This window comes from Bos indicus, chromosome 3 (assembly GCF_029378745.1).
Source record: "Bos indicus isolate NIAB-ARS_2022 breed Sahiwal x Tharparkar chromosome 3, NIAB-ARS_B.indTharparkar_mat_pri_1.0, whole genome shotgun sequence".
Classification (NCBI taxonomy): domain Eukaryota; kingdom Metazoa; phylum Chordata; class Mammalia; order Artiodactyla; family Bovidae; genus Bos; species Bos indicus.
Genome location: NC_091762.1, coordinates 5,365,326 through 5,437,414, shown reverse-complemented (window position 1 = coordinate 5,437,414; position 72,089 = coordinate 5,365,326). Strand labels below are relative to the sequence as shown.

At 39.4% G+C, this 72,089-nt stretch overlaps 1 protein-coding gene across 1 annotated transcript; it reads right to left on the bottom strand.

Moving 5' to 3' along the window:
• Positions 1-31,451: 31,451 nt before the first annotated feature.
• Positions 31,452-31,805, bottom strand: LOC109556958 (guanine nucleotide-binding protein G(I)/G(S)/G(O) subunit gamma-11). Its single transcript, XM_019958321.2, has one exon. The coding sequence runs from the start codon at positions 31,754-31,756 to the stop codon at positions 31,535-31,537; it is 222 nt and encodes a 73-aa protein (XP_019813880.1). The 5' UTR covers positions 31,757-31,805; the 3' UTR covers positions 31,452-31,534.
• Between the last annotated feature and the right edge of the window lie 40,284 nt (positions 31,806-72,089).

Here is a 72,089-nt window from a genome sequence, read left to right as displayed (position 1 = left end):
TGGTCAAAGTACTGGAGTTTCAGCTTCAGCATCAGTCCTCCCAATGAATATTCAGAATTGATTTCCTTTAGGATGGACTGGTTTGATCTCACTAAATTCCAAGGGATTCTTAAAAGTCTTCTCCAACACAACAGTTCAAAAGCATCAATTTTCAGTGCTCAAATCTTTATGGTCTAACTCTCATGTCCATACATGACTACTGGAAAAATCATAGCTTTGACTAGATGGATCTTTGCTGGCAAAATGATGTCTCTGCTTTTTAATATGCTGTCTAGGTTGGTCATAGCTTTTCATCCAAGGAGTGTCTTTTAACTTCATGTCTGCAGTCACCATCTGCAGTGTTTGGAAGCCAAGAAAATAAAGTCTGTCACTGTTTTCATTGTTTTCCCATCTATTTGCCATGAATGGATGGCACTGGAAGCCATGATCTTAGTTTTTGAATGTTGAGTTTTAAGCCGTGTTTTTCACTCTCCTCTTTTAATTTCATCAAGAGGCTCTTCAGTTACTCTTCACTTTCGGACATAAGGGTGGTGACATATGCCTATCTGAGGTTATTGATATTTCTCCTGGCAATCTTGATTCCAGCTTGTACTTCACTGGGCCCAGGATTTCACATCATGCACTCTGCATATAAGTTAAATAAGCAGGGTGACAATATACAATCTTGATATATTCCATCCCCAATTTGGAACCAGTCCGTTGGTCCATGTTAGGTTCTATCTTTTGCTTCTTGACCCAGATACAGATTTCTCAGGAGGTAGGTAAGGTGGTCTGGTATTCCCATCTCTTGAATAATTTCCTACAGATTTTTGTGATCCACAGAGTCAAATACTTTAGCATAGTCAATGAAGCAGAAGAAGATGTTTCTCTGAAATTTTCTTGCTTCTTATGATCCAATGGATGTAAACAATTTGATCTCTGGTTCCTCTGGATTTTCTAAATCCTTCTTGAGCATCTGGAAGTTCTCAATTCACATACTGCTGAAGCCTGGCTTGGAGAATTTTGAACATTACTTTACTAGTGTGTGGGATGAGTGCAATTGTGTGGTAGTTTGAACATTATTTGGCATTACTTTTCTTTAGGGTTAGAATGAAAACTGACCTTTTCCAGTCCTGTGGCCACTGCTGAGTTTTGCAAATTTGCTGCATATTGAGAGCAGTACTTCCACAGCATCATCTTTTAGGATTTAAAGTAGCTCATCTGGAATTCCATCATCTCTACTAGCTTTGTTCATAATGATGTTTCCTAAATTAAAAGACGTTTACTCCTTGGAAGAAAAGTTATGACCAACCTAGATAGCATATTAAAAAGCAGGGACATTGCTTTGCCAACAAAGGTCCATCTAGTCAAGGCTAATCTTGCCCAGAAAATCCCTTGGACAGAGGAGACTGGTAGGCTGCAGTCCATGGGGTCGCTAAGAGTCAGGCACGATTGAGCGACTGCACTTTCACTTTTCACTTTCGTACATTGGAGAAGGAAATGGCAGCCCACTCCAGTGTTCTTGCCTGGAGAATCCCAGGGACAGAGGAGCCTGGTGGGCTGCCGTCTCTGGGGCCGCACAGAGTCGGACACGACTGAAGCGACTTAGCAGCAGCAGCAGCAGTCAAGGCTATGGTTTTTCCAGTGGTCATGTATGGATGTGAGAGTTGGACTGTGAAGAAAGCTGAGCACCGAAGAATTGATGCTTTTGAACTGTGGTGTTGGAGAAGACTCTTGAGAGTCCCTTGGACTGCAAGGAGATCCATCCAGTCCACCCTAAAGGAGAACAGTCCTGGGTGTTCATTGGAAGGACTGATGCTGAAGCTGAAACTCCAATACTTTGGCCACCTCATGCGAAGAGTTGACTCATTGGAAAAGAACCTGATGCTGGGAGGGATTGGAGGCAGGAGGAGAAGGGGCCGACAGAGGATGAGATGGCTGGATGGCATCACTGACTCGATGGACATTAATTTGGGTAAACTTCGGGAGTTGGTGATGGACAAGGAGGCCTGGTGTGCTGCAATTCATGGGGTCACAAAGAGTTGGACATGACTGAGTGACTGAGCTGAACTGAACTGAACAGAAGGCCCACTTGACTTCACACTCCAAGATGTCTGGGTCTAGGTTGGTGATCACACCATAGTGGTTATCTGGGTCATGAAGATCTTTTTTTTTTGTATAGTTCTTCTGTGTATTCTTGCCACCTCTTCTTAACATCCTCTGCTTCTGTTAGGTCCATGCCATTTCTTTCCTTTATTGTGCATTCTTTGCATGGAATGTTCAAGTGGTATCTCTAATTTTCTTGACGAGATCTCTAGTCTTTCCCATTCCATTGTTTTCCTCTATTTCCTTGCACTGAGGAAGGCTTTCTTATCTCTCTTTGCTATTCTTTGGAACTTTGCATTCAGATGGATATAGCTTTCCTTTTCTCCTTAACTTTTTGTTTATCAGGTATTTGTAAGGCCTCCTCACCATCTATTTTGCCTTTTTGTATTTCTTTTTCTTGGGAATGGTTTTGATCAATGCCTCCCATACAATGATATGAACCTCTGTCTATGGTTCTTCAGTCACTCAGTCTATCAGATCTAATCCCTTGAATCTATTTGTCACTTTCACTGTATAATTGTAAGGATTTGATTTAGGTCATACCTGAACTCTCTAGTGGTTTTCCCTATTTCAATTTAAGTCTGAATTTTGCAATAAGGAGTTCAGGATCTGAGCCCCAGTCAGCTCCTGGACTTGTTTTTGCTGACTGTATAGAGCTTTTCCATCTTCAGCTGCAAAGAATATAATCAGTCTGATTTCGGTATTGACCATCTGGTGATGCCCATGTATAAAGGCATCTCTTGTGTCGTTGGAAGAGTGTGTTTGCTATGACCAGTGCGTTCTCTTCGCAAAACTCTGCTAGCCTTTGCCCTGTTTCATTTTGTACTCCAAGGCCAAACTTGTCTGTTATTCCAGGTAACTTTTGACTTCCTATTTTTGCATTCCAGTTCCCTTTGATGAAAAGAACATCTTTCTTTTTTTTTTGGTATTAATTCTAGAAGGTCTTATAGATATTCACAGAACCGTTCAACTTCATCTTCTTCCACATTAGTGGTTGGGGCATAGACTTGGATTGCTGTGATATTGAATGCTTTGCCTTGAAAACAAACAGAGATCATTTTGTCATTTTTGAGGTTGCACTCAAGTACTGCATTTAGCAATCTTTTGTTGATTATTAGGGCTACTCCATTTCTTCTAAAAGATCCTTGCCCATTGTAGTAGATATAATGGTCATCTGAATTAAATCCATCCATTCCTGTTCGTTTGGTTCATTGATTCCTAAAATGTCAATGTTCACTCTTGCCATCTCCTGTTTGACCACTTCCAATTTACATGGACCTAACATTCCAGGTTCCTAAGCAATATTGTTCTTTATAGCACTGGACTTTACTTCCATCATGAGTCATATCCATAACTGGGCATTATTTTCACTTTGGCCCAGCCTGTTTATTCGTCTGGAGCCATTTCTCTACTCTTCTGCAGTAGCATACTGGACACTTACTGGCCTGGGGAATTCGTCTCTCAGTGTCTTATCTTTTTGCCTTTTCATACTATTCATGAGATTCTCAAGGCAAGAATACTGAAGTGGTTTGCCATTCTCTTCTTCAGTAGACCACTTTTTGTTACAGTTCTCTACCATGATCCATCTGTCTTTGGTGGCCCCGGACAGCATGGCTCATAGTTTCATTGAGTTAGACAAGGCTGTGGTCCATGTGATCAGTTTGGTTAGTTTTCTATGACTGTGTTTTTCATTTTATCTGTCCTCTGATGGATAAGGTAAGAGGCTTGTGGAAGCTTCCTGATGGGAAGGATCACTATACAACAGGCCAGTGTTAGTCATTCAGTCTTGTCCAACTCCTTGCCTACTCTATTGAGTGTAGTTGGCCAGGTTCCTCTGTCCCTGGAATTCCCCAGGCAAATGCTGGAGTGGGTTGCCATTCCCTTCTCCAGGGGATCTTCCTGACCCAGGGATAGAGCCTAAGTCTCCTGCATTGCAGGCAGATCCTTTACCGTCTGAGCCACTAGCAAAGCCCAATCAGCAACATAAGTGTGTGTAGTTATGGAGGCTGAGAATTCCATGGTCTGACATCTGCAAACTGGAATATCTCACAATAGTAAATAAATGATGTTTGTTTAGTGAGGACAAAACAGTCAGGGGTCCAATCACTCTGACATTTTGACTCAACAACTTTTTTTCACAATGTGAGAGTTTGTCCAGCTCTCAGTTTCCCATCCTTTTGACTCAGTTCTGGAAGTGACTACATACTGTAAGTACTGTAAGTCACTTCAGTCGTGTCCGACTCTGTGCGACCCCATAGACGGCAGCCCACTAGGCTCCCCCATCCCTGGGATTCTCAAGGCAAGAACACTGGAGTGGTTTGCAGTTTCCTTCTCCAATGCATGAAAGTGAAAAGTGAAAGTGAAGTCGCTCAGTCGCGTCCGACTCTTAGCGACCTCATGGACTGCAGCCTACCAGGCTCCTCCATCCATGGGATTTTCCAGGCAAGAGTACTGGAGTGGGGTGCCATTGCATTCTCCGAGTGACTACATAATGGGTTTCTAAAAGCAATTAGAAAAACACTATCCCAAGTCCTGCTTCTAAACAGGCACATATAATGGTTTCATGGCCAACATATCAAAGGCTTCTGAATGGATCTCTAGGGGGCTTTCTAGAACAAAATACTCTGATCACTGCAGTCTAAAAACTGAAGCTGACTTTAGGAAATTGAGAGGGATTGATAAACCCACATGAAGCATATTCTCAACAGTTTCTGTGATAAAACACTGGATATATTCATCTTCACCTCTAGAATTCAAGGAGAAATATTGGACCAGACCATATATTAAGACTATTTTTAGTTATCAAGTTCCATGTTTTTCATTCTGACATCAACTTCACTCTGTGAGCAGTGACCCCGGACAAGTTGTGTCTGTGTGTATCAGGATTACTTATCATTCTGTGCATCAAAAAGTTAAAGGTTGGTGTCTAAAGGAGTACAGATTCAGCATTAAAAAAATGTATCTGCTCTTTCTTTATAGAAGGATATATTTCAGATTTTGACTTAACTAGTGGACACAAGTTATATGCTGATGCTTTTAGACTCTGGTTAACTTATCAAAAGTGAATGAAAGAATCACAAAAAGCACAGGGACAAAAATGAAAACCTACTTAGCCTTATGAAGGCGGCAAACTAAAAATGAGAATCATTTTTTTTCACCTACCTGAACTTTCATAATATTCCTAACAAATACTTGCATTCTTATAGACCTAAATTCCAAGGAAATGTCTCCTAGCTGACAAAAGAAAGGTTTCATGTGTCCACACTCATTTTCTTCAACCTACTGCAATGATCTTGGATTGAAGAATAATGGGATATTCAGACTGGAAAGAAGAAGATTTTAGGAGATGTGCAGGCTGTCTTCAAACACCTCAAGGTTTGTCCTGTGGAGGATGAGCTGAATCAGTCTGTGTGTTTCCTGAGACAGAGCATGCAGGCAGAGCTGAAGAATGAGAGGGAGAAGGAAATAAGATACAACTGAAAATAAGGAAGTACTTTTCAACAGCAAGTTTGTGAGACCATCCTAAGACATAGTTGGCTGTCTCTCTTAGTAGTGAGAATCACTATATTTGGAACTGTTCAAGTTGAACCTAGATGCCAGGCTATCCAAAACTGTATAATCAGTATAACTTGCCCATTCTAACACAATGATTCAGTAATTTCTTACTCATTTTCAGCTCCATTTTCGCTATAAAGTTTTCACTCAAAGCTTTGTGACTACCAATTTTTTCTTTATCAGATTTCCTAGTATGTCTTATTTGTTCCAGACATTTAGGTGCTTACAATGAACACTTTGTTTTATATTGTATTTAGACCTTTCTCCAGCGGCTTCATATATACTGCCACCATCTTCCCTCCTCTCCTCAAGTCTGCATGCTCCTTTATACTGTGGGGACTGTGTAATATGTACTTATTTTATGTTCCCCATGGTGCCATGTTCATGACTGAACACATGGTTCATGTGCAATAAATACATGTTGAAGCAGATTGAATTGATGTTCAGGGACTTCCATCCAAGAAGGCAAAGTTGCACTGTGAAGGCTTCACTTGGAAGGAAAAAAATTTAACTGTGCTTCATCAGGGCTCCCCTGCATTCTTCTAGAGCTGTTCAATGTCTTCCTCCTGGCCCCACTCTTCCTCCCATTTTCTCCACCTCTTCTGTTTCCTTCTTTCCCACAATGTGCTTCAGCCTAAGCAGAGCAGCTGTCTTTAGTTATGTCTTTCCTTCTAATAAGTTCACTCATTTTTAGAGAGTAAAAGAAGGAATTTTGTATCAGAAGCCTTTCTTGGGGCAATTGAAACAAAAAATTATTTCCTCTCATTTTCTGTTGGGATAAAATGAGTAAAATGTATGGAATACACACACACACACAAATATATACACATACAGACACACACAGAGACACACAAGGTTCTGAGATCTTGATTCTAGTCTTATCCTTCCAAGTGCAGTAGCAGTGCAACCTTGGGCATGTTGTTACCTCTTTGTGTCTCAGTTAATGCAGCTATAAAGTGGAGATAATCATACTCACCCTACTGACATCACAGGGATTCTGTGGCAATGAAATGAGAAAGTGAATGGGAAAACACCATGTGAATTGTAAAGTCCACATGGGTATCAAGCATTGTTGCTTTTATTACTATATCAAAAACAAACTAGCCTTTCCCTCTCTCTGAAATATTTCTCATGGACCAATTTAGATAATCCTTCGCAGGTGATTGAGATGTGTTTCTCTTTCAGTGCCTTGTGGGAACAGAGGAATCTCATAGCATAGCTAAAATAAAATGTCCTTCCCATATATTTCAGACGTACACCAAACAGTGACCACTGCATTGCTAAACATGTGGAATCGAGTGCATGAAAACTGCAGAAGATCAACTGGGATTTTTGTTTCTGAAGAGCAGAGTTCTCATTCAAAATATAAGTGTGTGTACTTTCATTCTATGTTTTTATCCTTAATGTTTCAAATTATAATGCAAACCTCCTAAGCTGATAAATTTGCTTTTTAGAGATTCTTTCTTATAAAACAATATAGAGAGCTGTTTTTGAAAGATGAAGAATGGTAGTTGAAATGCTTAATGTTCCTGTGTAATTTGCTAATGCTTTCAGAAATAAGAATGTAATGTCAGTGGCAGATGCTTCATACAAATGAAAAAATAAATTAATTAAATGTATAACTTTTGTTAAAAGAGAAACATGTGTGCTAATGCTTAATCTAGACTTTCACTATATTTGGATTTATTGTAGTATGTACTAATAATAATTCCACTGGTTTTAGAATGTTTATTTTTTCTAATGCATAGAAACAAATATGTTATTAACATTCCTAATTTCCAGATCTGATGTCCTCAGAGTTCCCTAGTGACAACCACTGATGTCCCATCCAGATTACCTCAGGTTGTGAGGTGATGATGGCTACGGCTGGAGGCACATTACCTGTCCATATCCATCATCTGGTAGAATATGATCCTGATCTCAAGGTTAGAAAATGAAATTCTGAAATATGATTAACAAATCCTGAGAGGGCTTTGGCCATTGACTCTCAAACTTCCTCCACCTCCACAGCAGTGACTTCTTCATTTGTGTTGACACGGTTGCGTTTCTTATCTTCTGTGTTGGTCTCTCTAATTAGCACTTTCGTATCCTACCAGAGAGTTTAAAAGTAAATCCCTGACTCCTTGGATAAAGCCCTAATAAACCACTATTTTCTTGAGAAAGCCCTTCCCTGGAGTCTTGGATACATTATTCATTGTTCTCATGAACTATCTAAAGCTCGCGGACTCTGCCACCATTCTATTGAACCAATGGCCGTTCCACCTTTCTACATTCTACACACCATTTTACCCCCATCCCTCATGCTTCAGTGAGTCTCCCCTAACCTGAAATTCCAATATGCTGGAGTAAAAAATGTGTAAATAGGATAAACACATTCATTAACTCAGTTATGTTTTATGTTAAGCCCTGCAACCATTAGTGAGAGATCTTTCTCTTAAAGTTGAAACTATGACTGGACTCATGTTGTGCCTCCTGATGTTGAGACAAAACAGTTACCTACATCTGCGTGGTTATATTCCATCTGATAGCTTAGATGTTCTTCTTCAGGTGTAAGTATTTTCTTTCTCCCCTTATAGGTGGTTTAGAGTTCATAACCCTGTTCTGTCTGATCCTGGCTTCAGCTCCCTTTGCCTCAGCCTGTATTTTGATAACCTCTGTGTTGTTTTTCCAAAACTTTTAAAGGAAAAAAAAAGATAAAAACTTTATGAATTTTAGGAAGAACTTTTTCTCATATCGTCTGTAGCATAATATATAATACATCTTTTGTATACTATGGTAGAACAAAATACAGTTCTGTGTTGGCTTCTTTAATGGATTTTACTTTTAAGCTCTTTAGAGGAGGTTTTAGCTCTTTAAGGGCAGGTAAAAATCATCTTTAGTTTATGTGCTATGTTTTATATCCTTCTTAAAGAATACGTGTAACACAATGAAGACCAAGAAGAATCTTTTTAGGATTGGGAGACTTGAGTTATCATACTAATTTTGACAATAGTGTTTATATGACCATGTATAAGCCATTTATTTCTTTGCATTTTAGTTTTATAATCTGTTTTTTAAAAAGGGTAAACCATATTGCACACAAAGATAAACTGTTAGTCAGAGAAGGCGATGACACCCCACTCCAGTACTCTTTCCTCTAGAATCCCATGGACGGAGGAACCTGGTGGGCTGCAGTCCATGGGGTCGCTAAGAGTTGGACACGACTGAGCGACTTCACTTTCACTTTCACGCATTGGAGAAGGAAATGGCAACCCACTCCAGCGTTCTTTCTTGGAGAATCCCAGGGACGGCGGAGCCTGGTGGGCTGCCATCTATGGGGTCACACAGAGTCGGACACGACTGATGCAACTTAGCAGCAGCAGCAAACTGTTAGTCATTTGTATCTGAATCTTTCTGATCTCATGGACTGTAGCCTGCCAGGCTTCTCTGTCAATTGAATTCTCTAGGCAAGAATACTGGAAAGGGTAGCCATTCCCTTCTCCTGGGGATCTTCCTGAGCCAGGGATTGAACCCGTCTCTTACACTGCAGGCAGATTCTTTACTGTATGAGCAACCAGGGAAGTCCAAGAGCTGTGTGATGCACTGGCTGAATTTTAAGTTAAAATTCTAATAGTTGCAATAATAAGTGTTATCTATTAAGATACTCAATTTATTCTCAATTAAAGACTAACATTTGTATTTTGATATAGCTGAAATGACTGTTATTGCTTATTAATGTAAGTTTGCTTCAACAGCAGAATTGTAGTATAGGAAAGAAAAGATACGTGTGTACTTATTTTTTACCCTTAGAGTTTTAGCATCTATCACCATAATTGTCAAGTGGAGATGTGATCTAAAGAACTATGGTCTCAGTAATTTGAGGATGTCTGCATATCCTTAGGAAAATTATTTTACCTATCCAAGATTTAATGTGTCCAGCTGAGAATTGAGCATAATTGTAACCATCTCCTATAATTCATACATACCTATAACTTGTGAGAAAGCAATTTGTAAATATTGCATACTGTTGGACCATTCTCTAAAGACCTACAAGACCTTCTAGAACTAACACCCCCAAAAGATGTCCTTTTCATTATAGGGGACTGGAAGGCAAAAGTAGGAAGTCAAGAAACACCTGGAGTAACAGGTAAATTTGGCCTTGGAGTACAGAATGAAGCAGAGCAAAGGCTAATAGAGTTCTGCCAACAGAATGCACTGGTCATAGCAAATACCCTTTTCCAACAACACAAGAGAATACTCTGTACAAAGACATCACCAGATGGTCAACACAGAAATCAGACTGATTATATTCTTTGCAGCCAAAGATGGAGAAGCTCTATACAGGCAGCAAAAACAAGACTGGGAGCTGACTGTGGCTCAGATCATGAACTCCTTATTGCAAAATTCAGACTGAAATTGAAGAAAGTAGGGAAAACCACTAGACCATTCAGGTAGGACCTAAATCAAATCCCTTATGACTCTACAGTGGAAGTGAGAAATAGATTTAAGGGACTAGATTTGATAGACAGAGTGCCTGAGGAACTATGGGCAGAGGTTTGTGACATTGTACAGGAGATAGGAATCAAGACCATCCCCAAGAAAAGAAATGCAAAAAGGCAAAATGGCTGTCCAAGGAGGCTTTACAAATAGCTGTGAAAATAAGAGAAATGAAAAGCAAAGGGGGAAAGGAAAGATATACCCATTTGAATGCAGAGTTCCAAAGAATAGCAAGGAGAGATAAGAAAGACTCCCTCAGTGATTAATACAAAGAAATAGAGGAAAACAACAGAATGGGAAAGACTAGAGATTTCTTCAAGAAAATTAGAGATGCCAAGGAAACATATCATGCAAAGATGGGTTTGATAAAAAACAAAAATGGTATGGACCTAACAGAAACAGAAGACATTAAGAAGAGATGGCAAGAATACACAGAAGAACTGTACAAAAAACATCTTCATGACCCAGATAATCGTGATGGTATGATCACTCACCTAGAGCCAGACACCCTGGAATATGAAGTCAAGTGGGCCTTAGAAAACATCACTATGAACAAAGCTAGTGGAGGTGATCGAATTCCAGTTGAGCTATTTCAAATCCTGAAAGATGATGCTGTGAAAGTGCTGCACTCAATATGCCAGCACATTCGGAAAACTCAGCAGTGGCCACAGGACTGGAAAACGTCAGTTTTCATTCCAATCCCAAAGGAAGGCAATGCCAAAGAATGCTCAAACTACCACACAATTGCACTCATCTCACACCCTAGTAAAGCAATGCTCAAAAATCTCCAAGCCAGGCTTCAGCAATACATGAACTGTGAACTTCCAGATGTTCAAGCTGGTTTTAGAAAAGGCAGAGGAAGCAGAGATCAAATTACCAACATCCACTGGATCATGGAAAAAGCAAGAGAGTTCCAGAAAAACATCTGTTTCTGCTTTATTGACTATGCCAAAGCCTTTGACTGTGTGGATCACAATAAACTTTGGAAAATTCTGAAAGAGATGGGAATACCAGACAACCTGACCTGCCTCTTGAGAAACCTGTATTTAGGTCAGGAAGCAACAGTTAGAACTGGACATGGAACCCTGCTTATTTAACTTATATGCAGAGTACATCATGCACAACTCTGGGCTGGAGGAGGCACAAGCTGGAATTAAGATTGCCAGGAGAAATATCAATAACCTCAGATATGCAGATGACACCACCCTTATGGCAGAAAGTGAAGAAGAACTAAAAAGCTTCTTGATGAAAGTGAAAGAGGAGAGTGAAAAAGTTGTCTTAAAGCTCAACATTCAGAGAACTAAGATCATGGCATCTGGTCCCGTCACTTCATGGCAAATAGATGGGGAAACAGTGGCTGACTATTTTTTGGTGGGGGGGGGGGCTCCAAAATCACTGCAGATGGTGATTGCAGCCATGAAATTAAAAGACTCTTACTCTTTGGAAGGAAAGTTATACCTAAACTAGACAGCATATTAAAAAGCAGAGACATTACTTTGCCAACAAAGGTCCATCTAGTCAAGGCTATAGTTTTTCCAGTAGTCGTGTATGGATGTGAGAGTTGGATTATAAAGAAAGCTGAGCACCGAAGGATTGATGCTTTTGAACTTTGGTGTTGGAGAAGATCTTGAGAGTCCCTTGGACTGCAAGGAGATCCAACCAGTCCATCCAAAAGGAGATCAGTCCTGGGTGTTCATTGGAAGGACTGATGTTGAAGCTGAAGCTCAAATACTTTGGCCACCTGATGCAAAGAGCTGACTCATTTGAAAAGACCCTGATGCTGGGAAAGACTGAGGGCAGGAGAAGAAGGGGATGACAGAGGATGAGATGATTGGATGGCATCACCGACTCAATGGACATGGGTTTGCGTAGACTCCGGCAGTTTGTGAAGGATAGGGAGGCCTGGTGTGCTGTGGTTCACGTAGTCACAAAGAGTCGGAGATGACCGAATGACTGAACTGAATTTAACTGAATCAAATGTAAGCTATGTGAAAGTGAAAGTGTTCATTGCTCAATCATGCCTGACTCTTTGGGACCCAGTGGACTTTAGCCCATCAGTCTCCTCTGTCCATGGGATACTCCTGTCAAGAATACTGGAGTGGGTAGCCATTCTCTTCTCTGGGGGATCTTCCCCATAAGGGATTGAATCCAAGTTTCCTGGACTACAGACAGATTTTTCTTTTTTAATTGTCTAAGCCACCAGAGAAGGCTCAAACCCATGTAAACAAAATTAAATAACTTCTAAATTAGTCAACTGTATTGTTATTATTACCTAAAGCAGAGGTAATTGCTCAATACCTACAATGCCAGTTGTTGACATAAACTGGTGAGGTAGGTGGGGAGTAAATGATGAATAGTATCTTACACTGGGCCTCTGCTTTGCAAAAGTAGTAATAAGTGATGGGAACTGTGGCAAGCTGGAAAGTACATGCTCTGTCTCAAGAACTGGTGGTTACTAATCTCCAAGCAATTATTGTCATGTGCAAAGGCCTGGAGAAGAATCCCATGGGCAGAGGAACCTGGCTGGCTATCATCCACAGGGTCACAAAGAATCAGACACAACTGAAGCCACTTAGCACACAGGCAAAGGCAGACCCAGTGTGTGCAGAATCTCCAGTTTTCTGTGGAGTCTGAAAACCCAAATTAGTAGGTATAATTTTCCAGTGCTTCTGTGTTGGCAACTAGTTCAAATTTAAAACACTGTGTGGGTCAACATTAGATTAGGTCAACAAAAGATTAGTTTCCACAAAACATACCTTCAGGCAAATGTTCAACCTCTGACCTAAGTGTTAACTAACCCTACAGCTCAAATCCTTACTGAATGCACCTACAGCTTTTTCCAGTTACTATGAGGAAATCTTCTTCCAGTTAGCAATAATGATCATGAGGGATTTAATTTGGGGTTTGGATGAGTGAAGCCAGAGATTCCTGGAGAAATATGGGATGACAGTTCTAAGAAATGGAAAATGTATGCTTGGTGAACAAATGTGCATCCTGCTTACCATGTGGAAAGGAGATTCCCTGGATGCCTGTAAGGATGGTTACCAAAATAATAGCTGGCAATGCACAGTCAGATTCTATTATAGCCTGCTAAAGCACACTCAATCTCTGGGTCCCCAAGAAGCCTTTTCTTTCATTGTTTCTACACAATAGGTTATTTCTGAAGCTTTCATGCTACCCTATTAGAGAGGAGAGTGTATGCTTCATGAATACTGAGTGTCTAATTCACCTTTGAACCCTCCATGATGTTGAGGGTGTTATTCTACATATAATGTCCAATAAATCTTATTGCATATGGAACAAGCATGTAAAATCTATATATGTCAGACATAGCCCATTTTCTGAAGATCATGTGGTAGAGTTCAAAACAAAACCAAACAAAACTGAGGAAGGGAAAGAATGGGAGAGGAATCTACAAATGTGGTTCTGCTATAGATCCTACAATGGCATTGTTGAGTGATCTTAAACAAATCACTTCAAAATTCCAGGACTTAATTTCAACATCTGTTACTTGCAAAAGTTGAATTAAATACTAACTTCCCTTATGGCTGTAGCAGTCTATGATTGTCTTCTATCTTTGAAACCAACAAGGATGCCCATGGAATATTTTTGGGAGATGTTTTGGAAAAACTAGAATTCTGCTTCATTTTTGCCTCTAAGAAAGCCTGAGCCAGACTCTTCAGCCAATTTTTCATTCTCAAGCTCATTTTATGATGTTGGCTTCAGATGAAAAACCATTGCTCTGCCCTTTAAAATTTATTTTCAAAGAGCTCCAAGGTATATTTCCTTCTATTTCGTCTATGGACATAATGATCTAGTCAAACAACACTCCAACCCAGTTCCAGCTACTCAAGAGGTCAGAGGAAGTACAATCAAACAACCTCTTAATGGGAAATTCCAAGAAATAAAACCAGTTTGTTGAGCTGCTGAGATAAAGTTAAGGTTGAATTGCATTTCCTCATTTCTGCTCAGAAATAGAAGAGAAAAGCTACCCTGGAAGTCAGGAGACAGGTGTTCCAGGAATTTCGATAGATGCCTGACAGGCCTGCATTCATCATTCAGTCCACCATGAGAAATGGTGGTTGGAAGCTGATGTTATCAAACTACTTAATCTCACTCTCATCACACTGCCTTTCCCTGAACCCTGCTACACAGTGTTCCGGAATAGAGACAGTCATACATTTGCCTCTGATGGCAGTTTCTGATTATCAGCAACCAGAAGCAGCCTGAATCTACTTGTGGGGAAGTTTGTCTTTAGTGTTAAAGTTACTTTATTTTGGTCATTTATCTATTCACTTACTTCAACATTTATTTATTCATTCATTCAACAAACATTCATTGGCCACTCTTTCTAGCCAGGCATGGGTCTGTTCCCTGGGATCTTAAACACAGTCACAGATTTGTTGATTGAATAATGAGTGAGTGAATGAATGAATGAGAAACATAGTTTCTCGTTTATAGTTTCTTCAGGGCACTCCCAATCCAGTGGGGAAAATAGAGCAGTCAATAGATCATGCTAATTCATCATGGTAAGTGCTGTGGTAGAGATGGACCATGTGTAATGGAGCCCATAAAGGGGAAACTGATGCTCCCTGAGGGGCTCACAGAGACTTCTCCAAGTGGAGAGATTTTGTACACAGTTGTCCTTAGCAGCCAGCCTCTAAGAATGGTAATCTAGTCCAGAAAGTTTGATATCCTCAGCTGGCAAACAGTTCAACTTTGAAGTGAATGAGATCACCAGGAATGAGAGGAGGAGAGAATAGGGAGTCAAAAAAAGGCTTGAGATTCATTACAGCAGACAACTTGTGTTTTTAGTCTCTGTGCCTAATGAAACCTCTTTGGGTGTTTCTAATGTTCAAGAGAAAAAGACTGATATAACTTAAATGACTAGCCATCGGTGGTAAAGCTGGAGGAAGTTCTAGATAGTTGCAGTATTATTAATAACAGACAATCAAGTCTGAAATTCTGACAGTGGAATTTCAAATATAAAGCAAAAAGTGAGAAAGGATTTTCAAGGGAATGAGGGAATTTTCTCTGATGACTATGAAATTATACCTGTTTTTGCCTCTGCTTGTGAGTTAAGCCTGGATCATCCACTGCATCTATAAACATCTTGTATGTGTATATTAAAAAATCAATTGTTTCCTGGTAAATATATATATATATACACACATATATACTTGCTGTTTTTGATATTATTATTAATAAGGCTCTTTTAAGTCAGGCACTCTGACAGGTAATTTACATATCAATACATTGTCTCATTTAATTCTCAAAACAAAGATTTAGGATAAAAGAGCAAGAAGAAGAATAGAACCATTTAGTTTGACTTATATAGGAAAACATTTAAAAACAATGCTTTAGGAATTGGAATATATATTAAAACTATTAGGTTAAAAGGCATGATGCATAATAGTTTATAAAATTAAAAGTTTATTAATATGACTAAAAGAACATGGGTAAATTTTCTTTAAATGAATCAATTTATTATTGAAGAGACTGGAGTAAACAGCAAGTAGTTGGTATTCTCCTATCATGTCATGATAATAATTCTGATGGCTTTATTATTATATTGCAAATATTGGCTCTATGCCATTTGAAAAAATCCTACTCTAATGCTCAACCAAGATAATTTTTTTCATCTTAAAAGGATAAATCAAATAAGTGAATTTTCATTTGGAAGTCCATCTGGTATGCTGGAAAAGAAACCAGGTAAGGATTTGGAGGTTCCTTGTCCTTCTGTCTTCCTTCCCTTGGACTGCAGAGAGATCCAACCAGTCCATTCTGAAGATCAGCCCTGGGATTTCTTTGGAAGGAATGATGCTAAAGCTGAAACTCTAGTACTTTGGCCACCTCATGGGAAGAGTTGACTCATTGGAAAAGACTCTGATGCTGGGAGGGATTGGGGGCAGGAGAAGAAGGGGATGACAGAGGATGAGATGGCTGGATGGCATCACTGACTCGATGGATGTGAGTCTCAGTGAACTCCGGGAGTTGGTGATGGACAGGGAGGCCTGGCGTGATGTGATTCATGGAGTTGCAAAGAGTCAGACACAACGAGGGACTGATCTGATCTGATCTGATCTGTCCTTCTGTGACCACTCCCCCAGGTGACCTTGTGCAAGTCTCTTACTCTGTTTGCACAGAGTCCTCTGAAAAATGAAGATTGAGGTCCTATAACCCTCAAAGGCGGTCTTCTAAGGACAAGGAAACAGTACATGACGTTTCCTGCTCCTCATTCCACTCCCATTCTTGCCCCTCCCCCCATTAACCAGGCCCTCCGCATCAGTCATATGGTGGGGGAGATTTCCAGCTGAAGGCAGTCTCCCTGCTGAGTACAATAATCGTAGGTAATATTAATTTATTGAGCCTATGCTATGGTCCAGGTACTGTATTTAATGATTTACCTACATCGAATCATGTAATCTTTACAAAAACCCTATGAACTGCAGATGTTATCATCTGCAGTATACAGAAAAAGAAACTTCACAGTCCAACTCTCACATCCATACATGACCACTGGAAAAACCATAGCCTTGACTAGACGGACCTTTGTTGGCAAAGTAATGTCTCTGCTTTTTAATATGCTATCAAGAATTGTAGACAATGTATATTATGGGCATTTTTTTTTCTTCACATAGGGATAGACTCCATAATCTTCAACAGGATTTAAAGGAGTCATTGTTCCCCCAAAATTTGAAGTGTAGCTGGAAGCATCATTGGCTACTGGGAATTTTTTTTTTTTTTTTTACCTGACTTGACTACAAATAGAATTGTGTTGATTGTTATTACAGGAGTTAGTGACTAAATTGTCTTGCTCTTAGCTGTACTGAAGTATAACAAAATGCCAACTTTAATGCACACAGAGAATGTTTTTTTTTCATAATCTTTATTACTAAAATAGAAGTATTAAAGTTGCAATAAATAAAAGTCAGTCAATGGTACTTAAGTAAAAGATCTTTTTTCAGAAATATTATATTGTGTCTTTTATGTGGGCCAATTTTCCATAAAACTTTTTTTTGGTCTATGCTAGTGATTAATTACAAAGAATAAATGAAATTGATCAGGTAACAATGCACATTAGTCTTTTCATTGAGTAAAAACTCAAGAATAACTCTGAGATTACCTGTTCCCTGGACATAACCTCTGTAGTATAAAATCTTTGTTGATATCACTTAGCAATGGTTCTGTGGTGTTGGAGAAGACTCTTGAGAGTCCCTTGGAGAGCAAGGAGATCCAACCAGTTCATCCTAAAGGAAATCAGTCCTGAATATTAATTGGGAAGACTGAAGCTGAAACTCCAATAATTTGGCCACCTGACTGTGAAAAACTGACTCATTGGAAATGACCCTGATGCTTGGAAAGATTGAGGGTGGAAGGAGAAGGGACGACTGAGGATGAGATGGTTGGATGGCATCACTGACTCAATGGACATGAGCTTGAATAAACCCCAGGAGTTGGTGATGGATAGGAAGGCCTGACGTACTGCTGTCCATGGGATCACAAAAAATCAGACACAACTGAGAAACTGAACTGAACCGAATTGAACAATGGTTCTTTTTTGGTGCTATATACCCTTCTTATGGGCTTCCCTCATAGCTAAGTTGGTAAAGAATCCACTTGCAATGCAGGAGACTCTGGTTCAGGGAAGATCCGCTGGAGAAGGGATAGACTATCCACTCCAGTATTCTTGTGCTTCCCTTAGCCCAAGGGAAGTGAAGTGGCTCAGTTCAGCCACTGAGCTGGCTCAGCTGTTAAAGCTGGCTCAGCTGTTAAAGAACACTCCTGAAATGTGGGAGACTTAGGTTTGATCCCTGGGTTAGGACGATCCCCTGGAGAAGGGAAAGGTTACCCACTCCAGTTTTCTGGCCTGGAGAATTCCACGGACTATATAGTCCATGGGGTCGCAAAGAGTTGGGCACAACTGAGTGACATTTAGAGACCCTTCTTATAGCGCTTATATTTCTTTCTCATTTGAAAAATACATATTTGTTTTCTCAGATTGGAGACTTTAAGTGCCTAATGATAGATGAAAGATTCAGAAGCATCCATTAATTTAAATTCAATATACATTTACTGATCACTTCTTGTTTGCCTAGGACTCTGCAGAGATTCTTGGCAGTATTTAAAGAGCAGAAGATACAGCTTTGCCCTAAAGAAACTTATATTTCAGTGTTGTTTATGAGTGTCTTAAATATTAGGCTCAGTGGTTTAAAGTTGATGTATAGGCAAGACATATCTTTGGTGAAAACTTGAGCAGGGGAAGATAATAATCAAAATGGAAAGCTTAATATGTCATATTTCTAAAAGCTGAATGAAAATGTGATGAAGCTGGATGAATGAAAGTTATTGTAGAAGGCTTTTGGGTTACCCACCAAAACTTGATAAATAGGGGGTGGTTCTCTGGTAGTAGAAATGAAGATTAAGAAATGGAAGTAAGAAAATGCCTGGGGAAGATCTGGAGTCTTAGAGGACTGTTACTCCAATCAGTCATGAAGCTGCCCAGGCTCACAGCTCTTTCTAGGGGAAAGCGTCTCATTCATGCTTTTACGTGAAAGAATAGCCCTGGTGTTTATTATCATATGCATTTCACCCCTTCCTTTCTGGAAGTAGTTAATTAATTTAATAATATACTTCTTCCATCAGATCAGTCAATTTATATCAAGGTTATGGATTGATCTGGTATGAAAGGATAAGCTAAATCAATCAAAGTCTCTCTCTCTGGAATTTAAACTAAAATGCCAGAAGAAAACAGTTAGGTGGAAAAAGTGAAACTAGAAAGATACACCTAAGATCAAAATAAGTAGAATAGGAGTCATATTCGAATATTAGTCATATTAGAGTCAGGGGCCTATTAGTTAGATAAATTTTGGCCAAAATTATAATGGCATTAATAAATATTTATTTCTTTCATATCAGAACAGAACTAGCAATCCAGAGCTAGTATTTAGTGAGTTTCAGAGGAAGTAAGACATGGAAAGAGACAAGATATTATAAGGCTTTGTTATGGATGTCACCTTTGTGTGAGGTCTGGACTTCACTGGGACAACCTAACGAACTTACAGAATACCTTTCAGAATTGTCTACCTGAAGCATGAGAGGTGGGAGAATTTTTGTCCATTTCTCATCATTTCAGGATTGCCCTCAGGGTGGTAACTCTAGATTCTTAGGAGTAGAATGTATCCTGCCAAAGTAAATTCCTACCAGTGTCCTAGGTGTTGGGGAGACTGTGGGAGAGAAACCAAAGTCATGTGGAGCATTCTTAATAGGAAGCATTGTCAGAAAGAATTGAGTTTAAACCAGTATGAAGCTACCCATTGGCAGTTGTCACGGCTGGAATCACAAGTATGCTGAGATGATGTAGGCTGGGGCATGGACACAGCTGAAACAGTCTACCCCCTCACTGTCCAGCTTTGTTCACGTTTGCATACAGTCTCATCCATCAGTGGCTCTTCAAGGTCGAGGCTGGCTGCAGAGAATAAATAAACAAAGGTTAGTGAAAGAAATTATAATCTCATCGCTGATCCCACAAGGTTACTGGCCCAAAGGGTTTAACTGATACTCAGAATCTCTTTCTTCTACCACACATTCTAGATTTTCCTTACTCTTGCCTGACATTTCAGTTGATAGGCTGCTTGGTTGGTGGGGTGACAAAGGCCTTCATTTCTGAGTAGTTTGAGTCCACAGTTTGCCTTTCCTTTATTAGATCATGGCTGCTGAAATTGTCCATTCACCGTTGTGATCAAGCATATGAAGAGCAATTCTCAGCCACAGACATCATGGCCCTTCTCCAGAACCCTGAGGATGTGGCCTGACTCACTTAAAACTGGCAGCTTCATGAGCCACTCAATAATTAGGTCAAAGCAATGTTCCCAGGCATGGCATATGCTACTTTCAAAATCCAAAAGGCTGAAAGTACAGAGCACACAGAAATGATACTCATTTGTACTCCAGACTTTTGGATCCCTACAAACTACTGCTAATGTGGCAAGTCCTTACAATTTGGAGGGACTTATCTCCCACTGTGCTGGCATGTATGTGTCTGGCATCTATATATGCGGATACTAGAGTATCTGAAGTATTTGCCACTTTCTGTCCACTAGGTCCAATTAGCATCATTAGGCATCAGTATAGGGACTAGCATGACGTTCTAAGACATGTCAAGATGATTAAGGTCCCTGCATATTATATTGTGGCAGAGATCAAGAGAGTTAATCTAGTGCTTGGACCGGACAATGAATCTGTACAGCTGTTGTCTCTTTGCAAACAGGAACAGCTTCTTGTAGATAGAGAAGAACACATTTGCCAGATTAATAGGTGCATATCAAGTGTCAATTATAGTAAAAATATCATATGCAGCACAGGAGCTGCTACTGAGGCAACCAAGTAATAAAGTTTACAGTGATTCATAATTAATTGCTTCTGGTTATGATCTCTATGGGTGTTTCAGGGTTTCACTAGGGGAACTGAGGACCACATTCCCGTCAACTCTGTATTTGAGAATGGCACTAATCTTTACAATTTCTCCAAGGATGAATACTTGCTTCACTATATTTATTACTATTTATTTACTATATTTACTATGAACACTCTGTTTTACTATGATGGCAAGATGGGGTTTGTGAGGACTGTTTTAGGAGTTTCCATTAGCCCGTTTTACCATAAAGCTTCTAAACTCACATTCTGCTAGCTACTAAATATATACATTTCAATTATGCATTTGGAAAATAACTACAGGGTGTACATAGCCATATATCTCATTCCTTTCCCCAAGTCTCACTCCTTTAAGATCAGCTGTTTGTTTCTGTATTAATAGTCAAGTACAAAAATACTTTTGACTGAGTAAGCATAAGCTTTTTCCACCTGGCACATGGACTAGGCTTCCTTGCTTAGGGCTTATTGAACTCTGATTTCAGTTTTTCATCTGGAGGCAGTAAGGGTATGCAGGGATAGATGGCAAGCAATACCTTTTGAAGCATTTGCCTTGTTCATGTACTTGCATAATCTGTTAATAAAGGGAGAGACTTGTCTCCAGATAGGACTGGAGTGTTTCTATTGGTTCAGAGGTGACAAGGGAGCATAGGTGTAGGAGGCTCTCAAATTCATTTGTCCAGATGTCTCCATTCTTGGTCTCAACATCTCATTTATTTATTTTTTTTACTATCAGCCTCATCTCTGACAGAAGTGACCCATTGTATGTATAAATCTGTATTGTTTGTGTCCCCTGCAATTACACTCTTACAAAAAAAAAAGAAAAAATTCTGATCATGATTTTGAATGCCCTTTGACCTATGGATGCAGGAGGTGAATGTTGCTTTAATCACACACATGGAAGCCTTTTGTTTTATCCCTATAACCTAAGTTGGTTGTTTTCTTTCTTTAAAATATCCACAGTAGTTAATAAAAGCTAAGGGCTCTAAGAACTGGATTCTGCATGGACCACATGAGAAGTGTCTAGAATATCTTCCAGAAGTGTCTACATTAAAGGGGAAAGCAGGAAAACACATCCAATGTTACCCATTCCCAATGGGTTGACAGTTCTGAGGATATGAACACACATGCACCTCCCTGTTTTACATGTACTGTCTGAGCAAGTTCCTTCTGGCATTCAAATTATAAGAGAAACCAAGTGGTGGAAAGTGAAGACATAGCAAATATACTTAATACAGGATATGGCCAGTGTGAAATGAGTCAAAGTTCTCATGGAACTTTCCACAGCAGCTGCAGATGAAGGCAAAGATAAAGAGATGTGAGGCTGGACATCAGAGGTGTCTGACACCACAGGAAAGGCAATCTCACATTCTCAAGATTCAGGATCCTTTTGTCTCCTTACTTTCTGTTCCTAAAGTGACGCTCTCACCTATGGTTAAAAAAAAAAAAAAAAAGAAAGAAATCTTTCATTGTATTTTCAGTTCAAAGCAACAAGACAGCAAAGAAGGAGAGGACACACTTTTTCCTTTTAGAACAAATAAAAAGTTGCACTCAGCATTGTCTAGAACTTAGTTACATGACCACATTTAGCCACCATAGAGGCTAGAAACTATAATCTAATATGTTCCGAGCAGCTGGTTACTTGGTTAGAAATAAGGAATTCTATTCATAGAAAGGGATTTCCAGGTGGTGCTAGCTGTAAAGAACCCGCCTGTCAATTCAAGAGATGCAAGAGATCAACCCCTGGATCAGGAAAATCCCCTGGAGGAGGGCATGACAACCCACTCTAGTATTCTTTCCTGGAGAACTCCATGGACAGAGTTTCGTAGCGGGTTATGGTTCATAGGGTCGCAAAGAGTCAGACATGATTGAAGTGACTTAGCACACATACACATTCAAAGAAACAATAGTTTTCAACTCATGTTTTAGGTAAAATTTTAGAAACATGTATGATGGTGTTTTTGTTTGACACAATGACTGGAAAGTCTTATTACTTAATTGGAAGATCTAAGGAGGTTGGGTGAACTGCAATGTCCAGAAGAGCCTCACACAGTAAACAGTTGGCTTGTATTCTTCACAGATTTTAAAATTCCTGAAGGATGTCCAGGTAGGTGGGAAAACAAATTGTAATTTTCTAAGTGTAGAGAGTAACTCCATTTTCCATAAAAATGTGCAACTGTAGCATGCACTGACTTTTTTAGAGGTGTAGAGAGTCAAGGGAGAATTGTATATGGTGAGGTTGCATCTTCGGAGAAGGCAATGGCACCCCACTCCAGTACTCTTGCCTGGAAAATCCCATGGACGGAGGAGCCTGGTAGGCTACAGTCCATGGGGTCTCCAAGAGTCGGACACGATGGAGCGACTTCACTTTCACTTTTCACTTTCATGTATTGGAGAAGGAAATGGCAACCCACTCCAGTGCTCTCACCTGGGGCATCCCAAGGACGGAGGAGCCTGGTTGGGCTGCTGTCTATGGGTTCGCACGGACACGACTGAAGCGACTTAGCAGCAACGGCAGCAGCAGCAGGTTGCATCTTAGTCAGAATTGTTCACTATTTCAAAAAAAAAGAAAAAGAACAGCCACAACAACAAAAATGTCATCTGCAACAGGGCTGCCTATGGCATCTGCATCATTGATATAAGACAATAGGAGACACTGTGTCAGTTACCCTCTGCATCACAGTCATCCTGGTTCAAGTATAATCATCTGACTACTTTATTTCAAGTGTAGCTATGCCTGAGCATTCCCATATTAAATTATATATTTTAAATAAAGAATGTAAATTATTTTAAGTCATTTTTATTTTCTCCTTTTCTTGATATAGGTACTTTGAAAAGAATCAATAACACTTTTCAAAGTAATTATTGACTGTTTTCAAAGTATTTTTATAATAAGGTATATTTATAAATTTCAGGATAGTAAAGGTGACATTGTAAAACATTTAGTGTAACAATTGCGTGTTTCGTCTGATAGGGTTGAAAGCTACTATCTCAGAAGGAGAAACCGGAAACTGGGGAATAATGTGTTCTTTCGCAGAGGAATGTGACAAGTCAAATCAGGGAGACAAGGATGATATACAAATTGAGACATCAGAAAATATCTTTAAGTAGAAACTTTGAGAGAAAATAAAGTATACAGTTTAAGTATACAAGAAGTCAGTTAGTTGTACAAAAAGAATGGAGTAGATACATGGCTCCTGCTAAAAGTGAAACACTGTACTGTGTACTCTTAAATGAGAATGCCTTAAACTGAATCAGTTTTCAGGTCCACTTTTCCTCTGTGACAGCCCTATTCCAATCCCCACTTGCACAGTAGTTAATTCTCACTTGTTTGTTGCTCCTTGGCCATCTGCTATCTCTACTTTTCCTGGGTTCTTTGGCACTCGAGGTTACTCAAGTATGCCTGCAATGAAAAGAACATACTATCAGTGAAGATGGAGAAGGGGAAGGAGTGGAAATATCTTCAAGTTTTGCCAAATTGAAGAGTGGGAACATGGCAAGAGCGCTAAGAAAATGATGCTGCCGATGGCCAAAATGAGGAATGGTTTGAATTACTGAGAAAGGTAAGATGCTCAACTTTGATGCCAATCTCTATCTTATTTAAATTTTAATTACTTGTGCTTACTTATTTCTTAGTTCATCACTCACCCCTCTTGTTTACTCTACCTCTTTTTTTTTAGTATTTACCTATGAAGTTCCCTTTTATATTTTATTCTAAATCCTCCACAATTACATAAGTGGTGTTAATTTCTAAAGCTTCATCTTTCTGATTGGCCTTGCATCTGAGATTAAATTAATTAATTCTAATTGCACTAAACACTATATACACCAGAACATGAAAAAGATAGACACTGAAACATTTCCTTTCATCAAAGTTCTGTTGATGTGAAACTGTTTTAATAAAAGTAAAAAGAAGCATAAATCTCAGTTCTTCACCTGGCATGGTGAAGAGGACAGATACTTTGGTTAACTTTTTTATTAAAATATAAATTCCATATTACCAATGGAAAAAGTTCAAAATTAAGAAAGGAGTATGTCAAGGCTGTATATTGTCACCTTGCTTATTTAATTTCTATGCAGAGTACATCATGTGAAATGTCAGGCTGGATGTGACTCCAACTTGTGATTCCAATCACAAGTTGGACTCAAGACTGCCAGGAGAAATACCAAACCCTCAGATATGCAGATAACACCACCCTTATAGCAGAAAGTGAAGAGGAACTAAAGAGCCTCTTGATGAAAGTGAAAGAGGAGAGTGAAAAAGCTGGCTTAAAACTCAACATTCAAAAAACAAAGATCATGACATCTGGTCCCATCACAACAAATAGACAGGGAAACAATGGAAATAGTGACAAACTTTATTTTGGGGGGACTCCAACATAACTATGGATGGTGACTGCAGTCACGAAATTAAAAGACACTTGCTCTTTGGAAGAAAAGCTATAACAAACCTAGACAGCATATTAAAAATCAGAGACATCACTTTGCTGCCAAAGTCCATATAGTCAAAGCTATGGTTTTTCCAGTAGTCATATGTGGGTATGGATGTGAGAATTGGACCATAAAGAAGGTTGCATGCTGAAGAATTGATACTTTCAAACTGTGGTGCTGGAGAAGACTCTTGAGAGTCCCCTGGACAGCAAGGAGATCAAGCTAGTCCATCCTAAAGGAAATCAACCCTGAATATTTACTGGAAGGACTGGTGCTTAAGCTAAAGCTCCAATATTTTGGCCATCTAATGCAAAGAGTCAACTCATTGGAATAGACCATGGTTCTGGGAAAGACTGAGGGCAGGAGAAGGGGATGACAGAGCATGAGATGGTTGGATGGCGTCACGGACTCAATGGACAAGAGCTTGAGCAAATTCTGGGAGATAGTGAAGGAGAGGGAAGCCTGGAGTGTTGCAGTCCATGGGGTTGCAAAGAGTCAGACATGACTGAGTGACTGAACAACAGCACAAGGTACTATAGCATCTCAGATAAAATGATTTTGCCTGAAAATTTGGGCAATACAGAGCAAATATGTGGAATGAATTTTAGAGTAAACATTCACAGCATAAAGAAGAAATGAAAAAAGTCAATACGCATAGAACATGAAGCATAGAATCAAAATCTTGTTTACACTTGGGCAAGGAAAAATTAAGAAATTAGACTATGTGAGGATAGATGGGAGTTAGGCCAGAAGGGAGACCATCGAAAGTATGAAAATGAAGTTTGATATAAAGCTAGACTAAGACAATCACTATACTCTTAGCTAAAAAATTTGAACTTTGTACATATATTCATCTACTGCTATTGATAATCAGGCTAATATATGTCACAGAGAAAATAACTTTGTCAAGTAATAATACAATTTTCATAGCAATCTAAGCAACACACTCGAGACTGGTGAGTTTGAGGTGCCAATATGATATTCAAATGAAAAACTAACTAGTTGGCAGCTGGAAGTATGGAGCTTGGGCAATGGAGGGAGATCAGAACTGAATAATAATACTGGCCAAGTATTGGAATTTGGATCCTGTTTGAAGTTACATTAAGACCATGTTGAACGAGCCAAGAAGAGAGCAAATGGCAGCACCATGGGTAACACCAAAATACAAGGTATGGGTTAAGGAAGAGACGACAGTGAAAGAAATCGGAACTAATTGTAAACCAGGATGAACTGGGGTCTGGAAGCTGAAATAAGAAAGGTATTCAGGAAGGGAGCGTTACTAAGCCAAATTCTACAGAGAACCTCAGGTAAGGATTAAAATGCATTCTTTGCATGTGGCATCTCAAACCTTTCCCTCATCCAGAGATTAATTAAAATTTTAGGAATAACTCAAAACTAGAAAACCTATGAATAACATGTATCTATGAATAATAAGTACCATGTGTACATGCTGAGTTGTGTCTGACTGTTTGGGACCCCATGGACTGTAGCCCCCCAGGCTTCTCTGTCCATGGGACTTTTCAGACAAGAATACTGGAGTGGGCTGCCATTCCCTTCTCCAGGGGATCTTCTCAGCCCAAGGATTGAACCCTTGTCTCCTGCACTGCAGGTGCCTTCTTTACACCTGAGCCACCAGGAAAGCTCTTACCTGAAAATATCCCTTTATGGAGTTTAAAGTAGGACCAATGCTCTAAATCCACTTCCAGCATCCCACCTTTGCAAGTTAATTCTCTCAAGCATAGGTTGGTGCACTATGGCATTTGGAAGTGGGATAGCAAAAAGGCTGAATGCATAGGCTTTGCTTTAATAAGCAACTTGGTTTCAAATATGGCTTTACCACTTAAATGATTAGAGCAACCATTGGAAGTTACTTGACCCTCTAAGATTCAATTTTCTGATTCATAAAAGAGAAAATATACTAATTTCATAGGGTTGTAGATTAGAATGAAATGAGATAATTGTATATAAAGCACTTAATCTGGCACATAAAGAGGGTTCAATAATAAGAGCTATTATTATTATACTGGGCTGCTATGTGATGAGAACCCTGCCATTGCTTGACTTTTCATTTACTATGCAACACTGGGGAGTTTTTGGCAGCAACCACCAAGCAGTTTGTTGGCACACAACCTTTCAATTATCTGCACTACTGATCCCCTCCATTAGCATGGATAAGAGAAAGTGTATGACATAGATAAGCCAGAGGGATGGAAAAACCACAACAGCAACAACAACAAAAAAAACAGTCTAACCATATATCTACATAAAATTCTATTAGGAATTTAGGAAAGGTTTCTCATGGCTACAGATTTATATCTTTGAAGAAAGGAATCCAAGTTCCTCTGTGCATGAGTTCTTTAACTTGCTCATAATGAATGTTAGCTCTTCTTTGTCGTTGCTTTATTTTTACACAACAAATCTCCATTTAAGGAAATACACCAAGAGGTTTTATTCTTTGTGTTGTAATGATTCACCTCTGATTCTGTTTTCAATGATGTGCCTCTGTCTACCTATGCTAAGAACTACTCAAGTTATTTGAGAGTCAATGGAATAGTAATAAAAAGTTCCACCTTGACACTGAATTCTCTGCCTTTGAAATACGAAGATGACTTTTTTCCCACAAGGCTAAAGAGGTTTTACTTAGAGGTGGTATAAATTTATCGGTTTTATTTTTGGCCACTGGAGGGCTCTCATATTTTTCCACTAATGAAATAGAGACCTTGAGCATGACTAAAAACTAGAAGTCAGAGATGAAAGTTGAAAGTAAGTGTTCCTGTGGTTTGTGACCAAATTTAAATGCAGACAAATTTGAGTGCATGTTAGTCTAATGCTATAGAGCAGTGATTTGGCTGCATGGGACAAATGTTTGTATCACTAACATGACTTAGATCTCCAACTTTGGGGAAAAGTGGACTGTCTCCTTCATTTCCTTTATTTTAGTGATTGTTTATTGTCTTTTTCCCTTTCTGGCTAATAATCTCCTAGCACTCTGTTCTTTCAATGGAGGTCCTATCAAGTAATGCTGACCCTTGGTTCTTTTTTTTAACTTTTCCCCCTTTTCTATTATTCCTAAACCCTGTCTACCACTCCAAAGTCTCTCCTCATCAATGACCGTCCCTAACAATTATGCTTCATGGATTCTTTAATGAACTCCCTACCCCTTGCCACACACACAACCATTTGTGCTGACCTCAATGCTTCTCCAGGAGATAGTGAAGAATAGGAGAGCCAGGCATGCAGCAGTCCATGGGGTCACAAAGAGTCAGACATGCCTTAGTGACAGAACAACTACAACAATGCTTCCAGATCTATTTAGGTCAACCACATAGTGCTACGTACTTGTGCTGAGACATCAGGTTTTCCAGAAATGTTCAGATTTGTACACAAAGGCAGGCAGCCAGCATTTTAGAATATGTGGGTTGCCATTCCCTTCTCCAGGGGATCTCCCCTAACCAGGGATCGAACCTGAGTCTCCTGCATTGCAGGCAGACTCTTTACTGGCTGAGTCACTGAGGAAGCCCATTTTTGGACTATGGCACCCAAATTAGTATGGTGACCTAAGGTCTGATCTTAGCTGTTACAAATATACAAGGTGTAGGTAAGAAATGATAGCAAATATCTTTGGAAGTGGTGATATTCATACTCGGGAATATATTGAAACTGAATTTGAAATGGTATCTGATTTGAAATGGTATGCCAAAGTAGTAGATACAGGGTGGGACAAAGTCTGGCTGTTTGGTGAGATAGCTGGAAAGGTCCATTAATCAGTCAAGCAGCCTGGAATTTCAAGAGAGAACTGAAGAGGTAAATCGGGGAAGAGGTGGGGGCAGGGTTTAAGATCTTTGGTATTTCTGAAGAAAACTGAAGTTTAGAAGATACACAAGTATCCAGAGATTCACCTGAGACTGTCAGATACCCAGTCCCTGAGTAATTCTAGATCCCACCTGTGCGAATAACCTACTGAATTCATTACTAAACTTATTCAAGAGACACCCAGGAAACATAGGTTGGAAGTCTCCAGAACCAGTAGATAAGTCTGACACATTCCTTGTTGATGACTAGTTGTTTGTGTGTGTGTGTGTCTTTCTGTTTTGCTTGTTTGTGTGTTTCTTATGAACTCAAACTTTTGAAATACCCGTTAATTTCATTCTTCTTTAATTTAGTGCATACATGAAATAATGACAATTTTGGCTCCAGAGAAGCTTTTTGCATGTTATTTTGTTGCTATTTGCCTACCAGAGATAAGGTTTTTGAAATGTTCTGTCCTTTCTATGTAAAGTTGTACTGTTTCAAAACCCTTTTTGTTTTCTTATGAACATACACTGTGACCATTGCCAATCTCTAAATCATACACAGAAATGGCTTTAAAAAATTGTTATTCTTTAGTTTTTTAATTGGAAAAATTTTAATTGAAGTATAGTTGATTTACAATCTGTCAGTTTAGGTGTTTAGTAAAGTAAGTCACATATATGTATATGAATATATATTCTTTTTTCAAATTCCTTTCTATTACAAGATATTGAGTATAGTCCCCTGTGATATACTGTTGATTCTTCCTGTTTATCTATTTTATATATGCTGCTGCTGCTGCTAAGTCGCTTCAGTCGTGTCCGACTCTGTGTGACCCCATAGACGGCAGCCCACCAGGCTCCCCCATCCCTGGGATTCTCCAGGCAAGAACACGGGAGTGGGTTGCCATTTTCTTCTCCAATGCAGTAAAGTGAAAAGTGAAAGTGAAGTCGCTTAGTCGTGTCCGACTCTTAGCGACCTCATGGACTGCAGCCTACCAGGCTCCTCCGTCCATGGGATTTTCCAGGCAAGAGTACTGGAGTGGGGTGCCATTGAGAGTAATATATATGTACTATGATATATTTTAAGTACATATATATTACTCTCAAACTCCAAATTTATCTTTCCCTCACCTTTTCCCATTTGGTAACCGTAAGTTTCTTTTCTATTTGTTTATAAGTCTATTTCTGCTTTATAAATAAGTTCATTTGTATCATTTGTTAGATTCCACATACATGTGATAACATATATTTGTCTTTGCCTGACTGACTTCACTTTGTATGATAGTCTCCAGGTTCATCCATGCTTTGCAAATGACATTATTTTATCCTTTTTACGGCTGAGTAATCTTCACAACCTAGATAATCACAATGGTGTGATCACTCACCTACAGCCAGACATCCTGGAATGTGAAGTCAAGTGGGCCTTAAGAAGCATCACTATGAACAAAGCTAGTGGAGGTGATGGAATTCCAGTTGAGCTATTTCAAATCCTGAAAGATGATGCTGTGAAAGTGCTGCACTCAATATGCCAGCAAATTTGGAAAACTCAGCAACGGCCACAGGACTGGAAAAGGTCAGTCTTCATTATAATCCCAAAGAAAGGCAATGCCAAAGAATGCTCAAACTACCACACAATTGCACTCATCTCACATGCTAGTAAAGTGATGTTCAAAATTCTCCAAGCCAGGCTTCAGCAATACGTGAACTGTGAACCTCCAGATGTTCAAGCTGGTTTTAGAAAAGGCAGAGGAACCAGAGATCAAATTGACAACATCTGCTGGATCAACAAAAAAGCAAGAGAGTTCCAGAAAAACGTTTGACTGTGTGGATCACAATAAACTGTGGAAAATTCTGAAAGAGATGAGAATACCAGAGAGTTGGACTATAAAGAAAGCTGAGCACTGAAGAATTAATGTTTTTGAACTGTGATATTGGAGGGGTCTTGAGAGTCCCTTGGACTGCCAGGAGATCCAGCCAGTCCATCCTAAAGGAAATCAGACTTGAGTGTTCATTGGAAAGACTGACGTTGAAGCTGAAACTCCAATACTTTGGCCACCTGATGCAAAGAATGATTCATTTGAAAAGACCCTGATTCTGGGAAAGATTAAGGGCAGGAAGATAAGGAGACAACAGATGATGAAATGACTGGCTGGCATCACCGACTCAATGGACATGAGTTTGGGTAAACTCCAGGAGTTGGTGATGGACAGGAAGGCCTTGAGTGCTGTGGCCCATGGGGTCTGACAAAGAGTCAGACAGGACTGAACGACTGAACTGAACTGAGTATTCCATTGTGTGATACACCAATTAATAATAATGTAACAACAGTGGCTCATTAGTTGTGACAAATGTACCATACTAGTATAAAATAAAAATAATAAGGGAAACTGGCAGTGTGATATATGAGAATTCTCAGTGCTATCTTCTCAACTTTTCTGTGACTCTAAAACTGATTTTTTTTTTTTTTCTGCAGAGATAAAACTTTATTTGAGGCGTCAAGCAATATACTGAAAGAGGTGTGTCATGCACAAGTGGTGTCCTTATTCCCATAATCGCACATCAGATGCTCTCTGTCCTCTTAAAAGGGGTGTGTAGTGCACAGGGATGAGAGGCATACAGCTTTCAGACAAGACCACATCTAGGTGAGCGCTTAAGAAAGTCTCATTTAAATTTCATGGTTACTCCTTTAAAAGGGGGTTGGTTTTATTTTGGAAAACGACAACAAACGACCTCTTCCACTGAGGAGGAAGTGTCTCCCCAGTTATTCATGAAATAATGCAGCTGCCTTTTTCTTTAAAGGGATTCTTGTCTTCTGGAATTCCTTTCACCAGAGGATCCTCTCTAGAACGTTCTTCAATATAGTTCTTTATTTCTTCTGAACATTTAGACACCTGCTGTCTCTGCAACTTAACTTCTTTGCGAAGTTGCTCAACTTCCATCTTCAGCTTTTCCTTTTCTGGCAGATCTTCAATGTGAAGAGCCGGCATTTTCGCCCTAGAACTGGGCTCGGGGACAGCTCTGGAAGTGGAGCGGCTGCAAGTTCTAAAACTGTTTTAAAATAAAAAGTAAAGATGAAGTGACCAGACATTAATCTACTATAAGCCTACTATGAATTAGCTCTAGAGGGTAAATGATGGTTGGATTTATGTTAGAATGGCAGAGATAAACCCTTAAGACTGTTTAAGTGCACAAGTGAAGAGTCAGCAGCAAGCCTGAGATGAGTGGGTAACCATCTCCCTTATATGGGGTATTGCTAACACAAGCATGCTAGATCCCCTCTAGGATCAGTAGGCTGTTCCCTAAACTAAAGCTTCCCTAAGCCTTCTTCAAAGACATTTTCCCCTAAGACATATCCATCTGCTCTCCTTCACCCCAGAATCTTGAACTGAAATCAGTTTAAAACCAATTCGTATTATCCTTGCTTTTTCAGTTTCTCATTGTGATCTCTCCTGATACTCAGAAACAGCCTTCTATTTTTACTGACCTATCTCCTTTCTCAACCTCCCAACTGTGACAGTTTCAACTGTTTCATTTCAGCCTACCTTCTTTTCTGTATTTTACAGAATGCTTACTCTACTAGTTTCTCAGAATCTTTTAACTATTAATTTAAAAATTGCCATCGGATGGTTTGCTTTCTGATGATGATAAGTATTGCAACCTAGTGTTTGAATATGAATGACTTGATGCTTAAATGTGAAAGAGCCAAAGCTGGTACCAGGTATGTGCTCCTCTTTTTCCCTTTTGGGATCCTTTATCTCTATTTTTGACATACCTTCGATATCTTGGAGTTTACTGCCACTCTGAGTATCACTGTATCAAAAAACCCATAGTGATGACCCATCAGAGCTACCTCAACCTCTGTTCCTATCCATTTCATTAACAAATTTTTTCCAATTGCAGTCTAATTTTTCTTCATTGAATTTTTTCTTTGATCAATGTGCCACACATTTTTAGCCCAACCAACAGCCAATTCCTCTTCTGGGCACAAGAGAGGCTTAGTTTAGTGCATCTTGAAGCTATATATGGCCATGTGACTTGCTTTGGCCAGTGAAATGTACATAGAAGTGATGTGTATCACTTTCTTGTAGGAACATTTAATTGCCAGTGTATAACTCTCCTGTCTTTTCTTCCACCACGGTGTGTTGATATGGAGGTCCATGAGATCAAAGGACCCAATACATGGTAGACGGTTGCCCTGGAGAGTTGCCTGGACATGCTGCAGACTTCATATAAGTCAATAAGTGTTATTGCATTAAAAGGAACTAAAATTGTGGGAATATTTTTAGCACTGCATAACCTAGAATATTTTGACTATTACAGTTGAAAAGTAATCTCAAGAGTATAATACACTGCTAGTAATTGATGATATCTTAATGTAATACCTCTCCCAGTGTATTTTCATTGTGATAGGAGATCCCAGGGGACAAGATATCTTAACTGAGAAGAATGAGCTACTAATGATGGAGTGGAAGACTCTTGGGCATATTAAAGAAGATGACATTTTGGAATAAGAGAGTCTGTTTGCTCTTTAATCACACCATGACGGTGTATGGTCAGATGACTACATACATTCACATTTTAGGAAGTACAATTTGTGATAAATGCAGAAACTGTGGAATCTAGGCTCTTGTTATAAGTTTTCTCCTCTAGTTCATTTTGAATATTGTTATCATAATGTTTTATATCATTCACTATATCCTCAACTTTACTCATGTCTTTAATTTTTACCCAGGTTCAAATACCCTCCTTTGTGATTAATAATAACTTCTTTTATGGGTTCTAAGTAGGATACAAGCTTTTTATGTATGTTATCAGTATTCTCTTCAATGACTCTAAGAGGTATCACTCCTGAAGGGATATGGTTAGGAAGTAGGTGATAGAAGCAAGATTCAAACTGAGATCAACTTGTGACTATATGCTCATTTTGCCATGAGGTCTCTCTCCACTTAGATGAAACTCACATTTACTCCAAAGCCCAACTTAAGCTCCCCCACTCCAGTGAAGTGTCTTCTCTGACAGTCCTCTACACCATATGTCTTCTTCTTTGCAACCCTTGTTGTCATTTGGAACCAAGGTGACTTGTCTCCAAAGATGCCTCTCCAGTGACTCATGCATCCTGATGTTCAGGCTCTGAACAGGCTGTCCTCATGACTTGCATTTTTACCCATAATATGTGATGGAAGGGACATTGCATGACTGGTAAATCCTCAGAAGCCTTGCAACTTTGTCCTCAGCCTCTGGAAATACTCCCTTAATTAATTTATTAACTTGGTAGCTCAGTCGTGTCTGACTCTTTCCAACCCCAAGGACTATACAGTTCATGGAATTCTCCAGGCCAGAATACTGGAGTAGGTAGCCTTTCCCTTCTCCAGGGGATGTTTCTAACCCAGGAAATGAAATGAGGTCTCCTGCATTGCAGGCGAATTCTTTATGGGCTAAGCCATCAGAAGCCAAATATCATACGAGATGCTTAAATCATCTGAGACTACTGGGAGAGAGTGCAGGGTGGCCATATGAAGATGACATGTGGAGACAGACATGTGCCTGGGTAGCTTCTATCTGTGTCATACATTCCATCAGGCATCACACATTGGAATAAAGGAGTATTCAGGATCTCCAGCCCAGGTAGGTCTGCAGATAATTCCAGTTCCAGGTGCCATCTGTCAAAAACTGCCTGAGAGAACCCAAAGGAGAATCACCCAGCTGAACCCAGTCAAATCAAGAACCATCAGTTATCATGATAAAGTTTTTTTTTTTTTTAAACCCATTAACATTTGGGGAGGTTTATTACACCTCAAGGGATTAGATCTGATAGAGTGCCTGATGAACTATGGACAAAGGTTCATGACATTGTACAGTAGGCAATGATTAGACCATCCCCAAGAAAAAGAAATGCAAAAAGGCAAAATGGTTGTTTGAGGAAGCCTTAAAAAATAGCTAAGAAAAGAAGAAAATATAAAGGCAAAGGAGAAAAGGAAAGATATATCTATTTAAATGCAGAGTTCCAAAGAATAGCAAGGAGAGAAAAGAAAGCCTTCCTCAGTGATTAGTGCAAAGAAATAGAGGAAAACAATAGAATGGGGAAGACTAGAGATATCTTCAAGAAAATTAGAGATACCAAGAGAACATTTCATACAAAGATGGTCACAATAAAGGACAGAAATCGTATGGACCTAACAGAAGCGGAAGATATTAAGAAGAGGTGACAAGAATACACAGAAGAACTATACAAAAAAGATCTTCACGAACCAGATAACCATGATGGTGTGATCACTCACCTAGAGTCAGACATCTTGGAATGTGAAGTCAAGTGGGCCTTAGGAAGCATCACTACAAACAAAGCTAGTGGAGGTGATGGAATTCCAGTTGAACTATTTCAAATCTTAAAAGATGATGCTGTGAAAGTGCTGCACTCAATATGACAGCAAATTTGGAAAACTCAGCAGTGGCCACAGGACTGGAAAAAGTCAGTATTCATTCCAATCCCAAAGAAAGGCAATGCCAAAGAATGCTCAAACTACCACACAATTGTACTCATCTCACATGCTAGCAAAGTAATGCTCAAAATTCTCCAAGCCAGGCTTCAAGAATGTGTGAAACGTGAACTTCCAGAAGTTCAAACTGGATTTAGAAAAGCCAGAGGAAGCAGTGATCAAATTGCCAACATCCACTGGATCATCAAAAAAGCAAGAGAGTTCCAGAAAAACTGTCTGCTTCTGCTTTATTGACTACACCAAAGCTTTTGACTGTGTGGATCACGACAAACTATGTAAAATTCCTCAAGAGATGGGAATACTAGACCACCTTACCTTCCTCCTGAAAAATCTTTATGCAGGTCAAGAAGCAACAGTTAGAACTGGACATGGAACAATGGACTGGTCCCAAATTGGGAAAGGAGTTCGTCAGGGCTATATATTGTCACCCTGCCTGTTTAACTTATATGCAGAGTATATCATGTGGCAAGCTGGAATCAAGATTGCTGGGAGAAATTATCAATAACCTCAGATACACAGATGATGCCACCCTTATGGCAGAAAGAGCTTCTTGTTGAAATTTAAAGAAGAGAGTGAAAAATTTGGCTTAAAACTCAACATTCAGAAAACTAAAATCATGGCATATAGATAGGGAAATAATGTAAACAGTGAGAAAATTTATTCTGGGGGCCTCCAAAATCACTGCAGCCATGAAATTAAAAAGACACTTGCTCCTTGGAAGAAAAACTATGACCAACCTCAACAGCATATTATAAAGCAGAGACATTACTTTGCCAACAAAGGTCTGTCTAGTCAAATCTATGTTTTGTTTTTTTTCCCCAGTAGTCATGTATGGATGTGAGAGTTGGACTATAAAGAAAGCTGAGCACCAAAGAACTGATGCTTTTGAACTGTGGGGTTGAGAAGACTCTTGAGAATCCCTTGGACTGCAAGGAGATCAAAACAGTCAGTCACTCCTAAAGGAAATCAGTCCTGAATATTCACTGGAAGGACTGATGCTAAAGCTGAAACTCCAATACTTCAGCCACCTGATGCAAAGAACTGACTCTTTGGGAAAGACCCTGATGTTGGGAATGATTGAAGGCAGGAGGAGAATGGGATGACAGAGAATGAAATGGTTGGATGGTATCACCAACTCAATGGCATGAGTTTGAGCAAGCTCCAGGATTTGGTGATGGACAAGCAAGCCTGGTGTTTTGCAGTCCATGGGGTTGCAACGAGTCAGACACGACTGAGCAACTGAACTGATTGTCTGATTACACCTCAACAGATATTTTGAACAGGAGCTTACCATATACTGTCCTTCCTCGCCACTACTGGCATGTTATATCTCTGTGGGCTTCTAATCTACTCATTTAAAAAATGTTAATACTTAATATGTTTGATCTATCATCATCATATTGATTGAATGCTTTCTGGAGTTTTTGTTTCTTTTTTTTAAAGTCTTTTATTTGAGATGAATCTCCAGCTTAGCACCTGGGGTATATGAGAACTCAAGAAATGTTTATTCATTAATTGATAAGCTCTTTAAGGTCATAGACTATGTTTGCACACATTTGTATTTCTTGCCATCATGGAGCTTTTTTGTATACCTTCAAGACTGTTTTGGCAAGTCTTATGCCAGGCAACATATTCCAACATGCTCTAAAAAGTGATCGGTCCCTTCAGTGATGTGTTTTCCACAACTCCTCTCCTTGATCTGTCAGTGTGCCCTAGGCTTCAGCCTCATGGGTCATGCTCCCAAATCTGTGCACTTAATTATGCTTTCACCTCTGCTTTAAGTGTTCTCCTACCCTCCCACCCACTCATTCCACTTTATGAAAGCCTATTCATTCTGCAAAATCCAGCTGAAAGATTACCTTCTCTTTAAACTGTACCTACCCCCTTTCAGTAGAGTAATAATTCCTTTTCTTGAGTGCATGGGGCCTGTTGAGTATTTATTCCACAGCTTTCTTCTTACTGCTGCACAGTCTCTGTAAGTGAGTGTCATGTTTTCAAGGACTGAGGCAGCACCTTATTTAACTTGACTCCCAAGCACACAAAATGGCACAGAGGAGGTGGTCAATAAATGACTGTTGAGTAAATGAACACATTTTACAAGGAAGAATGACCATGTGAGAGATAAGAAATAAACAGTGTTGAGTGTTTTGTCACCACAAAGTGCTATTAATATACAATTGGCACCCAACTCCCTGGCTGCCCCTGCCTATCTCATGCCTTTCATCTTTCACCACAAAGCCAACAGCCATTTTTTAATCAATGCAGTTGCCTTTCTCTGAACGCTCTTTATTTGTACTTTTTTTTTCTCTGTCCTGAGATGCCTGAAGGCTCTTCATATTTAGCCCAAAATAGTACTGACCTTTCAGCTGCTATATCACCTGGCAGCTTATATCTAATTTCCTTTTGCAAGAGCCTCTCTCACTTGCTTTTAGAATTTTGCTTTCCAGGTTTCTCTCACCACCTGTCGCTGATTGTGTTTTTCCCCTCAGAGAATCTGGTTTCCACTTCTTTTTCTGATTTGAACTCTCCCTGGCTGTTTCTTTCTCCCTGGCAATCAGCAATATGCAACATGGGGAATTTGGGAGATGTGGAAGATTATGTTTTGGTGATTTCCCTTCTGTGGGGGAGCCTACCTAAGACCTGGAAGATAGCACTGCTCCAGTTCATTCTACCCCTGACAGTTTTCTTTCAACTGAGGTCTTTGCAGCTTTCCCATGAACTCAGGGGAAACATTTCACTGGTTTGGAGTTTTCTTTTCATCTTTTTTTGTTTTATTTTTCCTTTCCTTTTTTTTTTAATTTTAACTAAATGATATCCATCCTAGGTCAAATGTTAAGGAATCTGAGTGACATGTTCAGAAAATTCCTTCCCAGCAATTCTTAGAAGCCATCTTTCTCAAGGTTAAACCTCAGATTCCGGCTGATATAGTTCCCTATGAAATGGCTTCCCATAGAGATCCAGAAAGACATCTCTATCTCCAGACCTCCTGTGAACTGAAAAGAAACTTATGGAATTCTTTGAGTCTCAGGAATTGACCCCATAACTCAGATCAAAGAAAGAAAGAAAGAAGTTGCAAAAGCAACCAACATACATGCTTAGAAAAGTCACAAATTAATATTTACAAATATAGCATTTCTAGAAGATGCCCCAAGTTTTTATGCCTTTATACTTATATGTGCACTGTTTCTTCAGCTTAGAATAACCTGACTTATCTTCTCACTTCATTGAAATCTGACTTGTCTTTCAAAGTACCATTCAGATGCCACTTCCTCCTTGAAAAGTCACCTTATCACCCATATATAGGTCCTCATTCTTTCCTCCAAATTCCTGCTGTTTTTTGTTTATGCTAGTTTTCTAGTTTATAAAACAGTTAACATTATATTTGAGTTCCTTATAGAGGTATCATTTCTCCCTCAAAACTGTAAATTGCATAGAGATAGGAGAAAGCTGGATTATTTGTTCCTGTGACTCCTCCGAGAAGCCATGTCCTAGACTTGTTCACAGTAATTTTGCTTTCAGGGTGAGAGCCACGAACACAGAGTTCAGTCCTGTTGTGATTCTCTGAGGGCGAGCACCTCTCTGAACCAATGCAGCTTGGGGGTGAAAAAAGCCTCTCCTGATGCTTTGGAGTTCACCCCAATGTAACATATTGAAAGTGTTTGCGGGAGTGTGTAAGGGAGGGTATGAATAATGAAAAGGAGACAGTGGTGGTGGGAGAGAGGAGATCGACTTTTCATCAGTATATTTTTCCCAGTGTGACTTCATGATCCTCTCTAATAACAGTAGTATAACTAATTATTTTCACAGTCAACTTTTGAGAATTTTTTTAAATGTCAAGCACTTTGCCCAGTGTTTTACATGCAGTAAGGCAATGGCACCCCACTCCAGTACTCTTGCCTGGAAAATCCCATGGATGGAGGAGCCTGGTAGGCTGCAGTCCATGGGGTCGTGAAGAGTCCAACATGACTGAGCGACTTCACTTTCACTTTTCACTTTCATGCTTTGGAGAAGGAAATGGCAACCCACTCCAGTGTTCTTGCCTGGAGAATCCCAGGGATGCGGGAGCATGGTGGGGGCCCGTCTGTGGGGTCGCACAGAGTCGGACACAACTGAAGCGACTTAGCAGCAGCAGCAGCAACACATTTGCAAGCTCCAGGAGTTGGTGATGAACAGGGAAGCCTGGCGCTGCAGTCCATGGGGTCGCAAAGAGTCGATCATGACTGAGCAACTGAACGGAATTGAACTGAACACATTTAATTCTCAGGGCAACTCTAAGAAGGTATTATCATTATCCACATTTAACAGGTAAAGAAACTGAAGTTCTGACCAGAAAGGTTAAATAACTCACCCAAGGACACACTGCTAGTAAATAGCAGTGGTCGCATTCAAGTCCACACTAGGCTGAGGGCAGGATCCCTGCTATTATGCAATATATTAATCTGTCTCTCTCGACAGGTAGAAACTCCTGTATTTTCCTTGGGTCATAGTTCTTTTCCCATGATCTTTAATGAATATTGAGGGTTTTTGAGCAGGAAAGTCACATGATGAAAAGCTTATAGTTTATGCTGCCAAACAGAATAATAACTTTAAGAACTATTATTTATAAACCATTCTTAGATCATTTTATAAATGACTCCTATATTTTAGGGACCTCAACACCTCCCACACAATCATCTTCACTCTTCACAACTCTGCAAGGAAAATGTAATTATCTTCATGAGACAGACAAGGAAACTGAAGGCCATGGAGGTGAAGAGACTTGCAGAAAGTCCAAAACCTGTAAGAAATAAAGCCAGCATTTACCTGCTATTCTGCTGAGGGTGACATCCTAGGCTTCCTGCACGGTCTAGAGAAAAGGATGAATTTGCATTCACAAATCATTTACTTTTTCCCTCCTTCAATTCAAGGAAGACATTTATTATTACTGTTGTTATTCTTATATCTCAGGAGCCCTTTAAATTTAAAGGTACACATGTTAAGGTTAGATTAGCACCCACTAATCCTAAATTATATTTCCAGAATTTTCCAGGCAGTACTGAGTATAAGTGTGTTGAACATGAAATTGTAATCTATTTTTTCTACTAAACTGTAAATGACTGAAAGGCAAGGGAATTTCTTATTTACCTTTGGAAACTCAATTCCTGGCAAAGAGTGGATGATAAATAAAATTCAAACTGCTGTGTCATATGGTAGTATATATATACAATAGAATATTACTCGGCTATAAAAAGAAATGAAACTGTGTCATTTGCAGAATATGGATGGACCTAGAGACTTGAATTCAATCAGCATGAATTAAGTTAGAAAAATAAAAACAAATATTGTATGCTAACACATATATGTGGAATCTAGAAAACTATATGGAGAAGGCAATGGCACCCCACTCCAGTACACTTGCCTGGAAAATCCATGGACAGAGGAGCTATAATCTTATTTGCAAAGCAGTAACAGAGACACAGATGTAGAGAAAGAACATATGGATATGGAAGGGGAAGGGGGTGGGATGAATTGGGAAACTGGGATTGATAAATATACACCATTAATATTATGTTTAAGACAGATAACTAATGAGAACCTACTGTACTGTATAGCACAGGGAACTCTGCTGTATGCTCCGTGAACCTAAATGGGAACGAAATCCAAAAAAGAGAGAATATATGAAGTTGATCCACTTTGCTGTATGGCAGAAGCTAACACAACATTGTAAAGTAACTATTGTTTAGATGCTAAGTTGTGTCCAACTCTTCTGTGACCCCCACGAACTGTAGCCCACCAGGTTCCTCTGTCCACGGGGTTTCCCAGGCAAGAATACTGGAGTGTGCTGCCATTCCCTTCTCCAGAGGATCTTCCTGACTCAGGGATAGAACTTGTGTTTCCTGTACCAGCAGGCAGATTCTTTACTACTGACCATGAGGGAAGCTGTAAAGCAACTATACTTCAACTAAAAAAAAAAAAAAGGAACGAAATTGTTTCTCCTACCATTTTCCCTGTTTCTACTTACCTCTTTCTTTCTGCCTGTGCTATCATTTTATCAGCTAGCTTATTTTATATACGTCCAGTCTTGAGACCTCAGTGACACCCATAGTTTCTCTGGACCCTAGAGGTTCCCCTCTAGGACTGGAACGTGGCTGAGCACTGCCAAGGTAGCCACAGCTCCAAGTCAGCTGAACGATCAGGAGTAGAAGCAACCAATACAGTTACAACCATTCTGTATCCACACAAACATTCTGTTTTTAACTTTCAGCACAGTATTCAATAGACTGTTGCTATTCAATTGCTCAGTCACATCCCTCTTTCTAACCCATGAATATGAAGGCTTCCCTGCCTTTCACTATCTCTTGGAGTTTGCTCAAACTCACGTCCGTTGAGTTGACAATGCCATCCATCCATCTCGCTCTCAGTCACCCCCTTCTTTTACTGCCTTCAATCTTTCCCAGCATTGGGGTCTTTTCCAATGAGTTGGTTCTCCACATCAGGTACCCAAAGTATTGGAGCTTCAGTTTCAGTATCAGTACTTCCAATGAATATACAGGATTGATTTCCTTTAGGATTGACTGGCTTGATCAGTGTGCTGTCTAAGGGAATCTCAAGAGTCTTCCCCAACATCACAGTTCAAAGCATCAGTTCTTAGATGCTCAGTCTTCTTTATGGTCTGTACAACTCTCTCATCAGTACATGACTACTGGAAAAATCATAGCTCTGACTATATGGAACTTTGTTGACAAAGTGATGCGTCTGTTTTTCTTCTTCTTTTTTAAATTTACTTTTTATTGAAGGATATTTGCTTTACAGAATTTCGTTGTTCTCTATCAAACATGAGTCAGCCATAGGTATACATATATCCTCTTCCTTCTGAACCTCCCTCCCATCTCCCTCCCCATTCTATCCCTCTAGGTTGATACAGAGCCCCTGTTCGAGTTTCCTGAGCCATACAGCAAATACCTTTTGGCTATCTATTTTACATATGGTAATGTAAGTTTCTGTGTTACACTTTCCATACATCTCACCATCTCCTCCCCTCCCCCCATATCCATAGGTCTATTCTCTATGTCTATTTCTCCATTGTTGCCTGTAAATAAATTCTTTAGTACCATTTTTCTAGATTCCATATATATGTGTTAGAATACAATATTTATCTTTCTCTTTCTGATTTACTTCACTCTGTATGATAGGTTTTATGTTCATCTACCTCATTAGAACTGACACAAATGTGTTCCTTTTCATGGTTGAGTAATATTCCATTGTGTATATGTACCACTACTTTTTAATCCATTCATCTGTTAATGGACATCTAGGTAGCTTGCATTTTGAAGCTATTATAAATTGTGCTGCAATGAACATTGGGATACTTGTGTCATTTTCAGTTTTGGTTTCCTTAGGGTATTTGCCTAGGAGTGGGATTGCTGGGTCATACGGTGTCTTTATTCCTAGCTTTTAAAGTAATCTCCAAATCATCATTCAAAATGGCTGTATTAATTTAAATTCCCACTAACAGTGCAAGAGGGTTCCCTTTTCTCTACACCCTCTCCAGCATTTGTAGACTTTTTGATGATGACCATCCTGACCAGTGTGAGGTGATATCTCATTGTAGTTTTGATTTGCATCTCTCTAATAATGAGCGATGTTGAGCATCTTTTCATGTGTTTGTTAGCCATCAGTATGTCTTCTTTGGAAAAATGTCCGTTTAGGTGTTTTTCCCACTTTTTGATTTGGTTGTTTGTTTTTCTGGTATTGAGTTGTGTGAGCTGCTTGTATATTTTGGAAATTAACCCTTTGTCAGTTGTTTCATTTGCTATTATTTTTGCCATTCTAAGGGTTTCTTTTCACCTTGCTTATAGTTTCTTTTGCTGTGCAAAAGCTTTTATGTTTAATCAGGTCCTATTTGTTTACTTTTGTTTTTATTTCCATTACTCTAGGAGGTGGTAATAGAGGATCTTGCTTTGATTTATGTCTTTGAGTGTTCTGCCTATGCTTACCTATAAGAGTTTTATAGTTTCTGGTCTTACATTTAGGTCTTTAATCCATTTTGAATTTATTTTTGTGTATAGTGTTACGAAGTGTTCTGATTTCATTCTTTTACATTGAACACCGAAGAATTGATGCTTTTGAATGGTGGTGTTAGAGAAGACTCTTGAGAGTCCCTTGGACAGCAAGGAGATCCAACCATTCCATCCTAAAGGAGCTCAGTCCTGGGTGTTCATTGGAACAACCGATGTCGAAGCTGAGGCTGAAATACTTTGGCCATCTGATATAAAGAGCTGACTCATTGGAAAAGACCCTGATGCTAGGAAACATTGAGGGTAGGAGGAGAGGGGGATGACAGAGGACGAGATGGTTGGATGGCATCATCAACTTGATGGACATGGGTTTGGGTGGACTCCAGGAGTTGGTGATGGACAGGAAGGCCTGGTGTGCTGCAGTTCATGAGGTTGCAAAGAGTCGGACATGTCTGAGTGACTGAATTGAACTAAACGAACTGAACATGTAGCTGTCCAGTGTTCCCAGCACCTTTTATTGAAGAGGCTGCCCTTGCCCCACTGTATATTCTTGCCTCGTTTGTCAAAGATAAGGTACCCATAGGTGCATGGGTTTATTTCTGGGCTTTCTATCTTGTTCCGTTGGTCTATATTTCTGTTTTTGGGCCAGTACCATACTGTCTTGATGACTGTTGCTTTGTAGTATAATCTGAGGTCAGGAAGGTTGATTCCTTCAGCTCCATTCTTCTTTCTCCAGACTTCTTTGGCTATTCATGGTCTTTTGTGTTTCCACATGAATTGTGAAATTTTTTGTTCTAGTTCTGTGAAAAATGCCATTTGTAATTTAATAGGGATCACATTGAATCTGTACACTGCATTTGGTAATATAGTAATTTTCACAATATTGATTTTTTTTTTCTACCCAGGAATATGGACTATCTCTCCATCTGTTTATGTCATCTTTGATTTCTTTCATTAGTATCATATAATTTTTTGTGTACAGTTCTTTTGTCTCCTTAGGTAGATTATTCCTAGATATTTAATTCTTTTTGTTGCAACGGTATATGGGATTGATTCCTTAATTTCTCTTTCTGATTTTTCATTATTAATATATTGAAATACAAGCAATTTTGTATGATTTTGTATCCTGCAACTTTGCTAAATTCACCGATTAGCTATAGTAATTTTCTGATACTATCTTTAGGGTTTTCCATGTACAGTATCATTTCATCTGCAAACAGTGAGACCTTAACTTCTTTTCTTATCTGGATTTATGTCTTTTTCTTCTCTGATTGCTGTTGCTAGGACTTCCAGAAACTATGTTGAATAATAGTGACAAAAGTGGACACTGTTGCCTCGTTCCTGCTCTTAGGGGGAATGCTTTTAGTTTTTCACCATTGAGAATAATCTTTGCTGTAGGCTTATCATACATGGCCTTTATTATGTTGAGATAGGTTTCTTCTATGTCCACTTTTTGAAGAGTTTTAATTATAAATGGGTGCTGAAATTTGTCAGAGGCTTTTTCTGCATCTATTGAGATTATCATATGGTTTTTATCTTTCAAGTTTTTAATATTATGTATCAAGTTGATTGATTTGCATATATTGAAAAATCCTGGCATCCATGGAATAAACCCAACTTGATCAAGGTGTATGAATTTTTTGACGTGTTGCTGAATTCTGTTTGCTAAACAGTTGAGGATGTTTGTATCTATGTTCATCAGTAATATTGGCCTGTGGTTTTCTTTTTTTGTGTTGTCTTTGTCTGATTTGGGTATCAGGGTGAGGATGGCTTCATAGAATGAGTTCGGAAGTGTTCCTTCCTCTGCAGTTTTCTGAAAGAGTTTTAGAAGGATAGGCATAAGCTCTTCTCAAAATGTTTGATAGAATTCTCCTGTGAAGTTGTCCAGTCTTGGGCTTTTGTTTTTTAGGAGTTTTTTTTTTTTTTTTTTTTAATCACAGCTTCAATTTGAGTGCTTGTAATTGGGTTGTTCATAATTTCAACTTCTTCCTGGTTCAGTATTGGAAGATTAAACTTTTCTAAGAATCTGTCCATTTCATCCAGGTTACCTATTTTATTGCCATATAGTTGTTCATAATAGTCTCTTATAATCCTTTGTATTTCTGCATTGTCTGTTGTAATGTCTCCTTTTTCATTTCTAATTCTGTTGATTTGATGCTTCTCTATTTTCTTGATGAGTCTGGCTAAAAGTTTGTCGATTTTGTTTATCTTCTCTTATAACTAACTTTTAGTTTTATTAATCTTTACTATTGTTTCATTTCCTTTACCTTTATTTCTGCTCAGATCTTTATGATTTATTTCTTTCTACTACTTTGGGTGCTTTTTGTTCTTCTTTTTCCAGTTGTTTTAGGTGTAAAGTTAGGTTGTCTATTTGATGTTTTTCTTGTTTCTTGAGGTAGAATTGTATTGTTGTAAACTTCCTTCTTAGAACTGCTTTTTGCTACATCCCATAGGTTTTGAGTTGTCATGTTTTCATTGTCATTTGTTTCTAGAAAATTTTTTATTTCTTCAGGAACCTGTTGGGTATTTAGAAGTGCATTGTTTATATCCATGTGTTTGTGTTTCTTACAGGTTTTTTCTTGTAATTGATATCTACTCTCAAAGTGTTGTAATTGGAGAAGACACTTGATATGATTTCAATTTCCTTAAATTTACCAAGGCTTGATTTGGACCCAATATATGGTCTATCCTGGAGAATGTTCCATGTGCACTTGAGAAGAAGGTGTGTTCTTCTGCATTTGGATGGAATTTCCTAAAGATATCAATGAGATCCATCTCATCTAATGTATCATTTAAGACTTGTGTTTCCTTGTTAATTTTCTGTTTTTATGATCTGTCCATTGGTGTGAGTGGGATGTTAACGTCTCCTACTATGATTGTGTTGCTATTGATTTTTCCTTTTATATCTGCTAGTGTTTTTCTTATGTATTGAGGTGCTTCTATGTTTGGTCCATAGATATTTACAATTATTATGTCTTCCTCTTGGATTTATCCCTTGAACATTATATAGTGTCCTTCCTTATTTCTTGTAATCTTTATTTTAAGGTCTATTTTGTCTGATGTGAGGATTGCTATTCCAGCTTTCTTTTGCTTCCCATTCGCATGAAATATATTTTTCCATTCTCTCACTTTCAGTTTATATGTGTCTTTCAGTCTGAATTGGGTTTCTTGTAGACAGCATATTTATTGGTCTTGTTTTTCTATCCATTCAGCCAGTTTGTGTCTTTTGTTTGGTGCATTTAATCCATTTACATTAAAATAATTATTGATATACTTGTTCCTATTGCCATTTTCGTAATTGCTTGGGGTTTATTTTGTAGATCTTTTCTCTTCTCTTGTATTTCTTGGCTATATTTTCACTTTAACATTTGTTGTAAAGCTGGTTTGGTGGTACTGAATTATCTTAATTTTTGCTTATCTGTGAAGCTTTTTATTTCTTCATCAATTTTGAAAGAGATCCTTGCCAGGTACCGTAATCTTGGTTGTACATTTTTCCCTTTCAGTACTTTAAATATATCCTGCCATTCCCTTCTGGCCTGGAGTTTCTGGTGAAAGATCAGCTGTTAAGTGTATGGGATTTCCCTTGTATGTTACTTGATGCTTCTCCCTTGCTTCTTTTCATCTTCTTTGTTTGTGTTTAACCTTTGTTAGTTTGATTAGTATGTGTCTTGGCCTGTTTCTCCATAGGTTTATCCTGTATGGGACTTTTTATGCCTCTTGGACTTGATTGACTATTTCCTTTTCCATGTTGGGAATATTTTCAACTATAATTTCTTCAAAATTTTTCTCATGCTCTTTCTTTTTCTCTTCTTCTTCTGGGACCACTATAATTTAAATGTTGGTATGTTTGATATTGTCCCAGAGGTCTCTGAGACTATTCTCAGTTCTTTTCATTCTTTTTACTTTATTCTGCTCTTCAGAAGTTATTTCTATCATTTTATCTTCCAGCTCACTGGTTCTTTCTTCTGCTTCATAAATTCTGCTACTGCTTCCTTCCAGAGTATTTTAAATTTCAGTAATAGTATTGTTTGTCTCTGTATGTTTATTCTTTAATTCTTCTAAGTCTTTGTTAATTGATTCTTGCATTTTCTCTATTTTGTTTTCAAGGGTTTTGACCATCTTTACTATCATTATTCTGAATTATTTTTCAGGTAGTTTGTCTATTTCCTCTTCATTTATTTGGACTTCTGTGTTTCTAGTTTGTTCCTTCATTTGTGTAGTATTTCTCTGTCTTTTCATTATTATTATTATTTTAACTTATTGTGTTTGAGGTCTCCTTTTCTCAGGCTTCAAAGAAAGTTATATTCTTTCCTTGAAGAGGATTGAATTTTTTCTTCCTTTTGGTTTCTGCCCTTCTAAGGTTTGTCTAATGGCTTGTGTAAGCTTTGTATTGGGTGAGATTGTGCTGATGTTTTGTTTGTTTGTTTTTCCTATGATGGGCAAGGCTGCTGCTACTGCTGCTAAGTCGCTTCAGTCGTGCCCAGCTCTGTGCGATCCCACAGACAGTAGTCCACCAGGCTCTCCCGTCCTTAGGACTCTCCAGGCAAAAACACTGGAGTGGGTTGCCAGAGTGAGGTGATAAACCTTTCTGCTGATAATTGGGGTTTCTTTTTGTTTTGTTTGTTGATTAGATGAGGTGCCCTGCACAGGGTGCTACTGGTGGTTAGGTTATGCTGGGTCTTGTATTCAAGTGGTTTCTTTTGTGTGAATTCTCACCTGATGCTGGGAACCATTGAAGGCAGGAGGAGAAAGGGACAAAAAGGGATGAGATGGTTGGATGGCATCACCAAATCAATGGACATGAGTTTGAGCAAACTCCGGGAGCTGGTGATGGACAGGGAGACCTGGCATGCTGCAATCCATGGGGTCACAAAGAGTCTGACATGTCTGAGCGTCTGAACTGAACTGAGGGTTCATTTTCTGGTAGTCTAGAGTCTTGGAGTCAGTGCTCCCACTCCAAAGCCTCAGGGCTTGACCTCTGGTCAAGAAAGAAGATTCCACAAATTGTTTGTTATGGCATTAAGTGAGATTAAAACAAATATCCAAAAACGAGAAACCAAAGATGAACCCCAGACAAATGACAGTTATACAATCAGGCAAATAATAATTAAAATAATGGAATATGCACATATACATATACACCCATGAGCAAAGTCAAAACTATCCAACAAAAACAAAGTACAGTAGATTGACACAGCAAACAAAGGAAGTCAAAAATTATATTTACCAGTTAAGAACAAAACTAACCAAAGCACAAACTGAAAAACAAAACTAAAGCAAGGTGCCAAGTGGGGAATAAAGCAATGAAAACAAAACTAATAAATATGTTGAGAGGAAAGGAAAGAAAGAAAAGAAAGAAAGAATAGATATGCAAAGTTAAACAGAGATAGATGAAGAAGATTTATATACCTTAAAGATTAACTACAAGGAGAAAAAAAAACAGTAGGAAAAGCAAACAAAGGAATAAATATAGAACAAATATAATAAGTTTAAAAAATTAAATTTATCAAAAAGAGAAAAGAAAAAGTTAAAGGAAGAAGAAATAAAAAAAGGAAAGCTCCACAGAACTGCAAAAGACCAACATAGAAGCAGAGGTTTATAACAGCAATAAAAAAGTGTGACTAAATATACATATATACCCATAATTAAAATCAAAACAGTCCAACATAAATAAAGTACAATAGATTGACCCGGAGAACAAAGGAAACCAAAATTATATCTACCAGTATAAAATGAACTAAAGCACAAACTGGAAACCAAAACTAAATCTAGGTGCCAATTGGGAAATAAAGCAATGAAAATAAGACTAACAAATATGTTAAGACAAAAGGAGAGAAATAAAGAAAGAATAGATATGCAAAGTTAAATAGAGGTAGATAAAGAAGATTCATATCTGTTAAAGATTAACTGCATGGGGAAAAGAGCAGTAGGAGAAGCAAAAAAAGGAATAAATATAGAAAAAAATATAATAGGTTTAAAATATTAAAATTAAAAATAGAGAGAAAAGATAACTCCAGAGAACTGCAAAAGACCAGTGTAGAGTTAAATGTTTATAACAACAGTAAAAAAATATGACTGAGGAATAAAAAAGCTCCAAAGCTTAATTGGATTTCATAGTGCCAATAAAACTGACAGCTACAACAAAAGGGGAAAAAAGAGAAGAAAAAGAGAAAAATCCAAAAACTTCTACAGAACAAGTCAAAAAATAATAATAAACTATTTTCTTGGCAGAATCCTTTCCCTCGTTGAGAGTCACAGTCCACCTTACCTTCCTAGGGTGCCCTCCAACATGCATGTGCTGGTCTCTGGACCTGCTGTGGGGGCAGTTCAGATTCTAATCCAGTCCTACTCATGTATATTCCTGCCTCCAATGTCCACAGCAACCGGAACTAGTGTGTTTCCTTTGTGGGAGCTCTCAATGACATTTTATATATTCCAGAGACACAGAGTCTGCCCTAATTGATCATGAGGATTTAATCTGCAGCTTGTACAGCTGGTGGGAAGGTTTTGGGTCTTCTACCTTAGCCACACTGCCCCTGGGTTTCAATTGTGGTTTAATTTCCACCTCTACATGTGGGTCGTCCACTGGGGCTTGCTCCTGAGGCTGCCCTAGAGGACTTGGGTCTGCCCCTGCGAGGGCCAGGTGTGGAGGTGGTGCAGTTGCTTGGGTTGCGGGGGTTCTGTCAGCACCAGGTACTCCGGGGGGTTGGTGGCTAGGGCAGTAGGAAACACAGTGCTGTAGAAGGGTATGACAACCAGTATTGGACAATATGTTCCAGTATTCTTGCCTGGAGAACACCCCTCCCTGACAGAGAAGCCTGGCAGGCCAAGTCTACAGGCTCACAAAGAGTCGGACACAACTGAAATGACCTTGTGCACATAGACACAAGACCTTTTTTGCCTGTGGCAGCTCTGTCCCAGTGAGAGTTGAACGTGAAGGTGGCATAGCTGCTTGACTTGCAGGGAATGTGGGGGCACCAGTTGTGCAGGGACACCACAGGAATTAGGGCCCTATCAATTTTTTTCGAGCCTCTTGTAGCTGGCAATCAGAAGGCCTCTTTGGACAATCTTGCTCCATATCTCCACCCATTCAGGCACTTAGAGGTTTCCCTTGTCTGGAGTCCTTCTCTGTTGTTCAGTGCATCAGGCCCATAGAGGAGTCCCCCTGGCTGGGGTCCTACTCTGTAGTTCAGTGCATTGGGCGTTTGATGGACCAGCCTCTATTGTTCAGCTGCCAATGCTGGTGTGTGAGGAGAGAGAGGCTATGGCGATGGCTCCACCCACTACGCATGACTCAGCAGTATCGCCTTGCTTCTGTGGTTCCCTGGCTTTCCTCCACTGGCAATTCCCACCATGATCTCCTCCTTCACATCCCCTCAATCTGTCTCTCTGCAGTCAACAGCAGCCTGCAATCACCCTGGGATTGCTCCACAATCCCTAAACTCCAGCTCCCAGCCTCTGCGCCTTCCAGGAGGCCTATGTCCCTGTCTGGGATGTGTAGGCTGCAGCAAGGACTGTCTTATTCCCATTCCATTTAGGCTACCACAGATCAGCTGTTTCACTCTCAGCCTTAAATACGTCGCTGATTCAGACAATCGCCCCAATATGGGGATTGGACTCCTGCTTCAATTCCCACACCCACCAAGGGCAGGTCCAGTCCTACTAACACTCCTGTTTTACCCCCTGTTCCTTTGTCCTACCGAGTTTTGCGTGGGTCTATATATTCTTTTCCACTGGTCAGGTATACTCCTGTCTGCTCTCAGCTGGTTTTCTGCATGTACTTCTGTGTCTAAAAGTGCATTCCTGATGTATCCATGGAGAGAGATGTACTCTATGTCCACCTGCTCTCAGCCATTTTGTTCCTCTGGTTTTTAATATGCTGTCTAGGTTTGTTATAGCATTTCATCTGAGAAGCAAGCATCTTTTAATTTCATGGCTGCAGTCAGCTATTCAGCACTTTGTTATGAAATAGGCTTTGTGTTATATGATTTTGCTCAATTGGGGGCTAATGTAAGGGCTCCAAACATCTTTAAGGTAGACAAGGATAAACTATGATGTTTGGTAATTTAGGTATATTAATGCATTTTTGACTTGTGATCTTTCAACTTCTGATAGGTTTATGGGGTAAGTAACCCTGTTGTAAGTTGAGACAAATCAATGTAAATAAAAACCTTTGATTTGGCATGTTGGGCTTTTATTTGAGAAGGACCTATTTACCTTATTTTCTATTAATAATTGCCAAGTTAATGAATATTAAGAGTGATGACAAAAAAATTGCCACCATTGATTACCTACCAAATTCCAATCTCGGTGTTAAACATTTCCCCTTGAATGACTAGAGGATCTGTAGTATGAGATAAATCACAGTAGAAGGCATGAGTGCTTATAAGTGGAATTGAGTTTATACAAATAACTTTTATAAATTTCTCTTTTTTTCCTTTCCCCTCTCCTCCAGCTTATTTGATAAGGTGGGTATGGAGGAAATCTCCAAACTGGAATTTGGCCCCTCACTCTTAGGAGGTCCTGAAGGACCAGGATGACCACAGAAAAAGAAGGTCCAAAGCTGACCAATCAGAACTGCCTCTGCTTTAAATATTAGGGGACTAGGAAGACAAATTTCCATAATAATTATTCATAAATTTAAGGCTAAAGTGCCAATCAGCTATGGGCTTCTCTGGTGGCTCAGTGGTAAAGAATTGGCCTGCCAATGAAGGAGACATGGGAGATGCAGTTTTGATCTCTGGGTCAGGAAGATTCCCTACAGAGGAAATGGCAATCCACTCCAGTATTCCTACCTGTACAACCCATGGACAGAGAAGTTTGGCAGGCTACAGTCCATGGGGTTGTGAAGAATCAGACATGACTTAGTGACTGAGCATGGCATGGCATGAGTACCAGCCAGCTATAAATAATGTTATTAGATTGCAGAATATTCTGTGGTTTATAGCCCACTGATGACAAATGAAGATCATGGCATCTGGTCCCATCACTTCATGGTAAAAACATAGGGAAACAGTGGAAGCAGTGTCAGACTTTATTTTTTAGGTCTCCAAAATCACTGCAGATGGTGACTGCAGCCATGAAATTAAAAGACGCTTACTCCTTGGAAGGAAAGTAATGACCAACCTAGATAGCATATTGAAAAGCAGAGACATTACTTTGCCAACAAAGGTCAGTCTAGTCAAGGCTATGGTTTTTCCAGTGGTCATGTATGGATGTGAGAGTTGGACTGTGAAGAAAGCTGAGCGCCGAAGAATTGATGCTTTTGAACTGTGGTGTTGGGGAAGACTCTTGAGAGTCCCTTGGACTGCAAGGAGATCCAACCAGTCCATTCTAAAGGAGATCAGCCCTGGGTGTTCTTTGGAAGGAATGATGCTAAAGCTGAAACTCCAGTACTTTGGCCACCTCATTCGAAGAGTTGACTCATTGGAGAAGACTCTGATGCTGGGAGGGATTGGGGACAGGAGGAGAAGGGGATGACAGAGGATGAGATGGCTGGATGGCATCACCAACTCGATGGATGTGAATTTGAGTGAACTCTGGGTGTTGGTGATGGATAGGGAGGCCTGGTGTGCTGCAATTCATGGGGTCACAAAGAGTCAGACAAGACTGAGCAACTGAACTGAACTGAACTGATGACAAAATAAGAGGTTGTTGTTGTTGCTCAGTCACTCAGGTGTGTCCAACTCTTTGCAACCTTCCCTGTCCTTCACCATCTCCTGGAGCTTGCTGAAACTCATGTCCATTGAGTCAATGATGCCATCCAACCACTTCATCCTCTATCATCCCCCTCTCCTTCTGCTTTCAATTTTTCTCAACATCAGGGTTTTTTTCTAATGAGTTGGCTCTTTGCATCAGGTGGCCAAAGTACTGGAACTTTAGCTTCAGCATCAGTCTTTCCAATGAACATTCAGGATATATTTCCATTAGGATGGACTGGTTTGATCTCATTGCAGTCCAAGGGACTCTCCAACACTGCAGTTCAAAAGCATCAGTTCTTCGGTGCCTAAACTGTTCAGGTGAGGAAATGTGACCCCCATACGTTAATTTTTTTTTTTTTTTCATTTATGAACAACCAACAAGTATCCTGTGAAACTCTCCTAGATTTTAAGCTATAATATAGACCAGGGTGTTTCTCTTGCCATGAAATTCAACACTATTATGATGCAGAGTCTCCACCTTAAAACAAACAAACAAAAAAACAAAAAAAACCATCTCCTGGTCATTACACTGAGTGACTGCCGTCAAGCTTTTGATACAGTCCTCTTTTATTGAAGCTTTCTTTGTGGTTCTTTGAAGGACCACAACTTCTAGAAGAGGTAAAGAGAAGCAACAGCATCTCTTTCATTCCAGGGAAGGAAATAGAGTGTCATAGGCTCAATCTCAGATTTTCTATTATTTATAATTTCCTGAATATTTTGTATGCCCCCAAAAGTCCCAAGGTAATCAGTAGTTAATAGTAAAAACTTTCATTATGCTAAGAAAATAGGAAGATAAAGGAAAAAAGAAAGTATGAGTGTTTGTTTTTATTTTTGTTGTTTTTTTAAACAAAATATCAGCAAGAGGGTTTCCTTGTGCCTCTACCCCTCTGATATAAGTGGAGTCCTGGAGTGGGACTAGAATCCTGGGACATGTGGTGTAGTGTGCCTTGTCTGTGACCTTCACTATGGTAGAATAGCAGGAAATTACCCAGGTGAAAACTTGATGGACAGTTGATGGACAATAACTGAAGATTCCAGCAGAGCAGTGGAAATGAGGTGTGAATCCATGAGAGGTCAGAGGAGAATACGAAAGACAGAGAAGATTGAAAGAGAGAGTAAGAAGCTATAGGAGAGGTTTCAGAAACTTTTTATAAGATGTCATGAACTCAGATGCTAGAAGAGAGAAAGACATTGAAAGTATTTGCCAAAGGGGACTTCCCTCATGATCAAGTGGCTAAGACTTCATACTCTCAATGCAGGGGCTTGGGTTCGATCCCTGGTCAGGGAAATATATTATACATGTCACAGCTAAGAGTTCACATACCTCAACTCAAGGATCCCACACACCTCAGCTAAAAAAGATTCGACATGGTGCAACTAAAGATCCTGTGCAGCACGACTAAGATCTAGTGCTGTGTGCTTGGTTGTGTCCTCCTCTTGCGACGCCACAGACAGTAGCCTGCCAGGCTTCTCTGTCCATGTCATTCTCCAAGCAAGAATACTGGAGTGGGCTACCATTTCCTTTTCCAGGAGATCTTCCAAACCCAGGAATTGAACCCAGGTCTCCTGCATTGTGGTCAGACACTTCACTGACTGAGCTACAAGGGAAGCCAAACAAATAAATAAAATAAATATATATTTTTTAAAAAGTATTCACCAAAATGAGATAGATACCATGCAACGGTGTCTAGTTTAGATGTTGAAAGTTTTTGCTGCTGGAAATGCAGTTAACCATTAACTCCCTCAATATCTCACTCTCCTTTATATAAAGTTCCTGTCTGAGGAAATAAAACCAATCTCTTCCCATTCTCCATAACCAATCTATATGTCACTCCATCCCATATCCCTTACCTCCTTTAAGATATCTTCTCTTTTTTTCCTATGGCTTCTTTTATCTCTCTATTGGCTTTGTCCTTTATGTATAAACATTCAATTAGTCTCACACTCCATTTGACCCCAAGTCCTATTACAGATATTCTCCAATTTTATTTCTTTTCTTCCAATCCTAGTTAGTTATCTTCAGGTCCTCATTCCCTGTTCACTCTCAGCATGCTCTTTATTCCTACCAATACGTTGAAAATCTCTCAACAGTATCCTAAAAAATCATCATGGTGACACTTTCTGAGCCTCCTTCTCAATTCTTGCTTTACTGAATCGCTCATTTTTCTTCCACAACATACTCACCTTTTTGATCTTATAGGAGTTCTTATAGTCACAAGATTTAGGTGTGCAGATAAATACCTTTCTCCTGTGGCAGAGAACTAAAATTTATCAATTTGTATAAACCATCCTTTTTGATTTAAAATTGAATTGGTTAACTGCATTTCTTGTTTCTTGTATTCTTTTCTTTGCTTTTTTTCCTGTTCTTTTCACCAGAATAATAATGACATCAGGGAAAAGGATATCTGGTTTGATGGGTCTCAGCATGTTTTGATTTTAGGTGATTTTAGGTGATTTTAGGTGATTTGAAATATCTGAGTTCCACCATGGTCAAGGTCCAAGTTTCTGGGGTCTCTTTGTCCAAACTGAGAAATCCTTAGAGAATAATCAAACTGTTCTCAGCCATTTCTGTACAGTCTTGGGAGCACTGTTTGTTTGCTTACCAATCCCATGCTAGAGTATAAAGCAGTCTGTGAAATTGCCCATCCATCTAGACCTTCCCCAGGTATTGATATTCATCCATTCACATCTTGCATTAGAATCAGAGCTACTTTAAGAGACCTGGCATCTTCAAGACCACAATGCTTTTATTCATTTCATAGCTAATATTTGAAAAAGCTGGAGTTACACATGATTTGACCGCAATAAACTTCATACCAGAGCTCACCTATTCTGGGAGGCATACCCTCAGTTCTCACTTTATTTTGTTGAGTACTTGACCATTGCTGGATTGGTCTCCCTTCACAATGACGTTAAAAGCAATTAAAATAACAAAGCTGAAGGTATGATCCATAATTTCTCAATTTATCACCTGTTGATCTCCATACCACATTCCATTTCTCATTGGATAAGTGCCAAATCAGAGGTTGTTTTCAGGATTGAGAGCCAATTAACTTTATCAATACAAGAAACAAAGAACCTCAGGCCATGCAGTGCCAGTTACATAAAAGAAAGGGAATTTAACTCTTGATTGAGAAAAGAAAACTAACATTCAGACCAACTAACTTGTCTTGAGTAGGTTTGTACCAGGTATGGTCTCAAGAAGATGTTGTAAATCTCTACTAATTTCCCACTGGTTCAGGCCCAGGCTTATGTCTGATTAGCATATGGATTTGTAATAAAAATTTATGGCAGTTCCAGCTCAGAAAAAGTTTAAGGAAGGGTGAGGGTTTTATATTCTTTTTTAAACATAGGGAACCCTCATCTCAGATAAGAATTCAGATAGCAGAAATTGATAGGCTTTCACAAATATTTACACAGGTTAAGGAAGGTAGGTTCTTCCTTCATCAAGCAGGTTATTATCTGTTTATACCAGGAAGTGCCCCAAATTCTACACCTTTAGAAGTAAAATGAGGGCTTTGTCTAGTAAACTCAGTCAGACATTTCTAAAAAAAAAAAAAAAAAAAAAGGCACAATGTCTGCTTTCTAACTTGTCACATCCCAGTTTGGAGAACCATGCACCTCACAGTTTGGTATTTCTGGGGCTGAGTAATCCTAGTGCCCGATTCAGGAAATGTCCTGAGATCAAAGAGGCATCCTCTAGGAGCTGGATAAATTTGCCCCGAAGTGCCGAGTCACCTCATCTCTGACAATGGATAGAGCTGACATCTTGGCCCCTCAGATTTTGTCATATTCAAGTCAGAAGTTGAAAATGCAAGACAGATGAGAATGGATTGAGTTGCTTTACCATCATCATTGTCATCATTATCATCACAGCTGCTGCAAATGTGAGTTGATTACGTAACTTCAACATGAAACACTGTGTTAAACATTGGCCTATCTAAAGCACAGGTCCCATCTTAAAAGGCATGACAGCAGATCAGAATATACCACTCCAGAATACACCACTTTGGCATAAGGATTATTTGGGGCTAAAGGGATTTAAGCAGGCACAGGAGCAAAATGATCTTCTTGGGCTCCACTTATCTGCCTAAAAGCAGAACACAAATTTCCTTTTGTGAAGTTGATTCTTCTCCCTTCTCCTCTAAGAGGAGAACAAACTTACCACTGGAAATTGAAAGTAAGAATCAAGATGGGTTTGCACACACACATAAAAACTTATTATTAAAATCATCTTCATTTTCTATTAATTTCCCCCACATATTTACCTTCCCCCAAGTTACCATCCCTTGAAACACAAACCCCTTTTCCTTCATCTAGTCACTTCTCCACAAATTTATCTCCTTTTACTAAAACAGCACATGGGCCCCAAATTCTCAACAGCTCTTTAAATTACTCGTTGCTGAATTCTCCTGCAAGTATCACATTGTATGTGTATATAAACTCTCTTTTATTTTCCCCTCCTGTTAAATCTGTCTTTTGTGGGTCTAATTTACACAGTCCATCTTTTGAATCTAAGGGAGTAGAGAAAAAAATTAGTTTTCCTCCCTTACAGGACTAAAAGGAGGACCAGATAAAGGAGTATTATTATCAATGTGTGTGTGTGTGTTACTCAGTCATGTCTGACTCTTTGTGACCACATAGATTGTTGTCCACCAGGCTCCTCTGTTCATGGAATTCTCCAGGCAAGAATACTGGAGTGGGTAGCCATCCCCTTCTCCAGAGGATCTTCTGGACCCAGGGATCAAACTTGAATCTTCATCATTGTGGGCAGATTCTTTACCGTCTAAGCCACCAGGAAGCCCCCATTGTTAACATATATGATGAAATAGTGAAGCCTACATCTGTGGTGAAGCTAAAATTCCTTAAAAGCAGGCCCAGAGCCTTGCCACTTTTGGTGTGCGTTAGTCACTCAGTCATGTCTGACTCTACAACCCCATGGACTGTAATCCACTAATCTCCTCTGTTCATGGAATTCTCCAGGCAGAAATAGTGGAGTGGCTTGCCATTCCCTTCTCCAGAGGATCTTCTCAACCCAGTATCCAACCAGGGTCTCCTGCATCACAAGCAGATCCTTTACCGTCTGAGCCGTCAGGGAAGCCCACAGCACACAGATGAATGCATGATGACACCAGGAAGTTCCAGGTGAAGCCTCAGATGTGGTATGAAATGCAATAAATCCTTAATTTTCTATGTAGATGCCAGCTTCCCCCAAGTTCAACCTGAATTTTTTCCCATGAAGCAATGGGTCATTCTTGGCCTAGGAATCAAGGTATCTGTTTAATCTAGAGAAGTAGATTAGAGCAGAGGTCCCAAAACTTTTTGGCACCAGAGACATGTTTTATGGAAGACAATTTTTCCACAGACTAGAAATAGTAGGAAGAATGGTTTCAGGATGATTCAAATGCATTACATGTATTTGTTTTATTTTAATTTTTAATTAGAGAATAATTGCTTTACAATGCTGTGTTGGTTTCTGCCTTACAACAGCACGAATCAGTTGTAAGTATACACCTATCCCATCCCTCTTTGCTTTCCCCTCCCCCACACCCATCTCACTCTTCTTGGTCATCACAAAGCACAAGGCTGAGCTCCCTGTGTTATATTATGCACTTTATTTCTAATCTAATATTGTTGCTGACCTGACAGGAGGTACCAGTCCATGGCTTGGAGATTAGGGACCCCTGGATTACAGCCAACACTTTACCTTGACTGTATCAGCTATCTCCTGTAGAGATTTCAATGTAATTTTTAAAAAGTAAATCAGAGTGCTACTATTTTTGCAAATGGGAAATTTATTCAGACAGTATTTATTTTGGATAAATGTACCTTGCAAAAGTTGGATTATACCATGCTGATAAAGCATATTATGATTATAATTATTTTACAAAATACAGAGCCTTAGTCTAAGAACAAAACAAGAAAGTAAGGCAGTATATGGCTTAAAATAGAGGCACCTGAAAAAATACAGCATTAAACAATATATGTCATTATATACAAAGGGGTGAGGGAAAAGAAGATCCAGGATTTTCCAGTTAGGTGACAGGAGCACACAGGCAGTGTCAATTCTCAGCTTAGTAGACAGCAAAGCGTTCAAACAACAAGGGGGAAAAGGTGAATAAAATAGAGAGATAGAGTAAGCAGAAGGCAGAGTCAAAACTAAAAAAAAAAAAAGTGTTAACAAAAGTTAAAGGAGGTACATTGATCCAAGTCACTATTTAACTGCCTCCACCCTCAAAGTGTAGTTTAAATCTACTATGAAATTTTATATTATTTGTGATTTCATAATGTAATATGACACACAAAAAACAGCAATATATTTAACTTGCTTTCAACCATCTTACTAGAACTAGAGCAGAGTGCATGAAACATATCAGCATTAGAATATCTCTATAATCCCAAATTCTGAAGCACAAATCTTAAAATAATGACCCTTACTGAAAATGGTCAAAAGTTCTACCATTTTCTTTTGTTTGACAGCAGGAAAATGATAGAAAATGATCTCATGGATCTTTATTTCATGGGGTTAGAAACCTTGGCCTCTGGTTAACTCAAGGTTTTTGCTTTAAAAAGTTCGCAGAGCCCTCTATGCCAGTCGAAGAGGGAGGGCTCAGCTTCCCCACCTCCCTTTCTGGTGTTTGTATGGAATAATGAGTCCCATAAGCTTGAGCCTGATAATGCTCTTATAATGTAAAGGAGGAAAGCCAAGTAAAGTGGATTTGTGCATCCTTCTAATGAAAAGTTGGCCTGTCTGTTTTTATCAGACTAATGAAGCCCCTACACCATTCTCTAGCCTGGTGTAAGCCTCACAATGGAGACAGTGAGCTCTCTCCAACACAGCTCCTCAGCAGATGCTATCTGCCAGCTCTCTTCACTGAAGAGTCCATTTTAAAGGGATCCTGGCTTGATTAAGGCTTTGTGAGCCTCCCAGCCTCATTACAAATCAATGGAGATGAACTGAGTGCTTAATACTGAAAAGCCAAGCTAACAAAAGCTGACTTATTACAAGCTAAAGGGCTGGGACTCTCCTGGGTGTTTCAGCTTTGTTTTATTTTGTATTTCAGCTCTCTCTCCCCTCTTCTCCTCCCAGCCACCCCCAAACCAATCCAATCCATTTTCAGCAGCAATATTCAAGTACCGCAAAAGATCTTTCCCTCTATTTAAAATTGTAAACTCTAAAAGAATGGTATGCCTTAGTGTGACCACAGTTTTCTGACTGACAGTGAAAAGTTTTACCTTCTCTATGTCATATAACCTCACTTTTTCACAGATAAATTATGTTTCTAGTACTTTTGGAAAACCTCCTGCTTACTGTTTACCATTTACTAACTCCTCCTTCCCATACCCTTTACAGTATAAGAAAGTAGAATGGCAAGGGGAAATTGGAAATATTTGATCATCCATGAAGAAAAGGCAGCATTTGAAATAAACTTCCTTCCAGATCCTTCAGGGGTTACAGACCTCTTCCCTGCCTGTCTCCCTTTGCCTCTCTCTTTGAGAAAATTGCAAATTTTCTCAAATAAGGTGTTTTTCTGCTTCATATTCATGGGTAGGAAGGTACTAGGACTGTAATAAGATGTGAGAAGCCTTATATGGCGGTGGGGGGAGGGGGTGTGGTTAAGGGGAAGCCACCCAAAACAAAGGAAATTTCAAACCACCATAAAATCAAGCCTTATTGTCCTAGAGTCTGGGACAGGTCCTTGGCTGATAAAGATTGGAAGGATCTATCAAAGAATAGCAAGAAGAGATAAGAAAGCCTTCTTCAGCGATCAATGCAAAGAAATAGAGGAAAACAACAGAATGGGAAAGACTAGCGATCTCTTCAAGAAAATCAGAGATACCAAAGGAACATTTCATGCAAAGATGGGCTCGATAAAGGACAGAAATGGTATGGACCTAACAGAAGCAGAAGATATTAAGAAGAGGTGGCAAGAATACACAGAAGAACTGTACAAAAAAGATCTTCACGACCCACATAATCACGATGGTGTGGTCACTGACCTAGAGCCAGACATCCTGGAATGTGAAGTCAAGTGGGCCTTAGAAAGCATCACTATGAACAAAGCTAGTGGAGGTGATAGAATTCCAGTTGAGCTATTCCAAATCCTGAAAGATGATGCTGTGAAAGTGCTGCACTCAATATGCCAGCAAATTTGGAAAACTCAGCAGTGGCCACAGGACTAGAAAAGGTAAGTTTTCATTCCAATGCCAAAGAATGCTTAAACTACCACACAATTGCACTCATCTCACACACTAGTAGAGTAATGCTCAAAATTCTCCAAGCCAGGCTTCAGCAATACGTGAACCGTGAACTTTCTGATGTTCAAGCTGGTTTTAGAAAAGGCAGAGGAACCAGAGATCAAATTGCCAACATCTGTAGGATCATGGAAAAAGCAAGAGAGTTCCAGAAAAACATCTATTTCTGCCTTATTGACTATGCCAAAGCCTTTGACTGTGTGAATCACAATAAACTGTGGAAAATTCTTCAAGAGATGGGAACCCAGACCACCTGATCTGCCTCTTGAGAAATTTGTATGCAGGTTAGGAAGCAACAGTTAGAACTGGGCATGGAACAACAGACTGGTTCCAAATAGGAAATGGAGTACGTCAAGGCTGTATACTGTCACCCTGTTTATTTAACTTATATGCAGAGTACATCATGAAAATGCTGGACTGGAAGAAACACAAGCTGGAATCAAGATTGCCGGGAGAAATATCAGTAACCTCAGATATGCAGATGACACCACCCTTATGGCAGAAAGTGAAGAGGAACTCAAAAGCCTCTTGATGAAAGTGAAAGAGGAGAGTGAAAAAGTTGGCTTAAAGCTCAACATTCAGAAAACGAAGATCATGGCATCTGGTCCCACCACTTCATGGTAAATAGATGAGGAAACAGTGGAAACAGTGTCAGACTTTATTTTTCTGGGCTCCAAAATCACTGCAGATGGTGATTGGAGCCATGAAATTAAAAGATGCTTGCTCCTTGGAAGGAAAGTTATGACCAACCTAGATGGCATATTGAAAAGCAGAGACATTACTTAGCCAACAAAGGTTTGTCTAGCCAAGGCTGTGGTTTTTCCAGTGGTCATGTATGGATGTGAGAGTTGGACTGTGAAGAAGGCTGAGCACCAAAGAATTGGTGCTTTTGAACTGTGGTGTTGGAGAAGACTCTTGAGAGTCCCTTGGACTGCCAGGAGATCCAACCAGTCCATTCTGAAGGAGATCAGCCCTGGGATTTCTTTGGAAGGAATGATGCTAAAGCTGAAACCCCAGTACTTTGGCTACCTCATGGGAAGAGTTGATTCATTGGAAAAGACTCTGATGCTGGGAGGGGTTGGGGGCAAGAGGAGAAGGGGATGACAGAGGATGAGATGGCTGGATGGCACCACTGACTCGATGGACGTGAGTCTGAGTGAACTCCGGGAGTTGGTGATGGACAGGGAGGCCTGGTGTGCTGCGGTTCATGGGGTCGCAAAGAGTCGGACACGACTCAGCGACTCATCTGATCTGATCTGATCCTTATGGATATGACTCACCTATCTTTCTTTCCCTGAAGAAATAACAGCAAACATTGATCATGCACTTACTCTGTCTCAATCTTGGTGTTAAGCATTTTACATTTAAGCAATATTTTTTTTAATCATTACAGTAATTCTGTGAAAAAAGTTTTGATTAATATTTGCACTTTACAAATGTGGGAACAAAAAAAGAAAGAAGTAGATATATTTTCCAAGTTACACACTGAGTATGCAGGCACTGCATGAAAACCTAGGTCTCAGTCTGACTCCAGAGCCCATCAACTAAATCACGGCACTAATCTGGCTCCATAAAAGACTGCAAAACAAACAAAAAACCGTAGGAAATGAAAAGAGAGAGATTTTGCTGAAATAAACCCAGTAAGGACTTTGAGAGCCAGCAACCTTTGTTTACAAAAGACCACTCTTTGTTTTCCAGCCCCACCCCTCCTGCCCCACTGCATTCACTATCCTCCATTTGACTTGCAACTCTGCGTAGTCTAAGCTTGCTCTAACCTGAACAGCCAAGACTTGGGAGTCAGATGCACCAGATTTAAATCCCAGACTCCTTTATACCAGTTGAGTGTCCTTGGGCAATTTGCCTAATATTTGTGAGTTACCATGTCCACATCTGAAAAATGAAGCTAGGGTCATGTGAAGATTAAACGTGAAAACATGTCAAATGCATTGAGGATGCATCTTCCTTGACTGTTCATCTCATTTTTCGTTTTTCGTCAAACCCTCCAAAAATGTCTGCTAAACTAATCCACATGGCTTTTAAAGTTTAATATGCCACTTCTCCCAAGGGCAGTTGTATTTTAACAGACTAGAATGCTTTAGGACAAAAATGCGTTGTTAATTATGGGATTAAATTTATTGCTGGGGTGTGCAGAGAGGTCTCTACTTTGAAATCTTTCCAAGAAATAGGTGCTCTTTTTCATTCATGCATAGATAGCAGGTCCACAATGAATCTCAAAACTTTGAAAACTTTTTGTTGTTTTTATCAAACATAATGTAGCAACAACTATCACCTAGATAGGCCAAGCAGAAAAGTAGAGATATTTAACAAATGCCTAACCGTGGCTCCTTCATTTGGATTCTTAAGTCTCACAGTTCTTTTTCAAATTGTTTTATTAACTTATTGGCCATACCCACAGTATGTGGGATCCTAGTTCCCTGATCAGGGATTGAACCTGTGCCCCTTGCTTTGGAAGCATGGAATCTTAATTAACTACTAGACCACCAGGGAAGTCCTCAGTCCCTCAATTCTTTTCCTTTTTCTCCTTGCACAGAAATGTAGAGATTCTTACTGCTGACCATACAAAAGAGTAGCTTCAAAGGACAGAGCTACAAACAGCAATGGCAGAAATTGTCATAGATTATAGGTTGTCACAGAATTATTTTCTTCAATAGCTTTTTTAACTGCAAAGATGTCAGGAAATAGGCCCATACAGCAATTTGACATTTGTTAGTTCCAAAGGAATTTCATCCTAGAATTATGGTACTTTGCCACTATGCTTCATGACACACATGCATATGTAAAGTTGTGTTATTAATACCAAATCAAACTTTCATCAGCCAATTGACTTTCTCCAATTTAAGGCAAGAATCAAGGTCCTTGTGAAATTCTTCCTTTCTAACCCCAAATTATTATTATTCTGTCTTGGAAAAAAAAAAGCAAAAAACTTGCCTCTTAGGAAGTTCATGGGTAAAGAAAATTCAGTTCCTTGTGCAAGACAATATCCAGTGGTGAGTCATAGTTCTGTGAGCATAGGACAATGTGCAGGGATCAGGCCTGGGTCAGGGACAGGGTGTTTGGCAGATTAGAGCGGCAGAGGCCTTTGGTCTCTTCTTCTACTCTCAGCTCACTGTTGGATCTAATTTATTCATCTGGGAACATTATTGAGCAACCACCATTTCCCAGGTCTTTAAGGTGGGCTCAAGTTTGAATTCCACTGAAGCTTGTTCTTACCAAAGTAGTCTGCAGTTGTCAAAAGAACTAGGTGTCCAGACCAAGACCTAGACAGCACCTGTAGCTACTCCATGGAGGAAACATGAAGAAGATTCTAGGTCAGGTACAAGGGGAGCCTGACAAATGGCTTTAATGAATCCTGACCTCACTCAAGAACCAATATCCTTGACCTTTCCAAGAATTTGGTTTAGATAGCAAGAGGAAGGGGAGCTAAATTTGAGCTTTTGTAGTTTGCTTTATTGCTTTTTTGCTTTCTTTCTTTTGTTTGCTTTTTGTTTTAATACAAATGTCTCCTATACATATATTATTGATATCTACAGAACTGACTGCCTAATTTTTTTATTATTAATTTCTGCCTTTGGGAAAAGAAAGAATCAAATTAAACCATTTAAAAAGAGGGGATGAATGTTGCCAAGGGGAAATAACAAAGAAGTGATGACAGCAATCACATTATGTTCTCTGCTTTACATTGATCATTTGATTAAAAAAAAAAAAAAAAACCCCTTTTTATTTTTGAGTACTTTTAGATTTACAGAGAAGTTGCAAAGATGGTACAAAGAGTTCCCATATATTCTTTATTCAGTTTCCCTTATGTTAATATCTTACATAACCACAGTGCATATCTCAAAACTAAGAATTTAACAATGATACCTTACTATTAACTAAACTACAGGCTTTATTTTTTTCACCAGTTTTCCACTTTTTTTTTTTTGATTCCAGGATCCAATCTAGCATATCAAGTTGCAATTAGGACACCATGTGCTTTAAAATTATGATTAATATTGTTAATTATTAAATTTAGATTTCTGACATCCCATGAGCTCAAACATTTAAGTGACTTACGCTTAATTTCAGTTGAAAATTTCTTTCTATCTAAGATAGAATCAACAAATTAACCACGGACAAGCTTATTAGATTATTGCCAATTTATCATCTATTGACCAATAGGTCATCATGATCTACTAAAAAAAGAAAATAATTTCTATAGCAGGGAACACTTAGTCATTTAAAAACTATGGTATTGGTAATCATGCTCTTAGAGCACAAATGGACAAGAAACTGTGTTTACGACTTAAAGTCATCTTGCGCTTCCCTGGTGGCTCAGACAGTGAAGAATTTGCCTGCAATGCTGGAGAACTGGGTTTGATCCTGGGGTTGAGAAGATCTCCTAGAGGAGGGCATGGAAACTCACTCCAGTTTTCTTTCCTGGAGAATCCCCATGGACAGAGGAGCCTGGTGGGCTACAGTCCATGGGGTTGCAAAGAGTCAGACACCACTGAGCAATTAAGCACAAAGATTGTCTTGTAAAATCACCATATGGGTACAGATAAATTCTAGTTTAAATGTAATTGTGTTATTCTTCTGCCCTTTGTCAAGGAAAAGTCAAAATTTTCCTGGTATCATTGGTAGCTACTGTAAGGCACATTCATGTGTTACTTTGTAAGAAATTAAAACATTGAACCAAGAAGGCTAGCACATATTTCAGAAATATTTTTAAAGAAGTTTAAATGGTGTCATTCGCCAGAGAAATCAATACCACAGAGTGATGGCTACATATAGGTTACTGTAAAACCTATGGAAATATTTTTATCCCTAAACTTATTAATCCAAGGCATTTATAAACTTTCTTTCTGTTGATCAACTACTATAATCTCATAAATTTATAGGATTTATCTAATAATATTTAGTATCATATATATGATTCCATTTATTACCCTAAGGACAACCTTCTTCTTTTGATCCCATAACAACTTTCTATCCATTTTTAAAACTCTAACTTCTTACTTTTGGCTCTACTTCCAAAATAAAATATTTTTCTTGTCTCTCTGAACTCAATGTTGGTATCTTTATTCCCAGCTTGATCATAAGATTTCTCTGAAGGACTTGGCTCTGGATCACTTTTTTTTGTTTTTTTTTTCCTACTAGGAGTTACATGTATATGACTGGGTGGATCACAACTGTGGAAAATTCTTTAAAAGATGGGAATATCAGACCACCTTACCTGCCTCCTGAGAAATCTGTATGCAGGTCTAGAAGCAACAGTTAGAACTGGACATGGGACAACAAACTGGTTCCAAATTGGAAAAGGAGTAGGTCAAGGCTGCATATTGTCACCCTGCTTATTTAACTTATATGCAGACTACATCATGAGAAACACTGGGCTGGAAGAAGCACAAGCTGGAATCAAGACTGCCGGGAGAAATATCAATAACCTCATATATGCAGGTGACACCACCCTTACGGCAGAAAGCAAAGAAGAACTAAAGAGCCTCGTGATGAAAGTGAAGAGGAGAGTGAAAAAGCTGGCTTAAAATTCAGCATTCAGAAAACTAAGATCATGGCTCTGGTCCCATCACATCATGGTAAATAGATGGGGAAACAATGGAAACAGTGACAGACTTTATTTTCTTGGGCTCCAAAATCACTGCAGATGGTGACTGCAGCCATGGAATTAAAGGATGCTTGCTCCTTGGAAGAAAAGCTATGACCAACCTAGACAGCATATGAAAAAGCAGAGACATTACTTTGCCAACAAAGGTCCATCTAGTCAAGGCTTTGGTTTCTTTAATAGTTATGCATGGTGAGAGTTGGACTATAACAAAAGTTGAGCACTGAAGAATTGATGCTTTTGAACTGTGGTGTTGGAGAAGACTCTTGAGAGTCCCTTGGACTGCAAGGAGATCAAATTAGTCAATCTAAAGGAAATCAATCCTGAATATTCATTGGAAGAACTGATGCTGAAGCTGAAGCTCCAATAAAAAGACCCTGTTGCTGGGAAACATTGAAGGCAGGAAGAGAAGGGGATAACAGAGGATGAGATGGTTGGATGGCATCACTGATGCCATGTACATGAGTTTCAGCAAGCTCCAGGAGTTGTGATGGACAGGAAGGCCTGGTGTGCTGCAGTCCATAGCGTTGCAAAGAGTTGGACAGGACTAAGTGACTGAACTGAACTGAACTGAATTTTCTCCATTTCATGATCAAACAAATGATGCTCCATGTTGCTATTTGATAACCTAAAATATAATGCTGCCTAGCATAATGAGTTCCTAGAGTAATTACCGGAACTGACAGCACTTCTTACCTAATCCAACCTAACCACACAGTGTTTGTCAGTTTCATGAGCATGGTACATGCTCTGTTGCAGGTGAGAAGATATTCAAACTGGTATCCTCTACCCGTTTGTAAAAGTGGATGAGTATTCTAACAGCATCACGGAAGAATAGAAAAAGAAAGTGGAAAATAAAGCAAAATAGTGGAGAAAAGACAAAATAAGGAATCAACAGTTTACCTAGGAAGGGACTTGATTAATTTGGTCATTCCCATATTGAAAATATAGTTTTAAAAAATAGTCTCTTGCTTTTTAGCTCTTGTGGGACAAGTCCCTCAGCCCTTAAATCAGCCAGCCGTAAGTCTTGTAGGCCGCATACCTTAGCCCCAAAGTAGCCCTTTTGGCAGTCACAACAGCTTCTGGTGATGCCTGATGCATACTAAGACCCCTGATGCATACTAAGTAGGTTTCTCTCTGGTCACCATAAACTGAAAATTGGTGGTGGGAGATACTGCCTGGGCTTTGGGGCAGAGGGTTTACCACGGGGTGGCTGCTTATGACGCCAGTGTTTTGATCTAACAACTCAGAATAGAGGAAAGATCCAAAATAAGCAATTGACAGTTCTTGAAAATAGTGCTATTATAGGTTCACAGAAAAGTACAAATACAAGAGCCATTGGGGCTGCAATCTAGAGGTCTGAGAATAAAAAATGTTTGGGGCCAAAGTGGAGGAGAGGGTTACAAATGGTTTCATAGCATAAATACAGCTGGAGACATTTTATTTAAATGAACTGAAAGGGCATCTTTAAAAAGCAAAGCTTATATCGAGATTCATAAAACTGCACCCATTGCAAAAGCCTTGGCCAGCAAGCACGTAAAACATTCAGGACAGTTGGGGTCAAAGAGTCTTTCTCAAATATATTAAGGAAGAAAGGCATACTAGAGAGAGAGTAGCCTGCTAATAAATCAGAAAAGGGATGAAAATCATGATAGCTTAAAAATGACTGAGTTACTGAACTGACGTATGGTCAAAAAAATAGATGTTAGCAGCAAAGCTAAGGAAAAGGAGTCTGAATTATTAGAAAGTAATGAATAGTTTGTACATATAAAACAGCTATTGATGGAAAGCTCTATTAGAGAATATTTGAAAAATCTGAGGCATAAATCAATAGTCTGTGAGGAAATATTCCTTGGCTCAAGCCAAAGATGATATGGTCCTTTACCATGCAAGTGATGCTAACTGCAATTCTTACTAAAAGAAAGTAACGGGGTATTGGTAACTGTCATGATAAGAGCTATGGACCCAAAACCAAAAAGCAATCATGAAGTAAAGAGAGTGGAGATGGGGAACAATTTTTTGATAAAATTGTAAAAGGTTGGTGTCATGGAAATAGGGTACACCTAATATGTTGGAAGAATAATTTTAAACAGTAATTTTTAAGATAGATGTCTTTTAGAGGAAAAAAAAAAAGAAATTGACCAATAACTTTGGAATATGCACTTCAATGTGTCAGTTGCTTTTTGTTTAAAGGTAGAACACATTGGAAATGTACTTACTATTTGCAAATCATACACAAATCTTATGAAAGATATTGACCAAAACCTATATTGTAGCCACGAGTACAAACTACCCCTCACAAGTCAAGTCAATTTTTGTTTATTTGAATGTGAATGGCAAAAAACCTGATTCAAATTAGGTTCAAATTTAATTTAATGCCCTAAATGAATGAAAGTTCCAGAAGTAGGGGTAGAGTCCTATTTTGTTTCAATTTCTTTGCTCTGTCTTACCTGCTGGGGGATGCATCACATGCCTGACTTGCTTGTTGCTCCAAGAGAGATGCAACAGAGCAGCTGGAGGCATCCCTCTTCACATCAGCAGAAGAGAGATGATACCTTCATCCCAGCATCCCCAGAAGAAGTCCTGAAATTCATTCTGACTGAACTGCTTTAGGGTACATCCCTAGTCCTAAAAGTATCTCTCTGGCCAGGATATGAGGGAAAAGCAGTGGGATGTACTAACTGATTCACCTAGGTCATGCACTTCATTTCTGCAGCCAGAGGTCAGTCCAAACTCCCCACATCTATGTGGATCTGGATCTCCAAAGCTAACAGAGGTACTTTAGATGGGGCAAACAAAGGGTTCAGGGGAGTTGTTGGAAACAACTGCCAGATAGTTCAGTTCAGTCACTCAGTCACTTCCAACTCTTTGCCACCCCATGAATCACAGCACGCCAGGCCTCCCTGTCCAGCACCAACTCCCAGAGATTACTCAGACTCAAGTCCATCGAGTCAGTGATACCATCCAGCCATCTCATCCTCTGTCATCCCCTTCTGCTCCAGGCCCCATTCCCTCCCAGAATCAGAATCTTTTCCAATGACTCAACCCTTCGCATGAGGTGGCCAAAGTACTGGAGTTTCAGCTTTAGCATCATTCCTTCCAAAGAAATCCTAGGGCTAATCTCCTTCAGAATGGACTGGTTGGATCTCCTTGCAGTCCAAGCAACTCTCAGGAGTCTTCTCCAACACCACAGTTCAAAAGTATCAATTCTTTGGCATTCAGCTTTCTTCATAGTCCAACTCTCACATCCATACATGACCACTGGAAAAACCATAGCCTTGACTAGATGGACCTTTGTTGGCAAAGTAATGTCTCTGATTTTGAATATGCTATCTAGGTTGGTCATAACTTTCCTTCCAAGGAGTAAATGTCTTTTAATTTCATGGCTGCAGTCGCCATCTGCAGTGATTTTGGAGCCCCCAAAAATAAAGTCTGACACTGTTTCCACTGTTTCCCCATCTATTCCCCATGAAGTGATGGGACCAGATGCCATGATCTTCGTTTTCTGAATGTTGAGCTTTAAGTCAACTTTTTCACTCTCCTCTTTCACTTTCATCAAGAGGCTTTTGAGTTCCTCTTCACTTTCTGCCATAAGGGTGGTGTCATCTGCATATCTGAGGTTATTGATATTTCTCCCAGCAATCTTGATTCCAGCTTGTGTTTCTTCCAGCCCGGCGTTTCTCATGATGTGCTCTGCATATAAGTTAAATAAGCAAGGTGACAATATACAGCCTTGATGTACTCCTTTTCCTATTTGGAACCATTCTGTTGTTCCATGTCCAGTTCTAACTGTTGCTTCCTGACCTGCAGCCAGATATCTACTAGGAGACGAAACAGAGGGACGTATATCTAGAGGTACAAAAAGCTGTGAGCAACTAGGCTTCCTTTGATCCCAATGTCTTAAAGTCCAACTTCCAATCATTCATCTATGTGAATGTTTCTGTTATAAGAGCCCTGGGACTCGATAAACAAACCAGACTAAAGGATTTATACTAGATATAACTGGAAGGGGAAATGAAATTCCAAAACTTGAGAAGAGTCATTCCAGTCATGCCACAGTCATCGATGGAAGATAGGTTGGAATATATAGAGCTGCTGCTGCTAAGTCACTTCAGTCGTGTCCGACTCTGTGGGACCCCAGAGATGGCAGCCCACCAGGCTCCCCCGTTTCTGGGATTCTCCAGGCAAGAACACTGGAGTGGGTTGCCATTTCCTTCTCGATTGCATGAAAGTGAAAGTGAAGTCGCTTCAGTCGTGTGCGACTCTGTGCGACCTCAGAGACGGCAGCCCACCAGGCTCCTCTGTCCATGGGGTTTTCCAGGCAAGAGTACTGGAGTGGGTTGCCATTGCCTTCTCCAAATATAGAGCAATCTAGTCTAAACAAGAAACTCTTGCTATCAGAGGCAGAGGAAGTAAAAGTCAAAGGTAGAGACTGATGTCCTGAGCTAGGTGGAGACTGATGTCCTGAGCTAGGTGGGGACAGTCCAACTAATCCATACACTCACAGTGAGTTCTTCAATTTACATAAACAACTATAAACATTATTATTCATATCAGTCACCTTGGAACCTGTTTTATTCACTCTAATCATGCTTCTTAATTGATCTTGTTTCCACAGAACAGTAGTCATCTTCTTAGACCTCTGAAAATTGTTTTAGTGTTTGGCTGGTATATCCTAGGCTCCAGAGGCAAAGGACTTCCCAGGTGATGCTAGTGGTAAAGAACCTGGCTGCTAATGCAGGATATATAAGAGAAGCAAGTTCAACCCCTGGGTCAGGAAGATCTCCTGGAGGAGGGCATGGAAACCCGTTTCATTATTCTTGCCTTAGAGAATTCCATGGACAGAGGAGCCTGGTGGGCTACAGTCCATAAAGTCACAAAGAGTCAGACATGACTGTAGCAACTTGGCAACAGAGGCAAAAGTCACGTGAGAGGCACATGCTGTGGCTGATAAAACAGCATGTCGTTAGCAATAATTACTAAGGGATCTTATCATGGAACAGCAGACTGGTTCCAAATAGGAAAAGGAGGACATCAAGGCTGTATATTGTCACACTGCTTATTTAACTTATATGCAGAGTACATCATGAGAAATGCTGGGTTGGAAGAAGCACAAGCTAGAATCAAGATTGCTGGGAGAAATATCAATAACCTCAGATATGCAGATGACACCACCCTTATAGCAGAAAGTGAAGAGGAACTCAAAAGCCTCTTGATGAAAGTGAAAGAGGAGAGTGAAAAAATTGGCTTAA

Coding starts and splice junctions, on each gene's coding strand:
- LOC109556958 (XM_019958321.2), bottom strand. CDS start 31,756: ATGCCGGCTCTTCACATTGAAGATCTGCCAGAAAAGGAAAAGCTGAAG.